The sequence below is a fragment of the Cryptomeria japonica genome, chromosome 3, assembly GCF_030272615.1.
Source record: "Cryptomeria japonica chromosome 3, Sugi_1.0, whole genome shotgun sequence".
NCBI classification, from domain to species: domain Eukaryota; kingdom Viridiplantae; phylum Streptophyta; class Pinopsida; order Cupressales; family Cupressaceae; genus Cryptomeria; species Cryptomeria japonica.
In genome coordinates, this window is record NC_081407.1 from 292,908,638 (window position 1) to 292,980,726 (window position 72,089).

At 33.6% G+C, this 72,089-nt stretch overlaps 1 pseudogene; it reads right to left on the reverse strand.

The window, feature by feature from the left end:
- Nucleotides 1-22,580: 22,580 nt before the first annotated feature.
- On the reverse strand, nt 22,581-48,486 carry LOC131062667 (ribulose bisphosphate carboxylase large chain-like; annotated as a pseudogene).
- Nucleotides 48,487-72,089: the final 23,603 nt, after the last annotated feature.

The window sequence follows — 72,089 nt, forward strand, 5'->3', positions numbered from 1 at the left end:
CTCAGTGCTTTACAAGTCCATCAGTGGTCAGTCTGGTCCTTCACAATTTTCGCACTCCAATGTGGGATTGATTCATCACTGTGAATAAAACCAATACTAAAGATTATTAATTTGTACCTGCTCTTGTGCAAAATATTGAAGGGAAATAGGTTGGTGATAGGGTTTTTCCTTAAAGAGAAAACCCCATTTTTGGAATTAACCATGAAATAGAAATGAAATATAATTGAATTTCTATAATAGAGATGTTCCCCTTTCGAGAGAGGTGTTCAATATTGACTCAAACACTAATTCTAAACCTCCTTGTGAATTTTTGTTTGTCTCCACATAGAATTAGGGTTTCATAAAGTCTTAAACAATATAGAACATGAATGTCAACTCCAATGCTTGAAAAAAGACTTATTGCTTTCTCACTTGCTTGAATGCTTGAAATGATGTGTGGGTATACTTAATTGTATTTAATGTATATCAAAATGAGAGGGTAGACCTCCTTTTATATGTGCTTTTGAAAAAAAGAAGTTAATTTGCTGACATGAGTCGACATGGAGTCCAAATTCTTTCCCTAACCTTGTGACCATTAAGGGGCCCAAAATTGTGTCCTAATTAGGAGGACTAGAGCACAGGGCTCTGTGGTCCTCAAGGGACTAAGGTGTCATCCCTTGGTATTTCTGAATTAGAGACAAAAGAATGAGGGTAGGATGAAGTGTGAGGTGAAGATGGTGGAAAAATTTCATAGTATGAGTAGAATTAACTCCCATTGAGGACCTGGGGCATGCATGCCAAGGTGAGGGCCCAAATGCAGACAAAATTTTAAGGGAATACAATTTAGGATGCTACATTTAGCCCCCACTTTAGTAGGAGTACGAGACTAAGCATACTCTTGGAAGAGTATAAAGGTTCACACTCAAAATATTTTATAAAGATGCTAAGGAGGCAAGACACACCAAGCCCTCAACAAACTTTAGGTATCTTATTACTTCAAGATGAAGATAAAAGGGACATCATAAGAGAGAGAAACATTGAGAGGACTATATGCCCCCATGTTAAAGAGATGATTTATGCCATAATGAGAGAAATTTATTTAAGGTAGTATACATTCATCCAAAAGACTTGAGCACACTATTAAAATGATATGCCCCAAGAAGGATACATCAAACGATAATAATCACAAAACACTAAACACATAACCAGGTTCAACTTAACTTTGGGGTAAGTATTCTCTTATGATAAATAATGTATATCATGTATATATTTTCATTGAATTGTCATTATCTCCAAATAAAGTAGAGCCACAATGGAAGGATGACGCATGTGTCTTTTGAGTCAATATGGGAGAGACCAAAGAGGTCTCAACACTTTGCATCATCCTCAAGTAGACAACACAAGGGATAACAAATAGAAGAATTGAGAAACAAATAGAAGAATATTATAAACAAGCAAGAGGGGAGAGAGAGAGATAATATAAGGTGTGAATGAAGCTAATCAAGAAAGTCATCTACCTCCCAATCTTGTTCAACATTGTTTTGGGAAGGTGGGAAATATGCAAGAGGAGAAACTTTAAGAACAACATATGGAGATACAACAAATTCCAAACAAGGAATATGCTCTAATGATGGATTACTTTGTTTGTTACTAGGAGCTAGGATTAATGCTTGTGAAAATTGTTTAGATAAATCATTGTCATCATCAACATATTCATATTCATCACTTGAATGAATAATGTTAGCATGAACATCATTTTTATCCATCTCTTCATCAAGATTAATAAAAATAGGATATTTAATTGGAATAGAACATGAACCATCATCTTTCTTAATCATTTTACACCTTGGTGATTTAGGTTGAGCTTCCTCCCTAGGGTTAGGTGAAGGATGGACAAATGGGATCATATCAACATTTGGTGTCTTAGAATGATGTCTTGGTCTTGGCTAAGGGTTGTGAAGGTTTAGGATCAATAGGAAAAGGATTCTTCTCTTCTTTTAAAAAAGGATGCATGGGAGAAGGTTTTTTAGGTTGACAAATAAGAGATTCTGGGTGCTTTCCTTTGTAATTTGTACGAGGTGGAACTATAGTATATAAAGGAGTAATCGAGGTATACGGATTAGACCAAGTCAATCACGAGGAGGAGAAATAGGTATATAATTAATAAGAGGAATGAAATTAGGATCTCTAGGCTTACTTAAGGAGAGGAACATATCATTCTTGAACTTTTGATAAGATTGAAAAATAGAATCACTTCAAGGCTTAGAAGGTTCAAATTGTTTATACCAAATTAATCAAGATTAACATCTGCACGTGTCACCATGGGTTGATACATGATATGATTAATTGTTATGATTTTGTCAGTAAGAAGGAATTTCAAACACTTATGAATGGTAGAAGGGATTGCTTTCATGGAACAGAGCCAAGGATGTCCCAATTTCACTTGAAATTGAACGGATGTAGGAATGATAAAAAAATTGGCATCTAAGAACTAAGTACCAAACCCAATTTGAAGATTAATGGAACCAATAGAGGGAGAAGAAAAATAATCAAAGACCATAATCACTACAACAGATTTATCATATGTTACTTGATGAAATTGTAAGGTATAAAGATATTCTTTAGTTATCACATTCACCATACATGCTTGGTCAATTAGCACCCCTCGTGACAGTATGTCCTTCATCCTCACAATGATATATAGTGGGCCATCAGGTGCTTCAATAGTCTCACGAGGATCAAAGGTAATACATAACTTCTTAGAATGTGTACATTTATCAATAAGATTCATCACATTATTAGATTCAAGGCCACGATCATTAGTAGAAAAGGCATGATGCTTAGACTCAATCACATTAGTATCATGAGAAGGCAAATGGCTATTAAATATTTGGAATTTTGATTTGGAGGAGCTATGGATTTATTTCCTTTGTCATTCACACCAGCTACAAATATGGTATTGTTATCAATAAGGTCTTGAATTCTACTCCTTAGAGAATAACACTTTTAAGTGTCATGACCAAGTTGATGATGATATTGACAAGAAGATTTGGAATCATGATAAGGTGGAAAAGGTTTGGATGTGTAATAGAATAAAGAGGTAAAGAACAATAGCATTGCAAAGCTTTATCCATAAATGTTCTACTAAACAATTTAGCCAAAAGTCTTTAACCATAAACAATTGATAAGCTGAAGTTAGATGCATCGATGGAAGTCATATCGATCATTGCGAATTTGCCAAGGAAGTCAAGTTGAACGGGGAAACATATACGGATTATGGTCATCGGCAAAACATATACTAGTGACAAAGGAAAAATATTGTCTTGCCAAAATTCATTGAGGCTATCTGTAAGACTTATCCCGATGAACAACCAAGGATAAAAATGCATCGGTGAAGGCTATAATGAAGAAATATCCTTGATGTAGCCAAAGGAGTCGAGATGTGTCATTTTGGGTCTCCCTGATACCCAATGAAGTGATTGGTTAGAAGATCATTGAGAAAGATTATGATGATGGAACATGATGTAGCAGGAAAAGTTATGCCGAAGGAAAAGGTCATCCGGAAAACTATGCTTGTCATCATGACACATTTGAAGTTACCCCAGTCCTTGATGATAGTATCAGGTTGACATATACCGATAAAGCAGAAGGAGTGTCATCGGCTTATGTTACCCCAAAAGAAAAGATAAAGTTTCTAAAAGGAAAAGGGATTTTGCTGATGGTGCCAAAGATGAAATTTCATCAAAGAGACATACATCTATGAGTCATTGTCGTATCAAAATCTAAAACTGAAATAGTGAGCTTTTATTAAATGATTGCATCAGGTAGATTTATTTATGGTTCACACAAGGTAGATTTATGAGAGGATCATCATTACAAAGTTGTATACAGATGTATTGGGCATATAATCAAGATTTATTGACACAATGTTTACACAACAAAGCAATTGATAGAACAGAGAATTGAATTCCTGAGAGTTAGAGAAAAAGATTGTGATTGCAAAAATGGAGTCTTCAAGTTCCACAAGAAATAAAAGAGCAACAAAAATATTTGAATCTAGGGCTAAGAAATATAAGAAAGAAGAGGAAGCCTTGATTCAAATATTGAACCAAGATATGATACAACAAATGCAAGCACCAAGCCTTAAGTCCAGAAGATCAAAACAATATTTGTTGGGGAGGGACCAATTGGAAGATAAATACAAAAATGTCAGAGATGTGTGGACCAAAGTGAGAGGATATGAATTGTTCTTGTTCCACTACCTGAGACGTGACAAGGAAATGCCACTATGCAAGCCATGGAAGACCAATTTGGGTAAGCTGATTGTCCCAAATGTGTTTGTAAGTGTGAAATTGCCAGAAACCCTAGTGAAAAACTATAATTCTGTGGGGATGTATATTCAGGCCCCCAATGGAGATGCCTTTATTAGGATTTATGTTGGTACACTAAATGAAGTATTTAACATGGATCCCAACCCTGATAAACCCTTGTCTTTCAGAGAATTAGAAGAAGAATACCGCTGAATGGATAAAACATATATTGCATGGAATTTAGATATCCATAAGGAGGAGGTAGGTATACTGACAAAACAGGATGGGCCACCATTCAACATTGATTTATTCAGGCATTATGTACAATATACTTATATGTCTTATGGGCAGTTAGGAGGAGTTGAAGTTTCTAATCTAATGAGTACTAGGTCGTTAGTATTAGCCTCAAATATCCAAATGTATGAGACCAGACAATTTAGTTATGCCCTTTATTTGGTAGAAAAATTACATGAGGGTTTACTAAACCTTAGGGATAAAAAAAGCCCTAATTTCAAGTTTTATTCATTGTTGATGCATTTAGTATTATTTTATGGACATTTCAGGGGTATGTGGCCCGAGGAGTTAGTTCTTAATACCATAAATAGGGAAGGGGAGGAACAATTGGTTCAATTATGGACTTCTATTTGGGACTCTCGTTATGTGAGATCAAACTACATAAAATTTGAAGAGTGGATAGCGAAACCATTATACAAGATGTACAGAGTTCCTTATGATGGATCAATTTCAAATGAGATTAAGGCATTTTTAAGGCCTAAAGATTTTGATGATAGGCAAATTGTGAATCATAAATGGGGAGATTGGTACGTGCTCCAGAACTTTACTTGTTTTAGGATCTATGGATTTGAAGCCCATACATGTTACCAAAATTTGTTCTTGATAGAATAGCATATTTGGAGATTGTAAGACAATTAAGTGTCTCAAATGCTAAACACTTTGGAGATCAACATAAGAAGGCTTTTTTGCCTAGAACTCTTGGTTTTGGAGATTTCAATATTGTTTCTGCAAAGGCATATGAAATAACTGACATAAAGTTAATGGAGGAGTATGATTTGTTTGAACATAGTGCAAGAAAAAACTATGGTCTAGGGGGGTGCATCCACTCCTGTAAGAAAATACAAAATACAGGAGGATATTTGCACTTGAGTTTGGAAGTAGAAGACATCTTTAGAAATATGGAAGATGCAAAAGCACAAGAGGTAATTGATAATTTGAATAGAGAGATAGAAGAAAAGAAACAAAGGTTGATGAAAATGAAGACCGAAGAAGAGATGTCATAAAGTGAACCTGATGACCGCAAAGTTGTTTCTAGATATCAGGTAAAGGAACAAGAAGAAGAACCAAATGAAAATGAGAAAATTATGACTAAGATGGAGATCCATGCAGATTCAAGGTTAGAAGAACATTATGCTTTTGTAGAAGATGATGTATTTATGAAATCTAAAGAATCTAAATCTTTTCTCTATAATTTCAAAGGCAAAAGGTTGAGGGAACCTATCCCACATATAACACCTGAAAATGAGGCAGAGTTGTTGAAAAGGTTAAAGGAGTATATAGAAGAATATTTGGTTACATTGACTCCCCCAAAAGGGAGGCAATTACTTGCAGAAGCCAGAGTAAATTTGTTTCCACGATGGGATTTGAGTGCATCTTTTATTTTTGATAGTCTATTACGCTCTGACAACGAGGATTTCAAATTGGACATTCAAGGAGTAAATGATGTGTGTATTGGATCTAGGTTTGACCAAGATGAGGAAGCCTTACTTCTATGGGCATTCTATCCTCCGAATAAAAGACCTAAAATTATTGATGTGGATAAAGCATTTGGCCATATGATGAAATTGAATGTTGGGGATATTGATCCCATTATTTCAGTAGACATTGGAGTCGATATTTCAAAGTTTAATAGAGTACAAATTATCAGAACAATAAGGGAAAAAGATCAATACAAAGGATTGTGAAAGGAAACCATAAGAAGAAGTGGACAATTTATGCCAATGATATTTTCCCCTGATAATTCAAAATGGAAAAGGAAATGTGAAGAGCCACAACAACAAAATTAGAGAATTATTAAACAAATGCAGAATGTAAGAGTTGATACTACCTCTTTTCTATTGAATAAAAGTTTTAAAATTTTGAAAGGATATTTGGAAGAGTTCTGGGTTGTTTTCAAAAGAATATGGACAATGCTATATCACATAATAGGATAAAGAACAAATTAGGAACCAAACTACATGACAAGAATTTAGAAGGGACAAATGCTAAAGAAATTGAGAAGATCAAAAGGCTTCTTGTAAAACATGACAAATTTGATGCAGAGTTACAAACTGAATATGATTAATGTAAAGACATAGTATAGCATGGTATCCTAGTTCTAACTGATCAGAGGGGAGAAATCAAGGATAAAGACAAGTGGATTTCAGAATGCCAAAATCTAATCATTGTTGCCCTTAATGTTGCTTGATCAGATGAAATTGATTTGAAGGAAACAATTATCGAGATGAAATAATTTGTCACATGGGAGATCGTTGTCAGGGACCAGATCTATGATGCAAACACCTACAAAATAGAAAAGTAAATGGAGCATATTCAAAAATATGGTGAGATACTTGGGGATTGAAATTGTTTTCAAATATTTCAAAATGTTATCTTCAATGTTTTTATGTAATATGTCTAGTAGTTAAGTTAGTCTTATTTAGTTAGTGTTTAGTTAGGAGTTTAAGTCTTAGTTAGTTTAATTCCAAATGAAAGGGTATGCACTTTCATTTTGAAATTAAATACTCATCTATTTATAGGGGATCCTTTTGATGAGAAGACATTCATGATCATTTTGTTCAAGATGTATTTTATGCAAGTCCTTTTGAAGTTTTTTTTTCTGGAAATGCCAAAACTGGCAAATGACATTATGCTGTACTGAAGCTAGTTGTCTATCTTATGCTTATTTCAATATAAAGATCACATGTTATGCATCTCTAATGATATCTATCTTTTTAATTGTTTGATTAGTTCCTCATGATAAATCTATTCAATTAGATTTTTTCAATGTGCTATCTCATGTTATTATAATTTGAATTAGGTTTCAGTTCGAATATCGGCTTCAGTTTGAATTATCAGTTTGAATAATTCATGTAGATGCCTTTGAAGTGATGGTCTTGTTTTAAAGAGCACGTTTAATAAGAGTGTCTGCAACGTTCTATTCTAGAAATGCCAAACTAGTTAAAAGACATTGTGCTATATGTAATCAGTTGATTATCTTATGTTTATTTCAATACAAAGATCAAGTATTTTTCATCTTTGATGGTATTTATCTTTTTGATTGTTTTATTAGTTCCCTATGATAAATCTATTCATTTAGATTATTTCAATGTGCTATCCTATGCTATTATAGTTTGGGTTAAGTTTCAATTTGATTATCAGTTTGAAGGATTGGATGTCAAGCTTGATTCTATTTTATTGGTCTTTAAGAGAAAAGTTAAATTTAGTAAGACTAACTGCAACATTATGTCAAGGGTGAAGGCACTGGTCTACTATTGTTTGAAGATAATTTAATGAGGTGTTTTTAGAGTAATCTCAATTAATAAATCATACTTATAATAAATTAACCGTTTATTTAAAGCATTCATTTACAAGCAAGAAATTTAAAGTTTTCACTAATTAATTAATTGAAGTGACAATCTCAGGAATCATTTGCCCTCTATTGCACATAAACCTTGGAAAAATTCAATTACAATCAGACATACTTGACAACAATGGGATTAATACCCATCAGAAGTCTCTTCTCAATCTTCAAAATACCCTTGCCAGACAACAACTTAATAGAAACCAACCATACTTTGATGAAGACAAGCATGAAAACAACTACTCTAAGCTTGTAATTAAGCCACTTGCTCCAGTTATTCTCTTGATATCATTGTTATATACTTATCCTCCAATTTATAGAAAGATCCGACAGTTCAAATAAAAGTTATGATAATTCTTCCAAAATTGCTATAGGATACAAGAAAGACAATATTAAGATAAACTATACAAGATACACACTATGAAGAAAACTATTCAATAATCGGTGATTGAGGCATACCACATGCAAAAATGTTTTAAGAGTCAAAAAGGCCCTTCTTTTCTTTTTTTCAAAAAAACAAAAAGTGCTCTTAGTTTAGTTTGGTAGAACAGAGGTCTCCAAAACCTAATGTCGTAGGTTCAAATCTTACATAGCGTGATCCTGGCTTTTTTTCGATCTTTTTGTCACTTAAACTGAAAAGGCTAATGGAATTTGATCCTTCATAATCAGTAGGAGACCCCTTCATAATATGGTCCTAAATCAAATATCCAATTGATCACTGTGTCGATTCTGTAAATATGCAGTTATAAATAATCCAGCCAAAGTTATAGGAATTAGACCTAACACAATTTTGGATAACAAAACTTCAATCATAATTTAAATTATTAAAAAAAAAAAGGTAAGGATTAATAGCTAATAGTGTTTTATTTTATTTCAAATAAGTCATATACTGCTTAAACCGATGAATAGGACTGAGGTGAAAATAAGAAAAGCTAATAAAAAACAAAAATAACTAATTATAGTAAGCATGGAAGAGATCAATGAAAAAAAGAAATGATTGATACGTATTTTTGTCAAGCAATTACCTCAATTTTATCTAGGAGCATAAAAAAGAGTTTAAATAAATACATACAAAGTTAGAATGGAATATCTAACAATTGCTAATGTTATGAATGAACATAGAGAGAATAGACAACAAAAAAGTATTCTGTTATCAACAAAGTGAAGATGAAATATCCCACTCATAAATAAAATAAATACCAATTGTCTAGTAATTTTACAATTTATCCTACGTAATAGTCTAATACCAAGTATTAGATGAATTAATTTAATAATGATTATGATTAAATCACCTTACATTATCTCTACTAGTCTTTAGAATGAAAAAACTTTATCTACAACCAAGCATAGTAAAAACACCGTATGTTATAAATGTATTCACTTTTTCCTTATGCCCCTTTAATTTTAAGGGCAGTGTTTTTAGTAAAAACTGAAATCCTTTCTTGGAAAAGAACTTCTAAATGAAATAGGAATAGAATAACATAATTACAATTTGATCAAGATAATTTCCACTATTCATCGATTTCATTTTATTCATAACAGGAATAACACTTTGGTCGTTGACACTTCGAAGTTCTATATATAGAAGTCATTAAGTTCATATAGTATTATAAATACACAATTTAAATAACATAAAAACAAAATAGAAAAAGAAACAGTATAATATTTTCAATGAGTTGTATTTATAATGAATGATACTCCTTAATCTTCTTCTTAAAATGATATGCATGTTTTCTAGTGATAAAGTAACTTGTGGAAGTGAGAGCCATTACAATTATTAATGGTCAAATGAAATTAATTTCCCCATGATCTGTATATCCAATTGTTGCAATATAGAGATAGCGTTCCTTCCGAAAGCTATTATAAAATTGAAATATGCGAGATTCTCTCATTTCTATTTAGTAAAAAATAATGAATGAATTAAGTTGATCAAATAGAGGTGGAGTAACTGGAAGCTAACAAGATGGTTTTACCCTGCTCCCTTTTAATGTTAAGAAAAATTATATTTCTATGTTAGAAGCAGGCTAGGTATACTTTGTATACTTCATATATACCCTTAGTATAATATTGACAATCAAGCAAAGATTGTAGAAGATATCAATAGTTTTCCATTTCCTTATCTCTTTCTTTGATGGGATCAATTTACCCTTGATTTTACAATAATATAGGGAGCTTAGTATGTCTCAGAATACGGGAGAACACACTTTTTCTGACATTATTACTAGTATTCAATACTAGGTTATCCACAATATTACTATACCTTCTCTATTCATTGCAAGTTGGTTATTTGTTAGTACGAGTCTGACTTATGATGTATTTGGGAGCCCTCGGCCAAATGAGTATTTCACAAAAAGTCAACAAGAAGTTCCATTACTCACTGACTGTTTCGATTCATTAGAGCAACTTGATGAATTTATTAGATCTTTTTTTTAGGAGGTATTAATGACTATAGATAGAACCTATCCAATTTTTATAGTTAGATGGTAGACCGTTCATGGGATAGCTGTACCTACAGTTTTTTTCTTGGGATCAATATCAGCAATGCAGTTCATATAGTGATAAAAATTTTATAAACTAAATCATAGAGATATTTATGACACAATCAAACCCGAATGAACAAAATGTTGAGTTGAATCGTACGAGCCTCTATTGGGGGTTGTTACTTATTTTTGTACATACTATTCTATTCTCTAATTACTTTTCAATTAGGAGGAGTGAGAATATTTTTTCTTGCCCAATTTCATTTATTGAGATATAATCTAACATGAAAACTTTCTTATACGGGATTAGGGTCTTCCTTATAAGAAAGTATCAAAAAGAATTTGAGATCGCCCTAAAAGAAAAAGCATATAGAATGAATTTGAAATCATCTAGTACAAAAAACTAAACAAGAAAAATAAGACCTTACTATTCTTTGTATTCAAAGAACGGTAAGGTCTTATTTTTCTTTTTCCATTTAAAATTGATTTAAATGTGTTTTTTTTATCAATTAATCCTATATTTCTGCAATGCAATCTAAATTCATTTAAAATAAATTTAGTTAATGCTGTGAAAGAGCAATAACTATATATAATAGTTCTATAGATTTAGAAATCTATTATATTTTTAAATTGCCAAGTTATATAGTAGATTTAGAAATCTATTATATTTTATTAGGGTTATAAAACATTTTATTCAAAGATTTGTTTTTTGAAAGAGGCCCTATTTTCTCGACGGGCATAACTTTGCTGCAAAAAAAAAGAACCTTTTGATTTATTTAATTTGACTTAGGAGGATAGAAATAATTCTTATGGAATGATGGAGTGCAGTCAACATTACTGCAGGTATTCTTTAGGAAGGAAGAAGAATCAATATTATTGTGAGTAATAGAATATTACTCATGGAGAATCGAGAACTCAGCAAAAAACAAATCCAAGTTTTCACAGACCTATAGTTTCCCCTACAAAACTATAGTTTGTAATATTTTTGCACTATCATTTTCCCCTCGCGCAACTATATTCCTTGCCTTGCGATGGTTGAGGATGGGTATATTATTTGGCTTGCTAGGATCCAAAGTTATGGGATTCCATGGTGAAAACCATTATGTAGGCCGATGATCAAAATCATCAACTTGCATGGAGTAAGCACTTGATCGCTTATGCTGACGGTCAATGCTATGGTCCTCACGATCACGAGAAAAATCATGAATAAAATGAGAAAAAATACTATCATGGGCATCATCATTATCATGAACAAAAAATGTATCTAATGTATCTGAAAAACCTAGTCCTTCTACGCTGATTTTGTCGATAAGACCAAACTCTACTTCTTTCTATGGTGTCATATAAATATCTCATTCTAATAGATAACAAATTAGTTCAAAATCTTGTTTTGTTCTTTTTAAATAAGTTCGCGCAACATACGACTGCAAAAGGCCCAGATACTCTAAATCAAAGCTTGATTCTATTGAAGTGGCACAACGATCATAAGGAGACATATGGGGTTGGTGGATCATAATTGAAGCATTTTGCGTCATTACCCATTTAGTAAATATCCCCCCATGTAGAAGGAAATCTCCCATTGAAGCATTTAACCCGATGCCTATTGTAAATACATCCCCTATTACGTATTGCATAGTATTGTAAACGATGATTCCTTGTACCATTCCTCCACCTCGATCGTGAAGAAAAAACATAAAATCCTTCGTTTCATCTTCTTGATTTAAATAAATGATACTTTTCATGATTTGATGAGACGATTGTTTTACGAGTGGTCTAGCTAGGAAAATATATCTCCCAAAAAATAATCAGTGATATAATTCGACCCAGTTTGCTTCCTCCTCTTCGAGCACTTGATAGGGCACTTTTGCATTTTCTACGTCCATGCTCAAATACTCTCTTTTTTACTATTTCGCATTTAAAGAAGCCAAAAACAAAAAAAAAAGAGAATTTATTTTATCAACTTTCTAATAAAAATCGACTTAAACGATTTTTTGTTACAAAAAAATGTGGATATCGGGCCTTCACAAAGCTCAGAGGAAATCTCACTAAAAATATTTTCTACGCTATTTTTTTGATCTCACTTTACAACATAAAATGTAAATTACCTTTACCACACTATTTATATATGATACAATATGAAAAAAAAGAAGAAAATGTTTTTTTGCTAGAAATAATTCTTACTATTTCTTTTCTTTTAGTTTTCCAATTTGAATTTGAAAACAATAGAATTCTTATTCTGTAAATGAATTACAAATGTATATAAATACATTTACATTTTTTGTAGTATGTTTAGAATAAAAGATATTATCTGTTATAACCGAGAAAAGTTTTTTTTCTATTATATATCCTTTTTCCTAGTATATATTTACGTTTAGAATAATAGAAAAATATAATGTATTAGAAATAAATAAATTATTTCTAATAAAAATTTATACTATAAAAAGGTAAAAACCTCTACATAATTGAAATATATAGTAGAATTTTCTCCTTTTGATATGTATGCAACACAACAGCTATTTTATTCATTTGCATTAAGCTAAACCTTCCTTCTTGCATGAGTGCTCCACTACTGAGCCCACCGGAAGCACATACAAGAATTAATGGAAGAAAATTCTCAGTAGCAAACTGTATTAAATGAGTTATTTTTTCACCCTCTACCGTGCCCATACAGCCTCCCATGAAATGAAAATCCATAACTCTGAGTGCAACAGGAATACCATTTATTTCACCGATGCCTGTTTCAATAGCATTGGGTAAACTTGTTTCTTTTTTATAGGAAGTGTTATAATCTTGATAAGATTGTTCTTTATTTCTATAAATTATTCCTTTCCTAGATTAATGATAGTTCTGATACTTAATATAAGTACAGATCCAATAGCCAAGAAGATGAGAGGGGGGGGTGAATCATAAAAACTTAATCATCCATAAAAACATCAGATTCAACCTCGGTAACATATATTTCAGTAATATAACCAAAACTATTAAACATGCAAACTCAAAAGCATATGAACAATATAAACCTCATAACACCAGATTTAATGTGGAAACCCAAATAGGTAAAAACCACTGTGGGATTTCGGACCCACTAAGAAATATAATCTTCTAGAGTATGCTCGGTTAAAAGCAAATCCTATTAAAGATTAGAAACACATTGCTAGATGTGACTCGGTTAAAGGATTTCCCTCAGATCTGTTAGGATCTTCACTTTGTTAGAAGTGACCTTGTTAAAGGATTTCAAACACTCAATCAGAATGTCACCTTGCTAGAGGGTTTACATATAATACTGTTAAGTCCACTCGGTTAAGAGATTTTCTGTCACTTTACAAAATAACAGTAGTAAAAATCTATCTGCAACTTTAAATCTAAAATGCTAAAGTAGATTCCTATTTATTCAATACAATCTAGACATAGAACTAATCTTGTCTATCAGCTGGGCTTCTATACTCTGTTATTCTAACAGTTCTTCAAGCTTCTATGCTCGGTAATCACTATGTAGCATCCCTGTGCATACACTTGCCCGCATACATTGTTTATTAGTAGTTTCCTATTTATAAACAATTAGGTAACTGCTTAATCTCCTTGATCACATTTCCCATGATCAATCATAGCCATTAGATCTTCAATCTTGTCCAGGTTCAATGCATCTTTCGATCTGAAAATGTTTTACCCCACCTTGGAACTTGCATAATAGTCTTGGAACTTGTGCTAGGGTATTGTGGTTCAATCTAAGCTGTAGATCTTCATGTCAACTTTCCATTGCCTTAGATTCGTTAAAAAACTTCTTCCACGGCTTACCAATCATTTAATCCACTCCAGTTCATCAGCTTCCTTCATTAAATACCGCATGTAAACATTTAATGCATTCTGTTATAGCTCGGTTACAACTCGGTAACAACTCGGTGAATACTAAACTTCACTCGGTAGACATTCCGCCTTCATTAACTGATAGCGATAACCTTAGGGTTTACCGACTAGGTACCTTAGGGTTTACTGACTAGGTTCTTTGCTTGATAACATAGTATAGTATTAACCTTTACAATTTACAACATATGTATGATGTTAAAACAATCTAAACATCATGATCTCATCATTGTTTGACTCGGTAGTAGTTGCCCATTGAATACCTTATTCATCCCCTTATTCATCATATTCTTTCCTATGTCTTTTACCGACATCTTTATAATCTTCATATCATACTTCTCAAGATATGGCAACATCATACTGAATTAGCAAATCAATTTCTTAACATCAATGACAAAATAATAATACTAAGACAGTACAACATCTTTAATCAATTATATCCATAATCATCAACAACCTTCTCAATATCCTTATGAAATGCCAACAATCTTTCATTGTCTGTTATAATGCAATATTGCCAACAATTTCCCCCTTTGGCATTGATGGAAAAACCAATTGATTTGACCTTAATAGATTCAGATTGTCGTGATTCTGAAATGCTGAAATGCTCTCCCCATACATTAGACTTCTCCTCATTTCTGTCTTCTTTCCAATCTATAGTCTACTCAGTTTGCTCTTAGTCTTCTCCCCTGATAGGTCTTCTCTCAGTCGTCTCTCCTTTATAGTAGTTTTCCCCCCCTTTGTAGGTCTTCTTCCCCTTTGACAACAATGCCAAAAAGTAAAGAACTAAAACATAATTTCTTTTTATAAGAAGTGATTTCCTGCTGTTGTGTATCAATTGAGTCTCGATCAGAGCATTTGTCTTCAATTCATGTTCCCTACAATATTTCCTATATTAATTCCAGTACACTTTTAGAAAACAGCCTAAAGTGTATAACTCAGCATCAACTCCAAAAAGATATTCACTAGAGTCATCGGATTGATGCTTTCACCGAACTCGGTCAGTGAGTAGAAGATAGGGGTAGGACCCCTAACTTACTTCTGAGATATTCAAAAGTGTCCTTAGGTAGTGGCTTGGTGATGATATCTACTATTTGCTCCTTTGTGCTAACATACTCCAACACCACTTTCTTCTCTTGAGCTTCTTCTCTAAGATAATGATATTTGATAGATATGTGCTTTGTCTTAGAGTGCATAACAGGATTCTTTGAAATATTAATGGCACTAGTATTGTCACAAAATATAGTTACTGGCTTGGTAACTTTCTCATTTATACCTTCCAATAGTTGTTTGATCCATGCAATGTTGGTACGATTCAATGTTGCAGCAACGTATTCAGCTTCTGTTGTTGACTGTGAAACACATCCTTGTTTCTTGCTAAGCCAACTCACTAGTCTTTCTCCTAAAAAGAAAGCTCCTCCACTTGTGCTTTTCCTGTCATCAATGTTGCCTGCCCAATGATCATCAGTATAAACTTTTAAATCAAAATCATTTCCTTTCTGATATACTAAGCCATAATCCTCTATGCCTTTCAAGTATCTAAAAATTCTTTTGATTGTTGTCATGTTTGTTTCCTTAGGATCTGTAGAGAATCTTGCAACTATACCTACTGTATGTGCTATGTCTGGTCTGTTGTGAACAACATATTGTAGTTTTCCAATCATGGATTGGTAGAGTGTCTCATCAACAGATGTAGATTCATCATTTTTTGATAATTTGTAGTTGGTAGTCATAGGAGTACTTACTAGTTTTGAATCATCCATTCCAAATTTCTTCAAGATTTCCTTTATGTACTTAGATTGAGTAATGAAAATCTCATTTTTCATTTGCATTATCTATAAACCTATAAAATACTTTATCTCACCGATTAATGACATCTCAAATTCTTTGCTCATTTCATTTCCAAAATTCTTGCATAAAGAGTCATTTCCACAAAATATAATATCATCAACAAATATGGCTGAGATCAGTATTCCATTTTCATCATTCTTCATGTACATGTTGATGTTCTCACTTGTCCTTATAAAACCAATCGTAATCAAATAAGAGTGCAATCTTTCATACCATGCTCTTGGTGCTTGTTTCAAACCATATAAAGCTTTGTTAAATTTACATAACTGATCTTTATTATTGTCTTCAACAAATCCTTCAGGTTGTTCAATGAAAACTTCTTCTTCTAATATTCCATTCAGAAATGCAGATTTGACATCCATTTGATATATCTTGGAATTTTTGAAAGCAGCATAGGCCAACAATGTTCTAACTCCTTCAAGTCTAGCAACAGGTGCAAAAGTTTCACCATAATCAATTCCTTCTTCTTGAGCATAACCTTTGCAAACTAGTCTTGCTTTGTTTCAAATGACTTCACCTTTTTCATTTAGCTTGTTTCTGAAAATCCACTTTGTACCGATTACATTTTTGTCCTTCAGTCTTGGGATTAGTGTCCATGTGTCATTCTTCTTGATTTGATCAATCTCTTCTATCATAGCATTTACCCAATCTTCACTGTTAAATCCCTCTTTTACTATTCTCAGTTCAAATTCAGATATCAAGCATGTGTTCTATCTCAGTTTGTTCCTTGTCATCACTGGATCATCCTTATCTCCTATAATCTGACTTGGTGCATGATGTCTTCTGACATACTTGGCTAATACAGGCTCGGTAGGCTCTGTATGATCTTCTTCATGACTTGGTAACTAGATATTCTCTTCATTTTCTTCAATAGTCATCTCGGTAGGACTTCTCAGTTGAACATAGACAAATTCATCATAGTCTTCTAGTTCCTTGGAATTTCCTTCATCATTTCTTTCTGCAAACTCATCAATTTTCACATTTGCACTTTCTACTATTTTGTTAGATGATTTGATTAGACATTTAAATGCTTTGCTTCTAGAAGAATAACCTAGAAACATTCCTTCTTCACTTTTCTGATCAAATTTGTCATTTCTATCATCTTTATGAACATAGCATCTACTTCCAAAGATTTTAAAATAACTAACATTAGGTTTCTTATAATACCAGATTTCATATGGTGTCTTCAAAGTACCTTTCTTCAATTGAACTCGGTTCAAGGTGTAAACTGTTGTGCTTATTGCTTCTCTCCAAAATGTTTGTGGCACCTTCTTTTCAATCATCAGTGTTCTAGCACAATCCATAATAGATCTGTTTCTTCTTTCAGCTATTCCATTCTGCTGTGGAGTTCTCGGTGCAGAGACTTGTCTTTTAATACCATGATCATTGCAAAATAAGTTGAACTCATCAGATGTGAACTCTCCTCCTCTATCTGATCTAAGACATTTCAGTTGTCTTCCTATTTCATTTTCAACTCTTGCCCTGTACCATTTAAACATTTGAAAAGCTTCTGATTTTTCTTTTAAAAACATTACTAAAATCATCCTTGAATAGTCACATAAACTACTTCCTCTGTATCAGTCTCATTTGATTTATCATCATTGGATTCCTCATCAGCTATTAGGCATGTCTTTCTATCTCTTCTTCTGAAGTCTCGGTGTCCTCTGTAATGATTATCTTTCTATCTGTTATCTTGTTAATCTCTCTTTTTAGTAAAATCTTTGTCAGGATAGTTAGAAGCCATATGTCCTATCTTATCACAATTGAAACATTTCAAAGGTAGTTTTCCTTTATACTTACCTTTGCCTCTAGGTAACCTTTTGGCTAATAGTGCTTCAAATTCTTCTTGCTTTCTGATTTCTTCATACAGTTTGTGTACTTCTTCCATGTTCTTCCGAAATCTTTCACTTGCTCCACTGTGATCTCCTTCAGAGTACTTATACTTTCTTTCATTGTAATCATTAGATTCATCAAGATGAAAAGAACTAAATGCAGATTCAACTTTATTTACCAAAGATCCACTATTATCAAAATTACTTAACTCAAATGCATGTAGCTTACCTATAGTAGCATCCAAAGAAACTGGCATATTAGGTACAGACCTCAATTCATTGATTGCAGATACTCGGATTGCATAAGCTGGTAGAAGGGTTCTCAACAACTTACTTGTTATATCCTTTTCTTCAATAGTTCCACCTGCTCCTTTGATTTGATTGACAATCTCCTTTAGTCTTGTACTGTATTGAGTTATGTTCTCACCTTCATTCATCCTCATAGATTCAAGTTGTCCTCTCAGACTATCTACTTTTTGTCTTTGAACATGTTCATTTCCTCCATATACTAATATGAGCTTATCCCACTTTGCCTTTGCATCATTGTAGCCTTCTAGATTATTAAAATCTGAATCGGTCAATGCAGATGTTATTTCAATCATTGCTTGAATATGTTATTGCTTCGCCTTTATCTCTTCCATAGTCAATGGATAGGTGCTCGGTGCAACAAAATCATTCTCCAGATAGTATACAGCATATTCTCCAACTCCTAATAGATGTAGCTTCATCATTTTCTGCCATGTAGAGAAACTTGACTTGTTCAACTTTGATGCATCCCTCTTATACATCTTTGGATCTTTAAACTCAAGTGCCTTTAAACTTTCCTTTCAAAGTCCAAAGCTTTGATACCAATTGATAGTTCTGATACTTAATATAAGTACAGATCCAATAGCCAACAAGATGAGAGGGGTGGGTGAATCATACAAACCTAATCATCCATAAAAATATCAGATTCAACCTCGGTAACATATATTTTAGTAATATAACCAAAACTGTTAAACATGTAAACTCAAAAGCATATGAACAATATAAACCTCATAACACTAGATTTAATGTGGAAACCCAAATAGGGAAAAACCACTATGAGATTTCGGACCCACTAAGAAATATACTCTTCTAGAGTATGCTCGGTTAAAAGGAAATCCTCTTAAAGATTACAAACACATTGCTAGATGTGATCCGGTTAAGGGATTTCCCTCAAATCTGTTAGGATCTTCACTTTGTTAGAAGTGACCTTGTTAAAGGATTTCAAACACTCAATCAAAATGTCACCTTGCTAGACGGTTTACATATAAGACTGTTAAGTCCACTCGGTTAAGAGATTTTATGTCACTTTATAAAATAACAGTAATAAAAATCTATCTGCAACTTCACATCTACAATGCTAAAGCAGATTCCTATTTGTTCAATACAATCAAGACATATAAATAATCTTGCCTATCAGTTGCACTTCTATACTCTGTTATTCTAATAGGTCTTCAAGCTTATGTGCTTGGTAATCACTATGTAGCATCCCTGTGCATACAATTTCCCACATACATTGTTTATCAATAGCTTCCTATTTATAAACAATTAGGTAACTATTTAATCTCCTTGATCACATTTCCCATGATCAATCATAGCCATCAGATCTTCAATCTTGTCCAGGTTCAATGCATCTTTCGATCTGAAAACATTTTACCCCACCTTGGAACTTGCATAATACTCTTGGAACTTGTGCCAGGGTATTGGGGTTCAATCTGAGCTGTAGATCTTCATGCCGACTTTCCATTGCCTTAGATTTGTTAACAAACTTCTTCCATGGCTTACCAATCATTTAGTCCACTCTAGCTCATCAGCTTCCTTCATTAAATACCGCATGTAAACATTTAATGCATTCTATTATAGCTCGGTTACAACTCGGTAACAACTCGGTGAATACTAAACTTCACTCGGTAGACATTCTGCCTTCATTAACTAATAGCGATAACCTTAGGGTTTACCGACTAGGTTCTTTGCTTGATAACATAGTATAGTATTAGCCTTTACAATTTACAACATATGTATGATGTTAAAACAATCTAAACATCATGATCTCATCATTGTCTGACTCGGTAGTAGTTGCCCATTGAATACCTTATTCATCCCCTTATTCATCATATTCTTTCTTGTGTCTTTTACCGACATCTTTATAATCTTCATATCATACTTCTCAAGATATGGCAACATCATACTGAATTAGAAAATCAATTTCTTGACATCAATGACAAAATAATAATATCAAGACAGTAAAACATCTTTAATCAATTATATCCATAATCATCAACAACCTTCTCAATATCCTTATGAAATGCCAACAATCTTTCATTGTCTGTTATAATGCAATGTTGCCAACAGATTAAATGTATGCTTAATTAGTTCTATGTTAGCATTGACATATTCTTTTTCTTCTTTAGTTAAAGAATCATAAGTTAAAGGATATTCTTCTTCAATATCCTCCTCATCAATATCTTTAATATCTTCAGTATTTTTAGTATCTCTTCCTTTTTTCTTAGGAAATTTATCTTTGCAATCTAGTGTTAATGTAGAAAACTATTTCATTATCTCTAGTAAACAAAAATAAATTCCCTCAGTATTTTAGTATATGACAAAAAAATATTGTCACAATCTTTTTCATTGTTCTTGTGATGCAACAAGAGATTTATTTCATGAAATAACTCGACACTATTTTCACTATAGTGTAGATCATCCTACATGATATGATCTATCATATTATAAAATTCATAGCGATTTTTTTTTTTAACATATTCTGTTAGAATATTAGAACCAAACCAAGGAAATTCTTCTTCTTCTTGTAAACCACAATAATGATTTCTAAACCAATCTTTAAAAATGTTTCAAGACCAGATATCTTTCCATCAAACAAATTGCCATATATGTTCGCAACCATAAAAAGTAATCTGTGTCTGGGTCAGTTCCTAGATAAAAAGGAAATATTTTTTTATTTTCCTTGTTTTTCTTTTGTCTTCCGGAAAATAAATTTCTTTTTTCACTAAGCATTTTGCCACTACTTTCAAGAACTTATCTTGTGATAGTAATTGTTCTTTTATGTCGGCTAAATGTGTATTTAATTTAAATAGTAATTCTAAACTGAGGAATTTTTAAAGTTTAAGCGCCATTCTCTGAAATTCTATAGAAATGATTTCAAACTCGTCATCCCTCCTATCTTCCAAATTTTGATCAAGCAAGCTATAAATTTGCTCATTTTCAAATGCTTTATTTAAAAGAACCTACCTATATAATTCATTTTTTATTTTTTTTACGTATTTCAAAAAGTACAAATTGAATTATTTTCAACCCTGTATCAATAATATCTTGTAGTATCTTAATAGTTTATTTTGAATCTAAATTCAAATATTTTATGAATTTTGATCCTAGTGCAACCTTAAGGATATTAACAAGAGTATTGTTGTATGGTACTAATATTCTCAATTATTTATTGTAATATTTATTTTTTAAAAATTCTTTATAAAAATATTTGCCATAAATTACTTTGTACAATAAAATTGAGATCTTCCAAACCATGTTGATGTCCAACGTCATATGTTTTTTCTGTAAAACATCTATACTAGATAAATTCGTGTTCATAGAACACCAAGTTCCATTATCAATTAATAGTTCAATTTTCTATGAACTAGTCATTTGCAGAGTTTCTCCACATTTTGCACAAACACCTTTTTGTTCTACTAAAGATTTCTTATATATAAGGTTCTCACAATTCTCCCACAAAAACCACAAATGCTTAAAACGTTCCGAATTGTATCCATTTTCTACGGGGGTTGTTTCGATATATTCAGAATCCTTTTTTTTCATTTTCCTCACACATTTTCCTATATTTTTTCTACATATTGTTAGTGTACAAATTTTAACAGATAAAATAAAAAAATTTCTTTGTTTTTATTCCATTTATTTTCTTTTTGAAAAAAAAAAACAAATTTATCCATCTGACTAACTTGACTTAATCGAGAATTAATTAGATCTTATCATCGTAATGAATTTATTTGTTCAAATAGCGTACTATTATATATAATGTATTTCATATAAATTTGATTCCTTGAATCAAATTCTGCTTCTGATCAAAAAAGAGAAAAGGTAGTCTCCATCAGGTTCTTTCTGATATCTGCAACGAATTCATGAAAATTCATGAAAAATAATGAACAATTGACTTAATAAAATATCTATTTTTACAAAATATGCTATTGTAGTTTTTTTTAATAAAGGTAAGGACAAAGCCGATTAAAAGTGAGCTTTTTATATAGATTAGAAGAGATTTGACTGGGGTTTAATTTGTTAAAGATAACAAATTTTGAACCTCCTTTGAGCGCGTGACTAGAAGAGATTGAAGGCCCTTGCTCCCTGGGCCTAGATCTAGTGATCCATCGACCCCATCAAATAATCCAGAAAATATATTTCTATATTAGTAGGTAAGAGGTAAATTTATTTCCTCTAGCCAAATCATCTATTCTCATCCATTCGGTATAAGGCTCAATCTTAAAAGAAAAGATTGGGCCAAGTTCGATTTGATTAAGGGACCAAACAAATGAATGTCACTCAATTACAAGCGATCAATCGTATCAAATTAAAATTTGATTTATTTCCATACTTCACAAGCGGCTGCTAGTTCAGGGCTCCATTTAGTAGCTTCATAGATCACTTCATTACCTTCACGCGCAAGATCACGTCCTTTATTTCGAGCTTGTATACAAGCTTCTAAAGCGACCCGATTAGCCACTGCACCAAGTGCATTTCCCCAAGGGTGCCCCAATGTCCCTCCACAAAACTATAATATAGATTCATCCCCAAAGATCTCGGTCAGAGAAGGCATATGCCAAACGTGAATACCTTTTGAAGATACAAGAAGAACACTCGGCATAGACCCAATCTTGAGTGAAATAAATACCACGACTTCAGTCTCTTTCAATAAAATCATTATGCAATAGATCAAAAAACCCAAAGTCACTTCTCGTTCTCCTTCAAGTTTACCTACTACAGTACCAGTGTGAATATGATCTCAACCAGACATACGTAGTTCTCTAGCTAGTACATGAAAGTGCATACCATGATTTCTTTGTCTATCAATAATTGCATGCATTGGGCGGTAAATGTGAAGAAGTAGGCCGTTATCTCAGCAATAATGAGCCAACAAAGTATTTGTTGTAAAACCTCCAATCAGATAGTCATGCATGAGTATAGGAACTCCCAATTCTCTGGTGAATACTGCTCTTTTCATCATTTCTTTGCATGTACCTACAGTATCATTCAGGTAATGTCCCTTAATCTCACACGTCTCAGCCTGAGCTTTATAAATTGCTTCTACAGAAAAACAAAAATGATATCTCCAGTGCATAAATGGTTGGGAATTTACATTTACATCATCCTTGGTAAAATCAAGTCCACCATGAAGACATTCATAAACCGCTCTACCATAATTCTTGGCGGGTAGACCCAATTATGGTTTTATAGTACATCCCAACAAAGGATGACCATATTTGTTTAACTTATCTCTTTCTACTTGAATACCATGTGGTGGGCCTTGGAATTTTTTTGAATAAACAGGAGGAACTCATAAATCTTCCAGACATAGAGCCCATAAGGCTTTGAATCCAAATGCATTACCTACAATAGAAGTGAATAGGCTCGTAACAAAACCTTCTTCAAAAAGATCTAAAGAGGGAGCTACATAGGCAATAAATTGATTTTCCTCTCTAGGAATAGGTTCAATATCATAGCATCGCCCCTTGTAATGATCAAGAGTGGTAAGTCCATTGGTACTCTAGGTTGAGGAGGCATCACATGGTATTCAAGGATTTAGTAAACAAAATTAAAGGATATTGATAAACATATTTCTATAGGAAATATATTGTATAGATGATAGATAATTCGTAAATCAACTTTGTTGAAAAAGAAGGGAGCTAGAAGTTAGACGGTGTGAATTGTATCACGATAATGAAAAAGAAACTAATATGGTTATAATCCATGTGCCTAAAAAAGATTTAAAAAACAAACAAACAAGTAATATGGGTTTAAAAATTGTGGTGAAAGTGCCATATCAAGGGTCTAAAGAGGAGGAAGCAAACTGGGTCGAATTAAATTCTATCATCGATTATTTTTTGGGAGATATATTTTCTAAGTTGGACCACTCGAAAAACAACCTGTTGATCAAATCATGAAAAGTATGCTTTATTTAAATCAAGAAGAAACATTTCAAATACTTTACATTTGACACCCATGTCGAGTAGACCTTATTCTTGTTAGAACTATTCATCCCTAAATCATAGGGAGGACTTATTTAACAGCTTGAGAAATATAAGCTTTACAATAGACATATTGTTACTATTTAACAATAGTCAATATCAATGGAAAAAAGATTTATTTCTTTAATAGAGTTTTTTAACTCTAGAAATATTCTATTCCTCTTTCCAATTTGTTTAGTTATTTAAATAGGGAGTATTTTATGTTTCGTTATCACAGACCTCAACATCTTTTTTGTATAGTTTCGATACCAGATCAAAGTAATAATTATAATATTAAAATAAGGGGGATTTAAAAAATCGTAACTTCTATGTTGCCTTGCATACAAAGGAGTATTCCGATTGTGCTTTTTGGGGTGTATTATGGATTTTTATCAACATTACAAATCGGTCCATCTAAGATGCATTATCTCAGATCCTTTTTGATTAAGGATCAGATATTAGATAGAAATGGTGATAAAAGCATTCGTATGCAAAAATTGATTCTTAGTGGTTCATTTCTTGGGCAAGTTGTAATTTTTTCATCCATTTATCTGAGCCCTATCTGTAGCGTCATTTTGAAACCTCACATGTTGATTCTAATGTTTGTGCTAGTATTTTTATTTCTTTTTATCAGGATTGTTTTCTCCAATGTTTTATTCCCTTGGTTGAATAATTTGGTGATCGAGTTTTTTCTTGCAGTCGGTCTACAATTGCTAAATCCTTCCCTTTTTGGTAAATCTATCTATTTGGGGCTCATTATCATCATATTATTTAGGTACAGTGGGATCCTTTTACTTTTTATGAGCACCACAGCCAGATGGCTCACAGGCAAATTTAATTCGTCAAAATCATGAACCTCTTTTGTTTACGTGTCGAAGGCAATTCGCCTTTAAAACTGGGTAAAAGGGGACAAATTTTTGCTTTCACTTTTCAAGTAATTTTATTTGGTTACTTTATGATGGCATTCTATGTGAAAAATCCATCACTTTTCATGACAAAATATGTAGATAATCGAGCCTTTCTTTAGGGCCCTTTCGAAGAATTTTAGGAATCTTTGGAAGAACTCGATAAAAAAAAAATGCTTACAAAGATGATTATAAACCAAAAACTTCAAAGAAGAAAAAAAAATTAAAGCTTTTGTTGATAAAACTATTTCTCTTTCTTCCATTTCTCACAAAATGGTAAAGGTGCTATCCTTAAAAAAACCGAACAAATAAACTGACACAGATTTGGATTTATCTTACATATTAATAAAACTGTGGCCACTACTACTTTTTTATTATAACCGATTCAATGTACCCTTCTGGTACATGGGTATAGGAAATTTCATTCTTGGTAGCCTTGAGAAGAGCCAATTTCCTGAATATTTATTTGATGCTTGTCTCAGTGATGGGAATCAAAGACTATCTTTGCCAGAATGGTCAACCTCAACAATCAAATTCTTGATCAAAATCAGAATCACCTTTTTGAATGGATATCAACAAAAGGAGAGAAAAAAAGATTCCTAGCACTTGAAATTGAAGATCGAGTGAGAGCTCTAAGCAATGGATCCCCTCTTGTAGATGTGTTAAGAAAAAAAATGAGATTTTCAAGAACTAAAGATGGAAATTATCTTCTAGAAATACATGATCCTTTACCGAGCGGGCCATTCCATGGGTTGATGAATCAATTTAAATCACCATGGATGCTACCTTCAGATGATTCTACCAAGCAATTATAGACAAACACCCATGATTCTACCAACCAACTTGATTGAATTTCTTTAATTCGACCAGAAAATAAGGAGAAAATCGTTCAACCACGAAACGAAAAAAATAATTTTTTTTTCCAAATGGTACCTCAATCAAATTCGTATCTTCTTATTAGAAGAACATGAAAAAAGGAAATTTTTGGATGACGCTTCACTGGAAAATTTATTAGATTTGAAGTTGTTTATTTGAAAGATTTAGTCGAATATGTGTTGAAAACATTGGCTCCGACACCTCTAACCAAACAGATAGAAAAGGAAATTGCTTCTTGCAATAAAAAAATATTCATTCAATATTTATTGCAGGTTTTTCTTGAAACCACCAGTACGAAATCGGAATTGCTTCTTAGCATTCTTCCTATGGAGCAGGATTTACTTTATGAGCGATTTTTTTTAATGAGCTGAGTTGAACTACCAAATTCATTAGTATGTATAGATACTAAAAATATCCCTTGGGAGATTACGAATAAGGATCTTCCTTTAAAAAAGAGCAGCACTAAAAATAAAAACAAAAAGAAATTTGACCAAGATTTTCAAGACTTTTTTGATTTCTATGCCCTTTATCTCAAATTCATGGAATTGAAGAAGAAATTAATTGTTAATGATTATGAACCTCTAATCTGAGACTTTAATGGGTACATTGTGCCTAAATATCCCTCAACCATAATATCGGACATTTATGATACTATGTGTGTCAAAGATTGTCTGGAAACGCGTCCAAAAAGGGCTCGACATTTAATTGTGATTAAACCCTTTGAGAAAATAAAAGAACTACAGCCTGAAGATGAACAAAAAAGGAGTGAAATAAGGAATTCTGAAAGGATTATTTTGATTGTTCAAAGATGAGAAACAACAATCAGAAGAAAAAGAGAAAATACTAGAACAAGGAATAGCGAACAAAGCGGACGACGAAGAAGAGGAGGACCTTGTAACTAAAGACATACATGTCTTTAGTTATCCATATGAAGGAGATTTTCGTAGATTTTTAGTAAAAGGAAGTGTCCGTTCTCAAAGATGAAAAGTATCAGTGGTCAACAATTGGATACCTCGACCATAGTTGAGTCTTTTTGAGAGACTAAAGAAATGATGCAAAAGCCACGTCGCAAGCCAAATCCTAAAAGAGAAATCAAAAAAGATATTTTGATTTCAAGACTCGTAAGATATTTTGACAAATATTAGGATCGAAAGAAAAAGAGAGCAAAATCGTCACCGTCAAATATAGTAGGGCTTCGATTGGGAATTACTTCACTATCTTAGAGCGGGTTTTTTATTCACACATACATATCTTCGAAAAATATTATATTTCTCTTCATTAATAATAGCCATAAACTTTTATCGTGTTTTATTATTTCAAGCCTCCGAATGGGAGAGAGATTGGTCGAATTTCAATAGGGAATTTTATATTAAATGTAATTACGATGGATATGAATTGATGGACATCGATGTGCCCAAGGATTGGATGAAAGACTACCTAAAAGAAGGTATTCAAATCAAGATTGTATATCATTTTTGTTTGAGACCTTGGTATGAATCTAACCCCCAATCTATTAACGTTGACAACAAAACAACTAGTGTTTTATCCATGTAAGAAAAAAAAAATGAACTACCTTTTGGTAATCATACAAAAGTTACTTCTTTATGGAGACCTATTGGCGAATGGATTTTGAATTCTACATCTCATTGGGAAAAAGCTATTATCTAAAGGATCCATCCTATTATCGAATGGATGAAACCTATCCACCAATTGATAGAAATCTTTTTCTCAGAAAGCGTAAAGATAAAGATCAGCATTCGGCCAGATACCGAGACATAAAATATTCAAATGAATGACGAGCCTCTTGTAATGATTAGGACCACCCCTACATCAAATATTCAATTTTCTTTGGAAATCATGGAAGATCCATTAGAACCATTTTCAATATAGATCAAACCAGATCTGGATCTCACAAATCCTGACAATTGGACAATTACAATGAATGAGAGAATAAAGCACATGAATGAAGAATATTTGTTGAATCGAGATATTCATAATAAATTGTGAGACGACTTCGAAAATCAAATGAATCAACCTTCTCTTGACATAAAATCTAGATTGAAAAAAGGGTTAATTGGATCAAACAAAATGTCAAGGACTTTTTGGATTGACAAGGACTATTGAATTGTAACGATCCTCGAGAGTTGACTGCTAAGGACTGGAAGAAGTGGTTGAAATTGTGTGCTGGCTATAGAATAATGCCGTAGAAAAAAAAATATTAGTAGCTGATTCGGGTGGAATGACTTTGCATTCTTTTGGGGAGAAAAACAATTTCCATATTTTTTGAGGTGGTTAAAAAACCGCATCAAGCATCACAAATATGAGCTTTTCGCTTATAGTTATCTGGATCATTTGAAAGAAGATAATCACGAACCTGTGATTCCATACATACCAGAACCAATTTCTCAAGCTATTACCAATTTTCAACAGATGAAGAATCTTGGGTACTCCAAGAAGAAGAGGAAAAAGAATTTAAATTTTTTGAAAAAGAAGAAATTTGATTCTTTGAAAAAGAACAATTCCAATTACTCGACAACTAAGAAAAATTCGTATTACACATTCCATTTTTGGTTGTTTCCAGATATAAGAAAAAAAGAGAAAAGTGCCTCAAACCTTGATGACCTTTTTCCTCTGGATATAATCAGAAAATATATCAAATACATGTTGGAATTTAGGGAAATTCAAATAGCACAAGATTTCGATGTCGATGCTTATCTAATGGAAAGTTTCAGGAAGAGAGAGGATGAAAAAAGGAATAAACTCATAAAACTTCAAAAAATAAAAGAGGAAAGAATACAATGAAAACAAGAAAGACAAAAGATGAAAGAGCAGAGATTACCAAAATTAGAATTGGCGACTACTCCAGAAGAAGTGAAGAACCTGAAAAGGGAGTTCAAGCTAGAAGGTGAACAAAAATTCTTAGAGAGAGTGCAAGAACTAAAGAAAAGGTTCCAAGAGCACAAAAAATGCCATAAAATCTAGTCATCTTGAAAGACAGGTTGCTCGACAAGCTGAAAAATGTAGACAAGAGAAAGAAAAATATAGGTCTTAAATGGAATAGAATCAAAGAGATCAAAATCTTCAATCGTGAGTACAATCTTGATTTCATAGAAATTGAAGAGGAATCTATTAGTTTCTTATAAGCATTATTAGACAATAAAGACAATGGGATCCTGAATTAGAATGAGGACATCCTCTTAGTTATACCAAAGTGCCTAAGTGAAGGTGATAACAAGATGTTGATTACAGAGTTCACAATTGATGAAATTAAAGTAGTAGTGCTTCAATTACACACAGAAAAAATGCCTGGACCTAATAGGATGCCTACAAAATTTTACCATACCCATTGGGAATTCATTGAATAGGATGTGTGGGAAATCGTAGAGGATTTCAAGAAAAATGGGAAGTTTGTTTTGGATATTAATAACACCATGATTTTATCATTTCTAGGGGAAAAAAACACATTGATGGTAGACTATCACACAATTTACCTCTAGAATACTATCTATAAGATCATTTCTAAGGAAATGCCTAACTAATTGAAGAAGGTGATGTTGAAATTGATACCAAAGAACATAACACCTTCACTTTGGGTAGGGAGATTATATATAGAATCCTATTAGCTATTGAGACAATTAATACAATATCTATAGAAAAAGAAAGAGGTATGTTTATTAAATTAGATATCAATAAAGTCTATGATAGGGTGTAATGGAAAATTCTATTGAAAGTTCTAAAATAGTTTGCATTTTGTTTAAAATAAGTTGAGTTCATTAAGATACACATCTCTACTCCTTGTTTCTTTGTCTTGGTGAATGTATCTATGTGTGATTCCTTTTCCCCTTTGAATGGATTTAGATAAGGGAACCCATTTGTTGGTGTGATGGTAAACAATTAGAGTTTGCACGACAAGAAAGATGAAAACCTCTAATTTTTACTTAGGGACCATTACATTAAATGAGGGACAGTGTAAATCTAATATATCTAGCCAAAAACTAGCAAGGATAAGGGATAAAAAATCTATTGGATTTATTAGATTAGATTGGACTACCCTCTTTTTAAGTTGAAATATAAAAATATTGAAATTAGGGTAAATGCATTGGAATTGATGTAAAAATGCATGAATAGTAAGATAAAGTCATTAGATCGAGCCACAAACTTGGATCTAGGGATTTTAAGAGTAATCAGACTTGTTCCCAGAAGGAGCTCCTGATTTGTTAGGACCGGTATGGTGGTTTTTGGCTTGATGATGATTGTAATGATTGACTTCATCATATGTTGTCATTGATGAAACACATACACACACATATGTTCACATTGTCTACTGGTGTGACTTCAAAGTTGTTTATATTACAACCAGTATACTAAAGTTTTATATCTAACTAGTACATAGTTACAACTGGTATATACATGGATATAACTAGTGGTTATATATAACTCGACATCAACCTGAAGATTGAGCAGAGATTATCAAAGGAGCATCAAATGATAAATGGTTTATGTGCTTAATTCCAACTAGTATTCATTGATTATGTGATGAGTTATCCTTACCAACAATTTTTGGTGGTATTTTTGTGATGAGTTATGATTGTTTGACTAGATACAGGACACCTAGGAAATTGTGATATGATTTCTTGAGGCTGGCATGAAATCTAAATGTCTATATATTGACATCACAATGAATTATTTTGTATGAGCAAAGGAGATATGGTATTTGATGATTTGATGCAAAGGAATAAGTTTTAAGTTGCAGAGTATGTTGGTAATGAAATGTTGAGTGTGCAGAAGAGGATCTATACAAGAAAGTTGTGCTACTACTAGATCACACCACCTACTATTTTTTAATCATTGCAACAGTCAAATCCCCTAACTAGGTAAGCTCTAACAAGCTTCATTGTATAAATCCTCTAACCAGGTGATCCATTAGGTTGGATTCAGAAATCCTCTACTAAGGTTACTCCTTACAGGGTACTACCTTTTATAGGGTGTAGATTTTAACTAAGCTTTGGGATCTTTAATAGGATTTTCTCCTAGCAGAGAAACCTTTTGTAGACCTTAACCGTCCAGTTATCTATTACTGCAGATAGTTAACTTGTGAGTCCCATCTCATTATGGTTTTTACCTATTTGGGTTTTCCATGTACAAACACTTATGTGTTATGGTGGATGTTTTACTTAGTATGGATGTTGTTATATCATTTTGGATTACATGCATATTGTTTAACAAACTTATTAGATATATCTACCAGTCAGTGTTTAAATTAGTATTGTTTTTGGTGTCACTGATTCACCGCCCCTTGCAGTGCTTTACAATTCTAGCAATTGGTATCAGAGCCTAACTTCTTTAAAGCCTAATCACTTGGAAGGAAACCTTAAAACTACCATGGCGGATATGAGCTACTTTGAGATAGCTAGAGGTCTCGAAGCTAGTAGAAATGAGATTGAAACCCTAAGGGTCAAATTAAAAGCTTCTCATATCAAAAGGAGAGAGCTAACTGAACAACTATTAGACAAATCTGATAATATTTCTTTAGATGAGGCCAATATTGATACTTTAGCTGAGGAAATTGAAAAACTAAACAGTGAAAAACTAAATCTGAAGAGAGAGCTAGAAGGTCTTACTATCCACATGAGTTAGGAACTGGAAGCTAAGAGAACTGCTGAAGATCTCATCAAGGAAAGACATCATGAGATTGCCAAGATCAAGCAAGAGAATGCTACTTTGCCTGAGCATTTGAATGCAGAGAAACAAGAAAAAGAGAACTTATAGCTAGATCTTGAATTAGCATCATCTCTAAGAGAGAACCTGTCAAAACATAACAAAGATCTCACCAAACAACTCACTAAAGTAAATGGGAAATTGGAAAAGTTCAACAGAAGTTCTACCTTGCTAGAAGAACAAATTCAATTAGAAAGGATGAATGGTGAGACCTCTGGACCTGGTTTTCACACATCTGAAAAAGGAGAATCCTTGGGTACCAAGAGCAATACTCATAAGAACAAATCTTCTCCTAAGGCTAAAAAGCCTACTAGTAAGAAGGCCTTTAAACCTGTTTGTTTTGTTTTATATAAACCTAGTCACACTACAAATGTCTATAAAAACAAACCTAATGGAAATGCAAGTTACAATACAAATGCTAGGTATGTGTCCAAGAAATTTGAAGGACATTGCTTCACATGCAAAATGTATGGACATAGATCAGTTGAATGCAGATATGGAGCAAATAATCCAGTACCACATATGAATCCAAGACCAAATGGCAATTGGATGAGAAATTATGTTAACTGGGGTAACATGAACTGACAAAGACCCTAAGACAACCGGTTTAGTTCATTTGAGATGGAAAAGGTAACAAATGTCATTTGCACCATCTGTAACAATTTTGTTCAGGTGGCTATGAATTACGAAACAAGAACTGGGAGAGGTAATTTAGGACCTTGAAGATCATCTGGAATGGCCTTCTATCATTGTCATAAACCAGGACACATAGAAACTTTTTTATAGATCTAGAAAGAGCAAACTAGTTAATCCTTCTAAAGATAAAAAAGGCAAGCAGAAGGTCAATATTGAAGAAACTAGAGAAGAAATGAATCGAATATGGAAGAAAAAGAGTAATGATTTACCTGGAGAAGAAACTAATCCTTCACCTAGTGTGGAGAATTATGCACTGGTTAACTAAGCCTTTTCAATATGGCTAAGGGGAGCATAATGGTAAATCTACTTCTGGACCCCTTGAGATGAATGAGTGGTAAGAGAATTTGAATGCATGAAATTTTGATATTTTTTTGTCAATCAGTTATGAACTGGTTTTATCTGTCAATATTGTATGTATCATTAAGTGGTGTAATTAGGTTTTGTAACCCTAATAGGTGAGCATTTAATGTTGTAGGTAAAAATGATAAAAGCAAGTTTCACTTTGTTATTTTTACCCTAATGCATTCAAGAATTAATTTTTGAGAGCTTGCAAAGCTAAGTAAGGATTGTTAGCTGATTTTAGTCAAAGTTGTATCGTGATTTTGAGTAATCAATCTTATTTGAAGGTTAGTGTAGACTGAACTAGTGTGCACTTGCGTATTCAATTGGCAAACATGGAAACCTTTGTAAAATAAGGTATTCTCTTTGAAAAATCCTACTTTGAATCTAGTCTATCTGAAATGGTATCATTTTCTAAACTAGTAGAAAAATTGATGATCACATCTAAACCTATGGAAGTTGTAAAGGCGGAGCGAATTATGTCCTATAATGCTTTATCACAAGTTCCTAGTGGTGTCATAGTAAAAGGAGATTTGTCCAACTACATTCATTGAAAGATTGAGGTTTTAGGATCATTGTCAATATATTCTCAGTTGAAATCTCTTTGCGATGAAAATGGAAAGATTCAACCAAAATATATTAGGGTTGATGAGAAAAGTTTTCATAATGCAATTTATTTTCTTGAATATTTTAAAGAGGAACATATCCAAATTATTATGAGTTATGTTCATGGGGAAAATATGTATCTAGAAAGGAGTCATACTATAACCAAGGAAGCTATTCAAGCTGTAACTGGTTTTTACTCAACTGGTGAAGTACCTAAGATGAGGAAAATTTCAAAAGAGATAGTAAAAACTCTAACCAGATCAACCTCTGATGGGTATTCTTTTTATGTCAATAACATCAAGGACCCAATGGATAAGCTGGCAGCTATGGTTATAGACTACCAGATATTCTATTCTAGTAGATTGAATAGTGTTCCATCTATAGCAGTGCATACTGCTTAAAAGATGATAGCTGAAAATGGTAATTATGACCTATGTGAGGCTATAAGGAGCCAATTATTGTTGAATCTTCAGTCTATCAAGAAGGATAGTAGTCAAAAGTTTAAATTTGGACGGTTGTCGATCGATCTATTCTTTTATTTTTAGAATTTCCTAATAGGAATTTGTGATCTAGAATGGTCTAAGGATCTACCGGTATCTTCCCAAATTAAGAACAAAATGAAGGCTGTGAGTACCACCTTTTCTGCTATAATAAACAAATATTTCAATAAATTTAAGAAGAAAATGAGTATGAGAGTAATATTGCCTGAGGATGTGGTGAAACACTTCACTAAGGACATTATTTTCACAATTAGCACTGATTTTTGCTTGATGGAGGCTATTGAGCCTAGAGAAGAAGAAATGGAAGACATGAGCTATGAGCTCAACTATGACTTATTGATGGATTATGTCAATAATATGTTGGAATCTCTAGTGGATAAAAAGAAGGCAAGATTGGATATAGTTGAAGTTCAAACTACAAAAGCTAAAACCAGTAGTGTTCCAACCATAAGTGGTAAAGGTAAGAAGAAGAGGGCTAAGCAAGCACCTATGGTGATAAAAAATATAAGAGTGATACGAAGTGTCCAAACCAAAAAGGAATTGAAACCTAGAGTATATGCAAAGAAGGAGACTGCATCAAAGAAAAGAGGTGGGAAACTAATTCTCCAAGAAGAATCTGAAGGTACTGATACTGAGGAGGAACCCATGAAAATGAAAGCAACTAGTAAAGAAGACAAACAAGTGAAGGAAGTGCCAAAGGCAACTGTGCCTATTGATGTCTTAACTGACAAGCCTAACACTAACTTTGAGAGAACAGTGAAATCATTAGGAAGAAACAGATTCGATAATGTCAAAGATCATTTTGATTCATTCAATGAAGATGAAAAGGAACAAATTATTCAACAGGTAATCAATTATTTGTGCCATTATAATAGACTATCTCATGATGTTGAAAATGATATCTGTAATTACTTATATACTATTGTTTTGAATAAATGGGAGGCAGCAATAAAGAAAGTAAAAGAAATCATAGATGATGTATTTGTACAATATTTTTCTGATTTGTCAAAGGATGAGTTGAATGAATTGGTTGATAAGTACAAAGTTCACTTTTCTTTCAAGAGAAGAAGATTGAAGCTAATTAGTGGAAAGTTGTAGCCTATTGAGACCGAGACTCATCAAATTGCTCGTAATATCCACGGATGGAAGAACATATACATTCCTCTAAGGATGAGAAAGATACTGTTGATCGACCTCAAATGGATGAGGAAGAAATTGTGCAAACTGATGTTGTCTGTCCTATCAAGAAGAAGGATGACACTATTGTCCAATGAGTCATAATTATTGATGATATTCAGGATGCAATAGATCTATCTAGAGATATTACTACACTAGATATTCCACCGGAAACTCAACTAGGAGTGGATATTCCACCAACCAAGGAACAACTAGTGAAACCTCAACTCCCACTGGTTTCACAGTCACTCAGAAGGAATCCAATGAAAAAGTTGATACAAAGATTTCTGAACAAGAAACAGAGAAAGAACAAGAGAAAGATAAGATTATTAAGGTAACATCTCCTGAACCGGTAAAATCATTAGTCATACAACAGACTACTGAAAATGATGATGACTCATTAGGCATCTCAAGGCCTATAATTGTTGATGATATGAGTGCATCTAAAATGATGAAGATTGCAATTGTCATGCAATCTAGGGCACACAAGAAGAGACTTAAAGAACAAAGAATGGAAGCAGAAACCATTCAGAATCCTATGGATATTCTAACAAGTCTACTACCAAAAACTACTATAGGGTATTTGACAACTCCTATTAGCAAAATTGGTCAATTGGTTGCTGATGCATCTGAGCAACTTAAATCCCTAGAAGAAGAAGTGCAAACTTATGCTGAGAAGAGTTATAGGAAGAAGCATGGAGAGAAGCTTATGAAAGAGATTGATATAGGAAAAATTTATCTATCTTAATAAATATTTATTAAGAAAAGATATTGAAACAAGAGGTAAATTCCTTGCATCTACTGCTAATGTTTCATTCTTTTATTTTGATATCAATAATAGGTGAATTGAAATAAATCCAAGAGCTAGAGAAGATATGCAATGCATATGTACCACTTCAAGATTCTATTTTTGCCAAATTTGTGGATGATTTGCAAAATAGGTTAGATACATATGATCTTGAAAAATAAAAGAGACTCTAATCACTGAAGGAAATGAAGAATCAAATCAAACCCCAAGTGGGCATACTACGAAGAGCCTATAGCACTACAAAAACTATTTTGGCTACACTAGAAACATGTACACTTGATTCAATGGAGGAGTTCCATACTCATATTATGTCTACACTTGAGTTCAATGAGAACTTGTTGGAGACATAGGAACATTCTTTTTCTCAATTGAAGAGATACTTTAGTGAAATTTTTCAGAGGCTAGCAATGCATGAATCTTGATTCAATTTTTCATTTTTTTGTATATTTAAAACACTTTGATACAAAATTTTCTATATATATATATGTATTTTTCTTTTCAATTTGGCATTGTTGTCAAAGGGGGGTAGAGATATGTTGTGAAAATATTGTATGTTGTATGTAGTAAGGGGGAGTATATGTATATGTCTATAAATTTTTTTTGTAAGCACACTTAGCGGTATTGCTGTAAAATTTTCTAAGTTTTGCCATCCATGCCAAAGGGGGAGATTGTTGGCTTCATGATGATTGTAATGATTAACTTCATCATATGTTGTGATTGATAAAACACATACACACACACATATATTCACATAGTCTAACGGTGGTTATACATAACGCGACATCAACCTGAAGATCCAACGAAGATTATCAAAGGAGCATCAAAGGATAAATGGTTTATGTGCTTAAGTCTAACCAGTATTGATTGTTCCAACCAATATTCACTAATTATGTGATGAGTTATCACTAGTCGTGATGAGTTATCCTTACCAACATTTTTTGATGGTATTTTTGTGATGTTATGATTGTTTGACCAGATACACTACACCTAGGAAATTGTGATATGATTTCTGAGGCCGAAATGAAATCTAAATGTCTATATATTGACATCACAATGAATTATTTTGTATGAGCGAAGAAGATATTTTATGTGATTATTTGATATGAAGGAAGAAGTATTACGTTGTAGAGTATGTTTGTAATGAAGTGTTGAGTGCGTAGAAGAGGATCTATACAAAGAAATTGTGCTACTACTAGATCGCATGACCTGTTGGTCTCTAATCACTGTAATAGTCAAATACCCTAACCGGGTAAGCTCTAACAAAGTTCATTGTACACATCATCTAACCAGGTGATCCATTAGTTTGGATTCAGAAATTCTCTACTGAGGTTACTCCTTATAGGGTACTACCTTTTACAAGGTATAGCTTTTAACTAAGCTTTGGGATCTTTAACAAGATTCGCTCCTAGTAGAGCAACCTTTTGTAGACCTTAACCGCTCAGTTATTTATTTTTACATATAGTTAACTTGTGAGTCCCATCTCATCATGGTTTTTACCTATTTGGGTTTTCCATGTACAAACACTTGTGTTATGGTGGATGTTTTACTTATTGTGGATGCTATTATATCATTTTGGATTACATGCATATTGTTTAACAAAATTGTTAAGTATATCTATTGGTTAGTGTTTGACGTAGTATTGTTTTTGGTGTCACTGATTCACCCCCCCTCTCAGTGCTTTACAAGTCCATCAGTGGTCAGTCTGGTCCTTCACAATTTTCGTACTCCAATGTGGATTTATTCATCACTATGAATAAAACCAATTCTAAAGATTATAACTTTGTACTTGCTCTTGTGCAAAATATTGAAGGGAAATAGGTTGGTGATAGGGTTTTGCCTTAGCCAAAACCCCATTTTTGGAGTTAACCATGAAATAGAAATGAAATATGATTGAATTGCTATAATAGAAATGTTCTCCTTTCGAGAGAGGTGTTCAATAATGTTTGAAACACTAATCCTAAACCTCCTTGTGAATTTTTGTTTGTCTCCAAACAAAATTAGGGTTTCATAAATTCTTAAACAACGTAGAACATGAATGTCAACTCCAATGCTTAAATCTTGACCTTATCTTTGTTCCAAAGCTTGAAAAAAGACTTATTGCTTGCTCACTTGCTTGAATGCTTGAAATTATGTGAGGGTATACTTAATTGTATTTAATGCATATGAAAATGAGAGGGTAGGCCTCCTTTTATATGTGCTTTTCAAAAAAAGAAGTTAATTTGCTGACATGAGTCGACATGGAGTCCAAATTCTTTCGCTAACCTTGTGACCATTAAGGGGCCCAAAATTAGGTCCTAATTAGGAGGACTAGAGCACTGGGCTCTCTGGTCCTCAAGGGACTAAGGTGTCATGCCTTGATATTTCTGAATTAGAGACAAAATATTGAGGGTAGGATGAAGTCTGAGGTGAAGATGGTGGCAAAATTTCATAGTATGAGTAGAATTAGGTCCCATTCAAGACCTGGGGCATGCATGCCAAGGTGAGTGCCCAAATGCAAACAAAATTGTAATGGAATATAATTTAGGATGCTACATTTAGCCCCAACTTTAGTAGGAGTTTGAGACTAAGCATACTCGTGGAAGAGTATAAAGGTTCACACTGAAAGTATTTTATAAAGATGCTAAGGAGGCAAGACACACCAAGCCCTCAATGGACTTTAGGTATCTTACTACTTCAAGATCAAGATAAAAGGGACATCATAAGAGAGAGAAAGAGAACCATGACTACAAGCCTAGTAAGGTTCACTTACTATCCGTCATGAAAAGAAAAATACCAAAATTACCAAGCAAAAGGCTAAGTTCTCAAAGTAAATTGAGTATTGAGATATGCAAAAGAGAGAAACATTGAGAGGACTATATGCCCCCATGTTAAAGAGATCATGTATGCCACAATGAGAGCAATTGATTTAAGGTAGTATACATTCATCCAAAAGACTTGAGCACACTATTACAATGATATGCCCCCATGAAGGATACATCAAACGATAATAATCACAAAACACCAAACACATAACCATGTTCAACTTAACTTTGGGGTAAGTATTCTGTTATGATAAATAATGTATATCATGTATATATTTTTATTGAATTGTCACCATCCCCAAATAAAGTAGAGCCACAATGGAAGAATGGTGCATGTGTCTTTTGAGTCAATATGGGAGACACCAAAGAGGTTTCAACATTTTGCATCATCCTCAAGTAGACAACACAAGGGATAATAAATAGAAGAATATTATAAACAAGCAAGAGGGGAGAGAGAGAGAGATAATATAAGGTGTGAATGAAGCTAATCAAGCAAGTCATCTACCTCCCAATCTTGTTCAACATTGTTTTGGGAGGGTGGAAAATATGCAAGAGGAGAAACTTTAAGCACAACATATGGAGATATAACAAATTCCAAACAAGGACTATGCTCTAATGATGGATTACTTGTTTGTTACTAGGAGCTCGGATTAATGCTTGTGAAAATTGTTTAGATAAATCATTGTCATCATCAAAATATTCATATTCATCACTTGAATCAATATTGTTAGCATGATCATTTTTATCCATCTCTTCATCAAGATTAATAAAAATAGGATATTTAATTGGAATAGAACATGAACCATCATCTTTCTTAATCATTTTACACCTTTGTGATTTAGGTTGATCTTCCTCCCTAGGGTTAGGTGAAGGATGGACAAATGGGATCATATCAACATTTGGTGTCTTAGCATGATGTCTTGGTCTTGGCTAATGATTATGAAGGTTTGGGATCAATAGGCAAAGGATTCTCCTCTTCTTTTCAAAAAGGATGCATGGGAGTAGGTTTTTTAGGTTGACAAATAAGAGATTCTGGGTGCTTTCCTTTGTAAGTTATATGAGGTGGAACTATAGTATATAAAGGAGTAATTGAGGGTATACGGAGTAGACAAATTCATGAGGAGGAGGAGGAATAGGTATATAATGAATAAGAGGAATGAAATTAGGATCTCTAGGCTTACTTAAGGAGAGGACCATATAATTCTTGAACTTTTGATAAGATTGAAAAATAGAATCAGTTTGAGGCTTAGAAGGTTCAAATTGTTTATACCAAAATTAATCAAGATTAACATCTACATGCGTCACCATGGGTTGATACAAGATATGATTAATTATTATGATTTTGTCATTAAGAAGGAATTTCAAACACTTATGAATGGTAGAAGGGATTTCTTTCACGAAACAGAGCCGAGGATGTCCCAATTTCACACGAAATTGAACGGATGTAGGAATGATAAAAAAATTGCCATCTAAGAACTAAGTACCAAACCCAATGGGAAGATTAAGGGAACCAATAGAGGGACAAGAAAAACAATCAAAGATCATAATCACTACATCAGATCTATCATATGTTACTTGATGCAATTGTAAGGTCTAAAGATATTCTTTCGTTATCACATTCACCATATATGCTTGGTCAATGAGCACCCCTCGTGACAGTATGTCCTTCATCCTCACAATGATATACAGTGGGCCATCAGGTGCTTCAATAGTCTCATGAGGATCAAAGGTAATACATAAGTTCTTATAATATGTACATTTATCAATAAGATTCATCACATTATTAGACTGAAGGCTGCGCTCATTAGTAGAAAAGGGAAGATGCTCAGACTCAATCACATTAGTATCATGAGAAGGCAAAGGGCTATTAAATATTTGGAAGTTTTGATTTGGAGGAGCTACAAATTTATTTCCTTTGTCACTCACACCAACTACAAATATAATATTGTTATCAATAAGGTCTTGAATTCTACTCCTTAGAGAATAACACTTTTAAGTGTCATGACCAGGTTGATGATGATATTGACAAGAAGCTTTGGAATCATGATAAGGTGGAAAAGGTTTGGATGTGCAATAGAATAAAGAGGTAAAGAACAATACCATTACAAAGCTTTTTCCCTAAATGTTCTAGTAAAAAAATTAGCCAAAACTCTTTAATCATAAACAATTGATAAGGCAAAGTCAGATGCATTGATGGAAGTCATATCGATCATTGCTAGTTTTCCAAGGAAGTCAAGTTGAACGGGGAAACATATACCAATTATGGTCATCAGAAAAACATATAGTAGCGACAAAGGAAAAATATTGTCTTGTCGAAAGTCGTTGAGGCTATCTGTAAGAATTATCCCGATGAACAACCAAGGATAAAAGTGCATCGGTGAAGGTTATAATGAAGAAGATCATCAGCGTAGCCAAAGGAGTTGGGATGTGTCATTTTGGGTCTCCCTGATATACAATGAAGTGATTGGTCAGAAGATCATTGAGAAAGATTATGATGATGGAACATAATGTAGCAGGAAAAGTTATGTCGAAGGAAAAGGTCATCGAGAAAACTATGCTTGTCGTCATAACACATTTGAAGTTACCTCAATGCTGATGATAGTATCGGGTTTACATATACCGATAAATTAGAAGGAGTGTCATCATCTTATGTTACCCCAAAAGCAAAGATAAAGTTTCTAAAAGGAAAAGGGATTTTGCTGATGGTACCAAAGATGGAGTTTCATTAGAGAGATATACATCTACGAGTCATTGTCGTATCAAAATTTAAAACTGAAATAATGAGCTTTTATTAAATGATTGCATCAGGTAGATTTATTTATGGTTGACACGAGGTAGATTTATGAGAGGATCATCATTACAAAGTTGTATACAGATGTATTGGGCATATAAAAAAGATTTCTTGACACAATTTTTACATAGCGAAGCAATTGATAGAACAGAGAATTAAATTTCTGAGAGTTAGAGAAAAAGATTGTGATTGCAAAAATGGAGTCTTCGAGTTCCACAAGAAATAAAAGAGCGACAAAAATATTTGAACCTAGGGCTAATAAATCTAAGAAAGAAGAGGAAGCCTTAATTTGAATATTGAACCAAGATATGATACAACAAATGCAAGCACCAAGCCCTAAGTTCAGAAGATCGAGACAACATTTATCGGGGAGGGACCAATTGGAAGATAAATACAAAAATGTCAGAGATGTGTGGACCAAAGTGAGAGGATATGAATTGTTCTTGTTGCACTACCTGAGAAGTGACAAGGAAATGCCACTGTGCAACCCATGGAAGACCAATTTGGGTAAGCTGATTGTCCCAAATGTGTTTGTAAGTGTGAAATTGCTAGAAACCCTAGTGAAAAACTATAATTCTATGGGGAGGTATATTCAAACCCCTAATGGAGATGCCTTTATAAGGTTTTATGTTGGTACACAAAATGAAGTATTTAACCTAGATCCCAATCCTGATAAACCCTTGTCTTTCAAAGAATTGGAAGAAGAATACCGCAGAATAGTTACAACATATATTGCATGAAATTTAGATATCCATAAGAAGGAGGTAGGTATATTAACAAAACAAGATGGGCCACCATTCAACATTGATTTATTCAGGCATTACCTATAATATACTTATATGTCTTATGGGTAGTTAGGAGGACTTGAAGTTCTTGATCTAATGAGTACTAGGTTGTTAGTATTAGCCTTAGATATCTAAATGTATGAGCCCAGACCTTTTGGTTATGCCTCTTATTTGGTAGAAAAATTACATGAGGGTTTTCTAAACCTTAGGGATAAAAAAATCCCTAATTTCAAGTTTTATTCATTGTTGATGAATTTAGTATTATTTTATGGACGTTTCAGGGGTATGTGGCCCGAGGAGTTAATTCTTAATACCAGAAATAGGGAAGGGGAGGAACAACTGGTTCAATTATGGACTTCTATTTGGGACTCTCGTTTGTAAGATCAAACTACATAAAATTTGAAGAGTGGATAGAGAAACCATTATATAGGATGTACGGAGTTCCTTATGATGGATCAATTTTAAATGAGATTAAGGCATTTTTAAGGCCTAAAGATTTTGATGATAGGCAAATTGTGAATCATACATGGGGACATTGGTACATGCACCAGAACTTTACTTGTTTTAAGATCTATGGATTTGAAGCCCATACATGTTACCAAAATGTGTTCCTGATAGAATAGTATATTTGGAGATTGTAAGACAATTAAGTGTCTCAAATGCTAAACACTTTGGAGATCAACATAAGAACGCTTTTTTGCCTGGAACTCTTGGTTTTGGAGATTTCACTATTGTTTCTACAAAGGCATATGAAATAATTGACAAAAAGTTAATGGAGGAGTATAATTTGTTTGGACATAGTGCAAGAAAAAACTATGGTCTGGGGGGGTGCATTCACTCTTGTAAGAAAAGACAAAATATAGGAGGTTATTTGTACTTGAGTTTGGAAGCAGAAGACATCTTCAGAAATATGGAAGATGCAAAAGCACAAGAGGTAATTGATAATTTGAATATAGAGATAGAAGAAAAGAAAGAAAGGTTGATGGACATGGAGACAAAAGAAGAGATGTCATAAAGTGAACCCGATGACCATGAAGTTGTTTCTAGATATTGGGCAAAGGAACAAGAAGAAGAACCAAATGAAAATGAAAAAATTGTCACTAAGATGGAGATTAATGCAAATTCAAGGTTAGAAGTACATTATGCTTTTGTAGAAGATGATGTATTTTTGAAATCTAAAGAATTTAAATCTTTTCTCTATAATTTGAAAGGCAAAAGGTTGAGGGAACCTATCCCACATATAACACCTGAAAAAGAGGCAGAGTTGTTGAAAAGGTTAAAGTAGGATATAGAAGAAGATTTGGTTACAATGACTCCCCCAAAAGGGAGGCAATTACTTGCAGAAGCCAGAGTAATTTTGTTTCCACAATGGGATTTGAGTGCATCTTTTATTTTTGACAGACTATTACACTCTCACAACAAGGATTTCAAATTGGATATTCAAGGAGTAAATGATGTGTTTATTAGATCTGGGTTTGACCAAGATGAGGAAGCCTTACTTCTATGGGCATTGTATCCTCTGAATAAAAGGCCTAAAATTATTGATGTGGATAAAGCATTTGTCCATATGATGAAATTGAATGTTGGGGAAATTGATCCCATTATTTCAGTAGACATTGGAGTTGATATTTCAAAGTTTAATAGAGTACAAATTATCAGAAAAATAAGGGAAAGAGATCAATATAAAGGATTGTAAAAGGAAACCATAAGAAGAAGTGGACAATTTATGCCAATGATATTTTCCCCTGATAATTCAAAATGGGAAAAGAAATATGAAGAGCCGCAACAACAAAATCACAGAATTATTAAACAAATGCAGAATGTAAGAGTTGATACTACCTCTTTTCTATGGAATAAAAGTTTTGAAAATTTGAAAGGATATTTGGAAGAGTTCTGGGTTGTTTTTCAAAAGAATATGGGAAATGCTATATCACATAATAGGATAAAGAACAGATTAGGAACCAGACTACATGACAAGACTTTAGAAGTGACAAATGATAAAGAAATTGAGAAGATCAAAAGGCTTCTTTTAAAACATGACAAATTTGATGCAAAATTACAAACTGAATATGATTAATGTAAAGACATAGTCCAGCATGGTATCCTAGTGCTAACTAATCAGAGGGGAGAAATCAAGGATAAAGACAAGTGGATTTCAGAATGCCAAAATCTACTCAGTGTTGCCCTTAATGTTGCCCTATCAAATGGAATAATTTGAAGGAAACAATTACAGAGATGAACCAATTCGTCACATGGGAGATCATTGTCAGGGACCAGATCCATGATGCAAACACCTATAAATCAAAAAAGTAAATGGACCATATTCAAAAATGTGGCGAGATACTTGGGGATTGAAATTGGTTTTAAAAATTTCAAAATGTTATCTTCAATGTTTTTATGTGATATGTCTAGTAGTTAAGTTAGTTTTTAGTTAGGAGTTTAAGTCTTAGTTAGTTTAATTCCAAATGAAAGGGTATGCCCTTTCATTTTGAAACTAAATACTCATCTATTTATAGGGGATCCTTTTGATGAGAAGACATTCATGATCATTTTGATCAAGACGTATTTTATGCAAGTCCTTTTGAAGTTTATTTTCTGGAAATGCCAAAACTGACGAATGACATTACACTGTATTGAAGCTAGTTGATTATCTTATGCTTATTTCAATATAAATATCACATGTTATGCATCTCTGATGGTATCTATCTTTTCAATTGTTTGATTAGTTCCTCATGATAAATCTATTTAGTTAGATTGTTTCAATGTGCTATCTCATGTTATTATAATTTGAATTAGGTTTCAGTTTGAATAATTCATGTAGATGCCTTTGAAGTGATTGTCTTGTTATAAAGAGCAACTTTAATAAGAGTGTTTGCAGCATTGTATTCTGTAAATGCCAAACTAGTTAAAAGATATTGTGCTATATATAATCAGTTGATTATCTTATGTTTATTTCAATACAAAGATCAAGTATTTTTCATCTTTGATGGTATTTATCTTTTTGATTGTTTGATTAGTTCCCTATGATAAATCTATTCATTTAGATTATTTCAATATGCTATCCTATGCTATTATAGTTTGGGTTAAGTTTCAGTTTGATTATCAGTTTGAAGGATTGGATGTCAAGCTTCATTCTATTTTATTGGTCTTTAAGAGAAAAGTTAAATTCAGTCTTTAAGAGAAAAGTTAAATTCAGTAAGACTAACTACAACATTATGTCAAGGGTGAAGGCACTGGTCTACTATTGTTTGAAGATAATATAATTAGGTGTTTTTTTAGAGAAATCTCAATTAATAAATCACACTTATAATAAATTAACCGTTTATTTAAAGCATTCATTTACAAGCAAGAAATTTAAAGTTTTCACTAATTAATTAATTGAAGTGAAAATCTCAGGAATCATTTTCCCTCTATTGCACATAAACCTTGGAAAAATTCAATTACAATTAGGCATACTTGACAACAATGGGATTAATACCCATCAAAAGTCTCTTCTCAATCTTCAAAATACCCTTACAAGACAACAACTTAGTAGAAACCAACCATACTTTGATGAAGACAAACTTGACAATGACTGCTCTTACCTTGTAATTAAGCCACTCGCTCTGATTATTCTCTTGATATCATTATTATAAACTTTTCCTCCAATTTATAGAAAGATCCAACGGTTCAAATAAAAGTTATGATAATTCTTCCAAAATTGCTATAGGATACAAGAAAGACAATATTAAGATAAACTATACAAGATACACACTATGAAGAAAACTAGTCAAAATTATTGATAACATCAAATGAAATATAGTGTTTGATTAGATTCCTCTTTATTTTAAATTTATGTACAATACCTAGATTTTATTAACCCATAACAAAATACGCAACTAACAAATAAAATGAGATAAATTTTTCATATTTCAATCCTACAACTCAAAATGATTTTGCATGATAGAATCAATATCCATTAGAACTTGTTTCACCTTGTGTTTTATGATGATGAATTCAATGTGTATGGAAAAATTTATGTGATTATGAGCCATACTGTGGCTCTTGGTCGGTATCCTCTGAATCCATTGGCCATGGTTGCAACATTATGTGATCCTAACAAAGAGATATTAGCATTGAAGCTTCATTCACTAGAACATTTCCTTAGCCTAGATGACAAGTATGAAGTTTTCAAATAGGTAATGGTTAAACAGTAGCCAACCAAGTTGGTGTTGACATAAACCTAGCAACATCACATGAATGGATGTTTTCTCCTCTTCAATTTGTAGCTAGCCTTGGACCTAGAATAGATGCTTCCATACAAAGGGCTATCTTGAGGGCTGGAAGGCTTTATAGTCGGAGAGAATTGTTGACCCCTCTAGAAGCTATGAAGTGACTTGTCTTTATAAATTTTGTTGTTTTTTTAAGGGTTAGAGGAACCGAGAAAGCAACTTCTGGGAACCATGTTATGGATGCATTGGACGATACTAGAATTCATCCAGAGTCATATGAACTAGAAAAGAAAATGGCTGTGAATATATACTGTGAAGATGCAAGATAGGATATAGATGATATGGATGAGGAAACACAAGAAATGGTAGTTGAACATGTCAAAAAATATCCCCATTTGTTAAAGGCCCATGATATTGATGAATATGCTAGAAGTGTGGAACAACAGACATTAAATAAAAAGCAAGAAACTCTTGCTAACGTAAATATTGAATTGGTACATGGATTTAAGGATTGGAGAACACCATATAAAGAGCCATCCCAGAATGAGGAATTTTATTTGCTAACTGGAAAAAATGAAGAGACCCTTTCAGTGGGGAAAATTGTAAAAGTAACTACCCGTAGAGTCCTAAATAATCAGATAAAAGTTGCCTCCATACAAAGGGCTTTTTTTAGGGCTGGAAGGGTTTACAGTCACAGAGAATTGTTGACCTCTCTAGACACTATGAAATGACTTGTCCTTATAACTGGAAGCTACAAAATGGAGAGATTAAGAAGGTTGAGGATCGATATTTTTCCAAATCGGATACCATTAAACAAAGTGAACAAGAGAATCCAAGGAAAGAAAAGGAACTTGCAAAAAAATCTTGATGACAATAATGAAAGGACCAACCTCTTGTACAGTTGTTGTTGAGCATCTATCTGCAGCAATTGTGCCCTAATAATTGTCCTAATTTTAAGTTTTACTCATTATTGATGCATTTAACCTTATTCTATGGATGTTTTAGGGGGTGGCTCGAGGAATTAAGGCTTAATGTTAGAAAGAGCCAAGGGGAGGAGCAACCTGTTAAATTATGGACTTTTGTTTGGGATTCTTGTTACACAAGATCAAATTATATCAAATTTGAGGAATAGATAGTAAATCCAATTTATCAGATGTATGAATTTCCTTACGACGGATCAATCTCAAAAGATATTAAATATTTTTAAGACCTAAATATTTTGATAACAGAAGACAGTGAATCATAACTATGGAGATTGGTATGTCCTACGACTTGTCTTTATAACTGCTAGCCGCAAAATGGAGAGGTTAAGGAGGTTGAGGATCCATATTTTTTCAAAGATGACATTGTTAAACAAATCGAACAAGAGAATGCAAGGAAAGAAAAGGAACTTGCAAAAAAATCTTGATGATAAGAACAAAAGGACCAACCTCTTGTACAGTTGCTATCGAGCATCTATCTGCAACAATTGTGCCCTAATAATTGCCCTATTTTTAAATTTTCCTCATTATTGATTCATTTAATATTATTCTATGTATGTTTTAGGGGTATGTAGCCTAAGGAATTGAGGTTTAACATCAGAAACAGCCAAGGGGAGGAGCAACCTATTCAATTATGGACTTCTGTTTGGGATTCTCGTTACACAAGATCAAATTATATCAAATTTGAGGAATGAATTGTAAAGCCAATTTATCAGATGTATGGGTTTCCTTGTTATGAATCAATCTCAGATGACATTAAATATTTTTAAGACCTAAAGATTTTGATGACATAAAGATATTGAATCATAAGTGGGGAGATTGGTATGTCCAACGACTTCTCTTTATAATGAGTAGCCATATAATGGAGAGGTTAAGGAGGTTGAGGATCCATATTTCACCAAAGCCACTACCATTAAACAAAGTGAACAAGAGAATGCAAGGAAATCAAAGGATCTTGCAAAAAAATCTTGATGACAAGAATGAATGGACTAACCTCTTGTACAATTATTGTCGAGCATCTATGTGCAGCATTTGTGCCCACATCCTCGCAATTTTCACACCCTGATCCCATGTATAATGATGGCATGTGATTACTTTAAAAAAAAAAATACCACGTGTTTGTTGGAATTCCAATGTTAAATATGAAATCTGCACTATCGGCAAAAGTCAACACGATGTTAACACACAAGTAGAAGCATGTGATCGAGATAGAATACATCGACGAAGTCCATCGGCATAATGCACACTAGCGGCAATTGAGAAATCTTGTATTACCGATAGCCGATGATGCTATTGGTAAGACTTATCCCGCTGGACACTACAAAAACTAAAACGCATCGGCAAAGGTTACGATGATAAAGGGTCAAAGTTGATGCTGAGGAGAAATAACATATCAGGAGGAGCTACATCAATGGAAAAGACATCAGGGAAATTATAACAATCGCCAGAACCATTTTAAGCTATCTTGATTCCACACCATTATAACAAAACATAAAGAATCTCATAGTTGATCGAAAAACCATTCGAAATGTAGTAGTGTCAGTTTTCTCACATAATAAAATTCATTTTAATCCAAGGATATTCAACACATCGCTAATTTATTTTAATCTACCATTTGGAAACCTGATCCTAACTTTACCACGACCAACAATATCTAAATGTGAATCATCACCCAAGTATACCTTACCTCCATTAAATTATTCATATTCAAAAAACCACTCTATTGGAATTCATATAAAAAGACGCACCTGAGTCAATTAACTATGCATAATTAACAGTATGAGTAGCCAAAGATGCAATGATTGCATCACCATCTTCCTTCTTAGACTCAAAATAAAAATCAAACTTCTTTTTCTTCTTCTTTTCTTCTTTGTAGTCCTTACCGATGTGATCTGATTTAGCATAGTTCTAGCAAATAACTTTGGACTTTCTAGGAGATTTTGATCTCCCTTTGGATTTGGAATTATTGTGCTTCTCATTCTTCTTGCCTTTTTCCTAAGGTCTTCCATGAATAGTTAGGGCTTCCTTCAAAATAATGGATACCTTCCTTCACATCCCTTCACCAAGTATGACACCCACCACATCTTAAGACTTCAAAATAATAGTACTATTGATGGCCATAACAAGAGAATCCCATGAATTAGGAAAATAACAAAGCAACATTTGGGATTTTTCCTCTTCTTCAATCTTAACACCAACCACCAACATATTAAATTCTTCCAGGTGGTCTATAACTTGTCCAACCTCTTCCATTATCAAGGAATACAATGGCTTTGACAAGAACATATGGTTCAGTAAAAAATTTGGTTGATACATTTTACCAAGCTTAGACCATAGCTTCTTTTAAGAGTTATCTTCATGGGCATTGATCTTAACAGAGTCTACCGAGCATAGTCTGATTAGACCCTTGGCTTTCTGGTCCATAACATCATAATAAGCTACCACACTATGATCTGCAGGTCTTAAAATATTCACATCAACAACATCCCAAAGATCTAAATCCATTAATAGATCATCCATCTTTAGCTTCCTCATCTCAAAACTACTTCAATTAAATTTCTCCTCCTCTATTCTACCTGATGAAATCCCCATCTAATAATTCCTACAAAAAGATAAAAAAGTATCTTCTATAGAGCCTCCCACTCAAGTCCAGATTAGTTCAAAAAACCCAACAACCCAAAACTGAAACCAAATGTGATCAGCCTCTGATACCACTTGTAAGGAAGTTAAGCAGTGGAACAACTTCCTAGATGAACCTTGAGAGGAGGGTAATGCAAAAAATTTTACACAATCATTACAACACTTACAAAAACTTAACAGAAGTAGACATAAATAAAATTCATACCACAACATAATAATTTAAATGGGAAAAACCCTTTCAGGAGAAAAACCCCACACTCCAAAAATAGCTCAATATATCATTCAACAATCAATAATAAATTATAATATAATTGTAGAGAAATATCCTAATAGGAGTTCCACTAATCAGAGATTCAGAGGTAACTAAACGGTCAGAAGACTCTTACACACAATTTCTATCTCACACACCTCATATATAGGAGAAAAAATACAAGAAATCATCAAATAGTATTACAAAATCATGGGTTTAAACTTTTAGGATTCCCAAAGATATTGAGAGAGGGGGGTGAATCAGTTTCTAATCGGTATATAAATTTACTTGACTTAAAACATGAAAAGCATATCAAAACTATGTACTGATAAACCAGAAATAATGTAGTAACTAAGAATAATAACAACAATATGAGAAGCACACCATAACACAGTATTTTAATGGGGAAACCTGGTGTGGGAGAAACCTCAGTGGGATTTGTGACCCACAATATTCGCTTACTGGCCAATAAGGGAATATTACTCTTACAATAGGGGCCTGCACATGCAGGAAGGCCAAGTGCCTAGAGCTCACTACTCAAATACACAGGAAGTCACACTGATTTACAAAAATGGATTATATTAATCCAATGTCTTGTACTGCTTCAGATTAGCATCTGCTATGCTAGATTCACTACCGGTTTAAGCTCTGCTACAATATAAACCCTTAACCAATATTTCGCATATTAGGTCTACTTATTTCACATCCTACCACATTTCTCCTTCTTCACTACTTCCTATTACAAAATGATCTCATACATATATGAGTCATATTACAACTTTCCATATCGGCTTATAATGATTTTACAATTAATTACAAAATACATTGTAAACAAAATTGAAGTCGGCCAAGGTGCCAGTTTCCTTGCTTTCACTGTCGGTGTTCTGTATGTCGATGTAGAGTCTGTCGGTGCCAGTGCTGGTATCTTTGTCTTTCTAGTGTCATATGATTGCAAGGTTGCCATCAATGATAAAACCTTCAATCACCTACAATTTCTCATTGGAGTGTGCATTCTTAAACATAAACCACCCAATAAAGTAGAAAAAAATCTTATCTCCAATATATATTCCTTATGACATGTGTCCCTCCCTTTTACAACTCATTAATGTGTCTGATGCATTTTATATTTCCTATTTTAGGAGTCCAAACTTCCAAAGACTATAACTTGTGAACTAGGTGTCTGATTGATGAATCGTTTGAATTCTTGGAAGGCTCGTGAATTTCTTTGTCACTGTGTAACCCACTATACCAGTTATGCCTGCTTTTCAAGGATTTTATAGGGTGTAAAATCTTTAAAATTAAATTTAAACCTTTCATTGCACCCTTCCAAAATAAAAACTTTAATATTTTTAAAACTAGCTATGATCTTGTGATGGAAAATTTACTGACATGCTTATCTAGCCAATCTGAAGCTTTGGGGAGAATTTTGCACCATTTGGTGCTCACATAAAAATTTACTATAAATAGTAACCTCATGTAAATTAAGGTTGAGATGCCATTTTCACGCCATTTTCCCAACACACACATACACAACAACAAGGAATTTAAAAATTCAAACTCCAAACTCCTCAAGAATACATAGAAAACTTCATCCCCAAAGACAAGATTCAAAAATCCAAAAGAAGAGTACTTTCAACCGAAGAAATTTCATGAAAAAAAACATTCCTGAGTAAAAGTACAAAGCTTGGCTATATTTTTATAAAGGAAATAGCCAATGTCTGTTCAACTTTTTAAATTTAATCAATAGAATTGTGAAATATATGTTTTGAATTTTTAGTTGATGTAAACTAATAAAATGTATATTTTTCTATGTATTTTATGTTTGTAATTTAAAAAAAATTAAAAAAATTATTTAAGTATAATTTTTTATAAATTAAACATTATAATTTAGTTGCTGATTAAATATTGAAATCAAAGTTACACAAGGCGCCACACTTTATTTAATAATTTTCATCTTTTTTTCTTCAATGTTTTGTGTATATTGATAACTTGAAACTTTAGTTCATGGATATATTTTTTACTATTTTGAATAAATATATATTTCTCAATAAATTTGAAAAGTTACATGTACTAAAATATAACTCTTTACATTTGGTGCCACCTTTTCTTTTAATTATTAATCCAAATTAGAAAAGAAATATATCATCTTGACATAGATTCTTTTCTCTAGTGCATCATATTTTTAAAAAAAAATTTAAATAAATTTTAACATTTTTTATTTGACAACATATTCAATCTTATATTTTAGTGTTGATGACCTAATTTTAATAAAAATAAAATGTAAAATATAAAATATAATAAAATACTAAAAATTATATATATTTTGGAATATTCACCTGTAGATCTATAAAATGTTATTTAATATTTCAAAAAAAATATTATGCATAAGAGTAGTTGTTGAAACATTAAGTTTTTTCAATTTTTTTTGGCAATTAGACTCAAAGTGATATAAAATATGCATTTAGTAGAAACTTCCAATAGGAAAAGTTGTGACCCATATATAACTTAGCTATAATGAATCTATATAGATCTTATGTTTGACTAAAATTAAATTTTAGTTATAAATAATTAAATTTACTTGTGCTTATATGTTGACCTAAAATGTAACACAATATTGTACTTTTACCCTCCCAAAATTCTAAAAATTATAATACTCATAACCCTATCACACAAAAAATAAAAAATAATAAAATTACCTACTCTTCACAAATACCAAGATAAAAATAATATACCCTAGTTCCAGGACCAGAAGCAGGACCAACAATAAGGGTACCTCTGGGTTCATAATCAACAAGGCTACCATCCAAAAGAACAAGGAGCTGGTGCATTCGCTTAATTGAGTGTTTTTCCGTGATTAATTGTCTGGGGTGTTCCCCTATTTTGTTGTTGGTTTTTGTTTGGTTGGTTGATGGCCAGGTTAAGTAAAACTCTTGGTTTCGGGTCCATGTAAAACCCGTTTATCTTTATCAAAAATAAGATAAAAGTAATATAAATTATATTAGTCTCCAAATAAAACTCCCAAAGACCAATAATAAAAAGTGGTAAGTAAATAAATAATAAATAAATAAATGCACAAATAAGCATAAGTAATCAACCAATATAATTCCACCAAATAATCATTCATTTATTATAAGCTCTCGGTAACTAAATATATATATATTTATATTTATTCATACCTACTATCATTTAATAATTTACACCAATGAGTTATATATAATAATTAATTAATTAGTTAATTTCCACAACTCTAAATTTAACCAATAAAATTAATAATCAAATTCATATATATTCATAAATGTTCAAATAATATAATTTAAACTCAATACCATTAATATCTCCCACATACATATAAAATATAATAAATAAATAATCTTCCATACATAATTATAAAGGCCAAATTTGCAATCCACAAAATAATACTAATGCCATAATAATATAGGACTTGCAATATTCCCACATGAAAAACTAATTACTCACACATAAGGCTATCCATAACAATATAATATCACCTCAATCATATATTATCAACAAATATAATTCCACCTCAATCAAACTGATATACTATCACCTCAATCAATAAATCAACAATCAAACTAAGTCCACAAAGGACACAACAAGGCGAGTAAGGCTTAAACACTAAAATTGTCAAGACACTAACTAAACTTAGATTATAATAAGACATTATGCCATCTCTAATCAACTTTCCATTGGTATTAGAGACATGCTTAAACTTGTGAAGTTAGGTGGAGTCGATGCCTGGTACCTGCACCCCGCATAACACTAGTGTCTATACATAATATGATAGGCAAGCAAGTGAAAGAGAATCCCAACATCACATCCCTCTATGATGAGTGATGTGACATCGTCCTTTTCATATTCACAATAGTAAGGCATCATAACAAGGACAAAGGATAATAAATTACATCAACATTATTTACATCTATCGTAGATGCCAAACTAGGGTTAGTACAAGATAAATCATCATAAGAAATAACCATCAAACACTTGACCTAAATAGTGAAATAATCGAAAAGCTAATCATAAACATAACTTCAATTATCAAACTAGAGAATAGAATCAACATCATCATAGTAATGATGTATTTGAGTTTCTAGTCCCTGTAAAACCAATATTCCCCTTTAATAAAAAAATCCTCATAGTAATCATAATGAATCCAATAATGTCAAAGAGAATATCAATATAAAGGATGAAACAAGAAGTAAGGAGAAATAGGAACATGAAAAAATTCATAAGTATCTATCACATCTTATCATGAAGGATGAATCAGGGAGGGTCACTATACTATGAGTTTTAAGGACTAGAAGTTTGAGAGCCCCACCACAAAATACACCATTGGTTCGTTTCTTTGGTGGGGGTGCATTCTGTGTGTTTTATTTTGTTTCTTTATAGTCTTTTCTATCTTTGTTTTTTGTTAAGTCTAGTTGGGTACCACTAGTTTTTGGTCTTTTTTGACATCTGGCTAAGGGGTGTTGGGTTTTCATTCCTTATGAGTCCCATGTATTTTCTCACCTTTTCATCTTTATAGTGGTTATGTAATGGTTTGGGCCTCTCCCATTTTTAACCAATTAGAACATAAAAATCAATAATTAATCTAATTAGTATAATAAAATATCATACCTTAAATAGTCCAACACCCTTAGGGAAGGGAATAAGTTGGCTGATAGGTTGGTTAACTTGGGTCCCCTTTTTAGATATAATTTGAAAAAATGGACTTCTATGCATGATCTCCCAAGTGGTATTTTAATCATGATCCTAAATGATCTAAGCACTAATGTCGATTAGATATTTACAAGTTTTCATTTCAATTATGGTATTTTCTATCAATTGTTGTCATCATTTATCATTGAAGGAAACTACTCTTCATTTCTAGAAAAGGATCACTTATAAACCCATTTAAAGCTTTTCCTATTTTTTCCCTTGGTCTTGAAATTCCCAAATTTGGCTATCAAGTTTTCTATTTCTATTGTTCTCTAACCTACCATGGATGGTGAATTAGTACTGGTGGAGCTCAATAATTGTGAGAAACCTAACAAGGATGAGGACTTAGTAGGTTTTTGAAAAGGGAATTTTTTCCTCCCACATTTCGGGCTTGACTAGTCATGACCCCTCTCTTTTTGCTCAATTTTCCCACTCTTTGGTTGATGGTAGGATTTGTATTGGGGCTACATATCTAATAGTATTAATGGAGCACATTGTGTTTGCCACTAGCGTCTAGGTTGAAGGGGTTGTGCTCTTGAAGAATCCTAAAAGAAACTAGAACAAGGAATTTAACAATTTTTGGTATGTGATAAAAAAAATCCTGACTGCAAATTGGGTTTAACAAGGAGGACTGCTTGGGGGAGTAGAAGGAGGTCATTATGGTCCTAATGAAGTATGTGACTAATGGTATGATGAAAGAATAAGTATCCAGTAGAATACTGAGAGGGGGGGTGAATCACCATACTGAAAAACTAATACAAAGTTCCTAAACTCAAATTCAATCAGACAAAGTAAACATATCACAGTGAAGATCAATATTCATAAGAATACGTGACATCACTCGGTTTGACTATTATGACAACTTAACAGTAAACAACTCCAATCTTGTAAACATCAACAATTTTTAATCATAAGTCAACATATTCATCTCTCAATGTTTCTAGTTATCATGCCTTGTTAGAAGTTGATGAATAATGATGAACAATAGATACCCTAACTGGTACTGAGAGGAGAGTGGGGGTGAATCATTACATAAAAAAAATTCTCCATAACTTATCAGGTTAAAATAATCTTAACTGGTTGTCTACATTACTGAACTTAACCATGGCAATACCGGTTAAACACAGTAAGACTTAAGACAATATAAAATGGCAAAATTGAATACTTCAAAATACATTCAATACTTGATAACTACTTCACCCATAAACATATGCATGTGGTATATCAGCAATACCATAACCATTAGCTCTACATGCGTAATCACTTAAACAAAGAATAATTAATCGTCCAATGAAAATGCACAACTCATGACACACAAATTTTGTCACGTGGAAACCCAAATGGAAAAAACCATAGTGCCGATGAATACCCATAAGCTTGTTTTGAACTCTTTTTAAGATTGCTCTGTTAAGAGCCTAGTCCACATAAAGACTTTACAATAAGGTTCTGCTCAAAACCGGTCCTGTTAAAGATCACCTAGTTAAGGGATGGATATATACCCTGTTAAAGGTTACCTTGTTATAGGATTTAAATAACTTGATAAACTTAAGTCACCTGGTTAGAGGATTTACAGTAAGCCTATTAAAGCTACCCGGCAAAAGGATTTTCCTTCTGTTGAAATGGTTAGAAGACAATAGGTAAAAATATGATCTGATAACAACACTATATGCTAAGGCAGATCCTTTTTATTTCCTCTACTTTGCAATCACACTCTGCAGTTTTCTCTCACTGGTCTAGAAAGTATCTCATCACTCGAATACATACACAACTTTTGCCAACAACTTACAATAACAAACATCATCGAGCTTATAGACAACAATTAGGTCAGTAGCATAAACCCTAAACCCTAATCATTTAGGTTTACAATTATAGGCGGTCCAATCTTGACCGTTCAAAATTTTTATATAGAATGAAACAATCTCAAACAGATCACAAGTCATTCTACATCATCCATTGTTCACTGCACATAGAAATTAGTAACCCATCATGCTTTCTTCACATACCACTAAGAAAAAATTTCATTCCCGAGGTAGACATTTAATGCAGTCGATCCTTCACATGCAAGATCCTCAAGGAAATCCTTCACGTGCACAAAACTAACGTGGCATCATGATCTGATCCACATTTCTTAGCTAACTCATCACATAATATCATCAGTTTCATCGTACAAGCTAGATTTCCAAACCGGAAACCCTACGGCTGAGACTACCAACTAGTAGTCACAGTTAGTGAAACCTTGACACCGGTAAACTACATCTCTTCATAATGGCTCTTCAACTTGATCATCAAATAACAACTGCTTCCAATATTCATACTGGTTGACCTATACTTATTGACATCAATGACAACATACATTATTATCATACCATCATGTGCCAACATACCGGTTCATCAAATGCCAACAATCTCCCCCTTTGGCATTGATGGAAATACTTACTTAGCATAGCATTGCAACAAGAAACATCATAGATCAATGCCAACAAAAATATCTTTATCAGATATCATACAATATATATCTTCTCCCCTATCTCACATCTTCTTCTCCTTATTATATATCTTCTCCCCCTTTGACAACAATGCCAAAGTGGAGGCACAAGCTCCTATACTCCACTATGCTGCTCCCCCTATGAAGTAGCATTCTTCAGCACATCAATCCTGAAGGATTTGTCATTGTAATACCTAGCTAATGTGGAGCAGGCATCTTTAGTTGACTTCATGAAGGTGCAAAGCCCCTAATTCACCTCTCAAATAGGTAAATGTAGTCTTTGGTAAGGGCTTAGTGAATATGTCTGCCAGTTGCTCCTTACTGGAAACATGTTGTAATAAAACCTCTCTATTTTGAACCTTCTCTCTCAAGAAATGATACTTGAGTTAAATGTGCTTAGTTCTAGCATTCAATACCAAATTTGTGGAAATATTGATTGCACTAGTATTGTAACAAAATATACTCACCGGTTTAGATATAGGTACTTTGGAACCATCTAATACATATTTCATCTAGATTGCCTGAGTGCAGCTCATAAATGCTGCCACATACTATGCTTCAGCTGTAGACTGAGAAGTGCAACTTTGCTTCTTACTTGTCCATGAGACTAGTCTTCTACCAAGAAAAAATGCTCCACTGGTTATGCCTTTTCAGTCATCCACATTACCTCCCCAATCTACATCAGTAAATACCTTGAGATTAAAATCACCATTGTATGGATACCACAGTCAATAGGCAACAGTCCCTTTCAGGTATCTAAGAATCCTCTCGACTACTACCAAGTGGGATTTTCTTGGACTTTTCTCAAAATGAGCTATAATGCCCATTGCATGAACAATATTTGGTCTATTGTGCACCACATAGTGTAGCTTACGAATCATTGACCGATACTCATTCTCATTTACTAATGCCGAATCATCTTCCTTAGTTAGTTTATAGCCGGTCACCATCGGTGTACCAACTAGTTTTCTCTCTTCCATGCCAAAGGTCTTTAATACCTCTTTGACATACTTGGACTGGGTAATGAAGATACCCTCTTTCATTTGTTGAATTTGTAAACCAATGAAGAACTTTATCTCCCCAATCAGAGACATTTCAAAGTCTTTCTTCATTTTATCTATAAATGCATGGCTCATTTCATCATCTCCTCCAAAGATTATGTCATCTACAAATACTTCACAGATCAGAATCTGATCACCTTCAAATTTCAATTCTATCCACACTTGTTCTCTGAAATCCTATTTTCACAAGATGAGAGTGTAATCCTTCATACCATGCCCTAGGTGCTTGTTTCAATCCATACAGGGCTTTGTGTAATCTACACACCATGTTACTGTATTCTGATAAGGCAAACCCATCTAGCTGATCAATATACACTTCCTCTTCTAGGATTCCATTTAAGAACACAGACTTCACATCCATTCAGTATACCTTAAATCCCTTGAATGCTGCAAATGCAAGTAGCATTCAGTCACCTTCTACTCTAGCCATAGGAGCAAAGGTTTCTCCATAGTCTTCTCCCACTTCCTGAGCATATCCCTTTCATACTAGTCTCGCCTTGTTTCTTACAATTTTGCCTTCTTCATTTGGATTATTTCTGAATACCCATTTTGTACCTATAACACTCTTTTGTTCTGGTCTGGGTACCAAGGACCATGTTGCATTCTTTTCTATCTAGTCTAGCTCCTCTTCCATTGCCTTAATCTAGTCTTCATTTGTAAGTGCTTCTCTGGAAGTCTTGGGATCCAATTCAGAGATCATGCAAGAGTTTTCTTTCACCTTTATTCTTGTGAGTATCCCTACATCTTTATCTCCTATGATCTGCTTCCGATCATGATGTAGTTTCACATATCTAGGAATGACTCTAGCTGTTTCTGCTTGCTTTTCCTCTTCTTCTTCACTTACTTCTTCTTCTTCTTCACCTACTGCAGCTTCTACCGGTATAGGAACACTCATATTTTTACTTGTTTCTTTATTAACCATTTCCCAATAGTCTACACCAGGTTCATCTGCCACTTCCTCACTGTAGGTTTCCTCTGGGAATTCATCAACCCTGACATTGATACTCTCAACGATTTTCTATGTTCTATTGTTGTAGCACTTGAGAGATTTACTCTTAGTGGAATACCCCAGAAATATTCCTTCATCACATTTAGCATCAAACTTGCTCAGATGCTCACCTCTCTTGATGTATTACTTACTACTGAATACTTTAAAATTATTAGGATTCCCAAAGATACTGAGAGGGGGGGGTGAATCAGTATCTTGCCAGTTAATGGATTTTCTTAACTTATTAAATGAATTGCATCTCAAAATAGTATACCAATAAACAAGAATTAATGCAGCAAACAAGAACAACAACCACAACATAGAAAGCACACCATAACACAATATTTTTAATGAGGAAACCCGATGTGGGAAAAACCTCAGTGGGATTTGTGACCCATAATATTCGCTTACTAGCCAATAAGTGAATATTATTGTTATAATAGGGGCCTGCACATGCAGGAAGGCCAAGTTCCTAAAGCTCACTGCTTAAATAAAAGAGAAGTCTCACTGACTTATAAAAGGTGGATTATATAAATCCAATGTCGCGTACTGCTTCAGATCAACATCTACTATGCCAGGTTCAATACCAGTTTAAGCTTTGCAATAATCAAAAACCTTACTTTAAAATCTGCCTAAATATTTGCACATGATATCCATCTACATGTCCTCCTTACAAATGTTCTCTAAGATATCATACTTATATATGAGCCTTATTACAATATGCCTTGTCGACTTACAAAAAGATATTACAATTAATTACAAAATACAATAAACAAAATCTTGTCGGCCAGGGTGTCGGTAATCAATCTTTTCGGTGCCAGTGAACTATATGTCGATCTAGAGTCTATCAGTGCCGGTGAAGTGTATGTCGATGTAGAGTCTATCAGTGTCGGTGCCTGCCGGATTCATATGATTGTAAGGTTTCCATCAATGGAAATAACTTCAAGCACCTAGAATTTCTCATTGGAGAGTGTATTTGCCAACAATCTCCCGCTTTGGCATTGATGGTAACACTCATGAGAAAAAGCCAAAAAGTGTGTATCCAAAAAGTGTTTTACCAAAACTATCAAAATTGTGTTATCAAAATTGTCTGCTCAAAAATGTGTGCTCCCCCTAAGCGGGTGATCTCTTCTATCATATCCTTTTTCTCATCCTCTACTACTCCCCCTTTGGCATCAATGACAGGTTGTCATTCAATGTCAGTTGAGTGGAGTTCCTATTATGATCCCTGTAACCGATGGGTTACAATCTAATATAACTTTGCTAAAGCAACATTCAGACTATTGTGGAATCTCTCAATGTCTTTTAGTGTTGTTTCAGTCCTCAGAATTGTACCAGTGAGTGTGTGCATTTTCTCTTCCGATGTCTTAAGTCCTGGAACAAGAGGCTCATAAATATCTTTTCTCAAAGAGATGAGGATATCCAGTTTAGGACTTAGTCTACACTTCAGTTCTTTTGCCTTAAACCTTAATCTTTCCTTATCTTTTTCAAGGTTTTCTATTTTCACTTCAAATCCAGTAATTTCCTGTTCTACTACCGTTATTGAATCTAATGATCCTATCAAGTTGTCAGCAATATCATTGATTTCCTTTTGACCTATGCTAATTTCTTTATCTATATTGTCTGTCAAAATGTTAGTTTTGCATGTGTCTCTATACAATTTCTTGAAGTCCAAAATTGTCTTACCTAATACTGGTAATATGGTATCCATATGTTCCTTATTTTTCTTGATTGTCTCATCAAAGAATTTTTGCTTCTCCTTATTCATTTTCTCTCTAAAATTCTCCTCATTGATTTGATCAATGGTCAGTAGGTTGCCAGTTATATACTTAGACAATGTGTCTAATTGGAACAAAGAATCTTTATTTTCTATGTTACACTTTGGAGCTATCATCTTCAAAATTGGTAAAGTGTCATCAATAGCCTTATACGTCTGTGCATTACACTCTGTTATTTTCTTTATTGAGTCTAATAACACTTTTGTTACATTAGTTGGCCTAAATTCAGTCATAGATGTTCTGGATGACTGTCCAATTGTCTTCACAATCTGCAATATGTTGGTGGTAGTAATAGCTTTGCTTTCCTCTTTCTCTAGAGGATTTGTTTGAGTTTGCATTTCTACTACCAGAGGTTTGGGCTTGTCAGATGTAGCCAGTGGAACTGTATGGGTATGTACCTATGAAGAAGCCTATTGCTCTACATGTTTCTCAATATTTTTCTCAGTGTGAACCTTTTGTTCTATCAGTTTCTTTGTGTTCTCTACTGATGGTGTCTCTTTTTGTGCCTCTAATGATTTTACTGTGTTATCCACTACCGGTTTTTCTGATTGAAACTCTGATTTATCTATCAGTTCCTCTTTGTTTACCAATGTACTGTCTACTGTTGGTGAATCAGTAGATACATTAGTGTGTGCACCCATGGTATCTGCCTTTCCTGTATCTAGGGGATCATTTGATATTTCATCTTGTTGCTCATTCCCAATTTCAATGTTATCAACTGCAATATTTCCTATTGGTGGCTCTGTTGCCACATCCCTCTTGTCAGTTTTTTCCTTATCCACCACAATATTGACTTCCTGTGTGTCAATGTTCATTGTATATAACACCTCAGAATTAGTGTTGGTGTCCTCATGTGGTGTATTGATACTCTTTGTTGTCGATGGTGTGTCAATAGTTTGTACCAGTGGAGTATCAGAAGGAGGTTGGGGCAAGTTATCAATTATCTTTATGCTTGGGGGTCCACCTACCTTTCCTCTCCCTTTATCCTTATCTTTTTCCTTTTGATGGACTTTAAAAGTCTTTGGTCTCTTAAGCTCTTCTTGTTTTTCTTTCTCAACAAAAAATATATCGCACTTATCTGCAGTGTCTTCTGGTATCTCATTAATTCTTCCTACCATTAACGCTACATGTCGGTGACCGGTTGAGAATACAGTCCGGTTGGGCTCACTGATCAGCTCATCAATCTCTTGAGTTGAGTTCACTAGGTGAACTACAAGTAGTTTTTCTATTTTGATCTTTTTATCTAGTTCCACAATAGCTACCCTTCTAGCTTCTAGCCTTTTGTACAAGTCATTTGGTACATCATCAACAATTTCCATCAAACATTTCTTATAGATATCAAGACTTAGTATAACACTATTCTCTATACTTTCTTTTTTATCATTTGAAAGTGTGTTATACAACTTGCTGATGTCTGTTAATTTTCCATCTTCAGTTATCTCATTCAGAAGTTTGTCAAAAGGAGGAATAATTTCTTTCACTTTTCTTTTCTTTGGGGTCTATTTCATAGCCGAAGGCCTAACTGCCTGTTGTTTTTGTCTTGTCCTTCTGGGTGTAGGTGAGGGTACCGGTGAGGGTTTTCTCTTTCTTTCTACCCTTTTGAATTTAGTTGGTATCTCACTATCAGAGGAAGTAGAAACCAGTGAAAGATGTGTTTCTGGTTTTAGTCCTTCCAATTCACTCTCCTTAATACTAGTTTTGTTCAATACATCCTCTTTGATTTCTTCGGCCTGTCTTGTTCCTTTCTTGACTATCTGTTCAATTTTCTTAATGCTTTTCTTTGATTGGATTTTGCTTTCTATGGTTTCAGCATTGCCAAATACTTTTTCTTTCGGTTCCTTAGGGGCTTCTAAGAGGGATTTTGCATAGGTTTTAACTATGTTCTCGTTTGCCTCATATCCCATCTCTGTAACCCAAACAGTCCTAGGGACAACTGCCTCCAACTAAATTTCATCTTTCTTGATCACAAAGCATATCTCCATTTGGTATTTGTCAACAATAGATTGAGATACCCTTATTCTAATCTTCATCCTAACCTTCAATGCTTGAAAATGTTCATTTATGTTTTTTTCCCTGTCATCTCCCATATTGTTTAGTATGTCTAGAAGTTGTTTTCCTACAGGTATGCCAAAACCAAAGTCTTTTCTGCCAATACCAAGAACTTCCTTAGTAATGTACAACATTAAACATACAAGAAGGTTGCCAAATCTGAAAGTCCCTTTCTTATCTCCTTTAATTTTCTTTAAATTGTCTATCAGTTCATCATTTAAACACTCACATATATCAATGTTTGCATCATTCACCATGTCATATGCACTTTTGATACATAAGCTAGAGACTGAGTTTAGTCGGTTGGCATGTGTAGTCTTGTATCCAAGAATCATGCTAACAAATCTAACATTGATATCTTTTACATCGTTTATTCTCAGGGATCTTTTGTCAAAAGTTGCATCAGTTAGGGTCATCACAATGTCATTTGGAATCTTTTTAGTTTTGTCAGGCCTACTACTGGTGGAAGGTAAGCCTGTCACTACCCTAACTGCTTCTTTGGTAATCTTATGGATGGAATCCAACCAAAAGAACTCCCCATGTACTTTGCTAAAGATAATCCTTATCACATCCTTAGGAAAATCAGGGATATTAAGAATGTCCACAAAACCTAGGGTTTCCACTATCTTGTGTTCTAGTTTAACATTTCCATGTTCATCACAAATTCCAGTTCTATATATGTTCATTATTTCTTTATCTCCTAGTTCCTCAATATGACAATGTATATAGATTCTAGGATCCTCAGCATAAACCACTCCCTTAGGTAGTTTTGAAAATGCTCCTAGGGTATCATCCTTCTTTGCAATTTCAGGAATGATTTTAAACATGGGTCTTGGGTGCTTAATATCTTCAATCACAGTAGGGTTTGCAATGAAATTAGGTGTAGAGGAGGAATCCATAGTTATGAATACCTTAATCTTCCTTTAGGATGATTTGCTTGGATGATTTGCTTCACTTCTCGCTATGGACGCCTTTGCTCAGGATTTTGGTGCTCTCTGGAAGTTTGAATGCTTGATGAGTGAGAAAAGAGCCCAAACACTTTCTTTATAGTGTCATTTCCTTCAACTACCATATTTAATGTCTCCCAGTTAAGTGAAAACTTAACTCATCTATAGGTAAAGAAGTATTTAAACTTCTCATCATCAACCGAGGGTAATCTAGAATGTTTTTCAATTTGTTTCCATACCACCAAAGGATTATTTCTCAGTTAGATGAAGAACCTCCTGTTGGTGAAGTGATACTCTATTCTACCAGTGAAGGAAGAGCTTCACTAACATTCATGTCTAACTTTCTAATCCACTATTTTGAAAATTCTTGCTTTACCTCTTCAAACTTTTCTTTACCTTTGAAACTGGGTCCTTTGTTATTTTTCGGTGATGCCTTACTTCTACAAAATTTTGCCATATGTCTAATCTTGTTACAAGCATAGCAAGTCACATTATTTTTCTGAATAGCTTTTCCATAACCTATGTCGGTATGTGTTCCACATTGATTAGATAAGTGTCCAAATCTTCCACAAATATAACATCTTACATTCATTCTGCAATTTTTTGAATTGTGTCCAACTCTGTTGCATTTAGAACATTGACCGGTGGGTGCATTGGTGTTCTGATAGTTTTTAGATCTACACTGATTTTCTCTGTGACCATACTTGTTATAGTTAAAGCATTTCCCATTGAATTTTAAAGCATTAGGTTGCCTTACCGGTTTACTATGATCACGATTGTTTGTAGTACCAGAGATTTCACCAACTTCAAAGCCAAGGCCATTAGTGTCTCCATTAGGTTTCTGATTTTTCAGCATGTCATCAAGTTCTTCTCAACTTTTCTTAAATTTCTCCTTGCGTTGATTTGCAGTAGCCAACTCATTTTCCAAGATTCCTTCATGTCTCATGAGTTCAGTTCTATCATTTTCTGTATGCATCAAATCTATCTTCAACATATAATTTTCATGTCTGAGTCTTGTGTTTTCATTTCCTGCATCATTGAGTCTTCTAACCAAGTCATCTCCATTCTTCTTTCTATCTTCAATGTCTTTACAAAATTTTATGGTCATATATTGCATCTCATTTTTCATTGTATTATTTTCTTGTCTCGGCTTGTTCACAAGGTCATTAAGAGTTTCTTTCTCATCATCATCACTCTGCATCTTCTCAGAAAGTTCTCTTCTTTTGTTGCTAGAGATAGTGAGATTTTTTTGAAGTCCTTGAATGATTTCCTGTGCAGCCTTTAGATCATCTTCAAGTTTCATATTTTTCAACTTTTCTACATCATAGTCTGCAAGAGATGTTTCCAATTGCTTTCTTAGATTATCCATCTGTATCGATGTAAGAATCTTCCTCAAGTTGTTAGGCTTTTGAAAATAGAGGACCAGACTCTGATACCAATTGTTACGATTCCCAAAGATACTGAGAGGGGGGGTGAATCAGTATCTTGCCAGTTAATGGATTTTCTTAACTTATTAAATGAATTGCATCTCAAAACAGTATACGGGTAAATAAGAATTAATGCAGTAAATAAGAACAACAACCACAACATAGAAAGCACACCATAACACAATATTTTTAATGAAGAAACCCGGTGTGGAAAAAACCTCAGTGGGATTTGTGACCCATAATATTCGTTTACTGGCCAATAAGTGAATATTACTATTACAATAGGGGCCTGCACATGCAGGAAGGCCAACTGCCTAAAGCTCACTGTTTAAATAAAAGAGAAGTCTCATTGACTTACAAAAGGTGGATTATATAAATCCTATGTCATGTACTTCTTCGGATCAGCATCTTGTATACCAAGTTCAGTACCGGTTTAAGCTCTGCAATAATCATAAACCCTACTTTACAATCTGCCTAAATATTCGCACATGATATCCATCTACATGTCCTCCTTACAAATGTTATCTAAGATATCATACTTATATATGAGCCTTATTACAATATGCCTTGTCGGCTTACAAAAAGATATTACAGTTAATTACAAAATACAATAAACAAAATCATGTCGGCCACGGTGCTGATAATCAATCTTTTTGGTGTCGGTGAAGTGTACGCTGATGTAGAGTCTATCGGTGCTAGGGCCTATCGGAGTCATATGATTGTAAGTTTTTCATCAATAACAATACCTTCAATCACCTACAATTTCTCATTGGAGTGTGTATTTGCCAAAAAAAATAACTCACAATGGGAGTCTTCCCGGTCCAATACTCATAAGGGGTTTTAACTCTACCTTTTTCTTGATGAGTACCTGGTTCATAGTATAGACTGCAGTGCTCACTGCTTCTCTCCAAAAAGTGTGAGCAACTTTTCCTTGGATTAGCATTGTTCTGGCCACTTCAACTATAGTCCTATTAGTCCTTTATTCTATGACTTCCTATTGTGGTGTCCTTGGGGTAGACAACTGCCTCCTGATACCGCTATCTTCATAGTAGTTGTTGAATTCATCAGAAGTGAATTCACCTCCTTGATCAGTTCTAAGGAATTTTATCTTTTGACCACTTTCCTTCTCTACTAATTCTCTAAAGGCTTTGAACTTTCCAAACACCTCAGAATTGTCTTTCAAGAATGTGACCGACATTGTTCTTGAGCATTCATCAATAATAATTATGAAATACCTATCTCCCTGAACACTTCTAGTTTTCATAGGACCACACAAATCAGTATGCACAAGATCAGGTAAGTTTTCTCCTAAAAAAGACTTACCTTTGAAAGCTAAGGAAGACATCTTCACAAGTTGACATTCTCTGCATAAATAATTCTCTGATTTGTTCAGCAAAGGCAATCCTCTTACTACCTTGATCTTACTCGCCTTTACAATATTACCAAAGTTCATATGACAAAATCTTTTGTGCCATATCCAACTGTCATCAAACTTTGCCATCAGACACCAACTTATCTTTGCATTTAGCTGAAACAAGTTACCTCTGGTCTTCTTGCTAGTGGAAATAAGTTCACCACTCTTTCCAATTATACTACAAACTCCACCTTTGAGCTCCAGAATGAGTCCTTTATCATTTAGCTGAGCAACACTCAACATGTTATGCTTAAGACTTTCTACCCAGTAGACATCATCCGCACTGATCTTTCCATTCAGTGAGATAAATCCTTTTTCTTTTACTAGGCATGGTGCATCATTGCCAAATCTGAGAACACCTCCATCATATTCTTCTAGAGATAGAAACTTTACCGAATCACCAGTCATGTGGTGAGAACAACCACTATCAATAATCCACTCATTAGAGTTGTCAATGTGAGAGACGAGTGCTTTCTTGTCAGACACTTCTTCCTTTACAACTACAAACACTGTGTCCTCATTCTCTTCATTCTCAAATTCTTCATCAATAACACCTTCATCCACTGCAACAAGACAATTTCTTCTATTTCCTCCTTTATACTTTCTAAACCTCTCTGGTATATCCTTGTTGTCATTGTTAGGATAGTTAATAGCTATATGTCCTATCTTATTGCAGGAAAAACATATTAAAGGAAGCTTGCCTCTGTATTTTCTAGTGCCCTTTGGAAGTCTCTTGGCAAGAAGAGCTTCAAACTCCATTAGAATTTCTTCATAATCCATACCTCTGCTTTGCATGGATTCATAACTAGTACTTACTTCTTTTCCTTTTTTGGTTGGTGAAATAGATGCTCTGAAAGCTGACTCAGTCTTCTAAACACTGCGATCATAGCTATTCAACTCATATGCAGTCAAATTTGTAATGATAGAGTCTAAGGATACCTTATTTTTTTCAATAGACCTTAGTTCCTGAATAGCAACAACTTTGATTGCATAGACCCATAATAATGATCTCAAAACTTTACTGATAATGGTGGCATCATCAATTGTTCCACCAGTGCTCTTGATATCTCCAACAACAGTCTTGATCCTTATGCCATATTGCTGAATGGTTTCACCTTCAACCATCCTCATGTCTTCAAATTTTCCTCTAAGGCTCTCTTCCTTAGCTTGCTTGACATGTTCATCACTGCCATAAATAGTTTCCAAAGTGTCCCATACATCCTTAGGAGTGTCCTTATCTTGTACATCAATGAACTCAATATCAAACAAACTGCTAATAAGAGCTTCCAAACTCTTGATATAGATCTTCATTCTATCCTTCCATATTTTGATTTTATCTCTATTGAACTTATGACCTTCCCTCTTCATCATTCAGGCAGGATCTTTTTCCTCAAGTGGTTAAGCTTATATCACTGAGGACCTGGAGTTGCTCTGATACGAATTGATGAATAATGATGAACAACAGATACCCTAACTGGTACTAAGAGGGGGGGGGTGAATAAGTACATACGAAAAACTTCTCTGCAACATATCAAGTTAAAACAATCTTAACCAATTTTCTTCATTACTCAACTTAACCATGGCAATATTGGTTAAACACAGTAAGACTTCAAACAATATAAATAGGTAAAATTGAATACTTTAAAATACATTCAATACTTGATAACTACTTCACCCATAAACATATGCATGTGGTATATCAGCAATACCCTAACCATTATCTCTACATGCATAATCACTTAAACAAATAATACTTAATCATCACATCAAAACGCAAAACTCATGACACACAAATTTTTTCACGTGGAAACCCAAATGGGAAAAACCACGGTGGGGATGAATACCCGCAAGCTTGTTTTGAACTATTTTGAACCTCACTCTATTAGGAGCCTAGTCTGGTTAAAGAATTTACAATAAGGTTCTGCTAGGAATCGATCCTGTTAAAGATAACCCAGTTAAGGGATGGCTATATACCCTGTTAAAGGTTAAAACCTTTTTAAAGGTTGAAACCCTATTAAAGGTTACCTTGCTAGAGGATTTAAAGAACACAATGAACTTGAGTCACCTAGTTACAGGATTTATAGTAAGCCTTTTAAAGCTACCCAACAAAGGGATTTTCCTTCTATTGAAATGGTTAGAAGACAATAGGTAAAACCCTGATCTAATAACAACACTATATGCTAAGGAAGATCCTTTTCAGTTCCTCTACTCTGCAATCATACTCTGCAGTTTTCTCTCACTGGTCTGGCAAGTATCTCATCACCTGGATACATACACAACTTTTTCCAACAACTTACAATAACAAACATCATTGACTTTATAGACAACAATTAGGTCGGTAGCATAAACCCTAAACTCTAATCATTTAGGTTTACAAATACAGGCGGTCCAATCCTGACCGTTCAAACATTTTATATAGAATGAAACAATCTCAAATAGATCACAAATCATTCTGTATCGTCCATTCCTCACCGCACATAGAAATCAGTAACCCATCATGCTTTCTTCTCATACCACTAAGAAAAATGTTCATTCCCGAGGTAGACATTTAATGCAGTTGATGCTTCACATGAAAGATCCTCAAGGAAATCCTTCATGTGCACAAAACTGATGTGCCATCATGATCTCATCCTCATTTCTCAGCTAACTCATCATAGAATATCATCAGTTGCATCTTACAAGGTATATTTCTAAACTGGAAACCCTAGAGCTGAGACTCCTAGCTGGTAGTTACACTTAGTGAAACCCTTACACCAATTCACTACATCTCCTCATATCGATTCTTCAACTTGATCATCAAATAACAACAACTTCCACAATTCATACCGATTGACCTATACTTATTGACATCAATGACAACATACATTGTTATCATATCATCATGTGCCCACATACCGATTCATCAAATGCCAACATAAGTTAATCAAATCAACAAATAAGATCATAACCACAAAAACATTCACAACTTGACACAAATGTTTATACGTGGAAAACCCAAATAGGTAAAAACCATGGTGAGATGAAACTCACAAGGATAGCTATCTGAATTCTTCTGAAGTTCACCTTGTTAGGAGCCAAGCCTATTAAAGCTTTACAATTAGTCCTGTTAAGAGCTAATTCTGGTTAGGAATCACCCGGTTAAGGGATTTACAAATATGCCTTGATGAAAATCACAATACCTTGTTAGGAGTAGCCTCACTAGAGGATTTAAGAATCCAAGCTAATGGACCACCTTGTTAGAGGATTTAATAGGTAACCAAGCTTGTTAGAGCTTACCCGGTTAAGGTATTTCACTTCTCCGATAATTGTTAGAAAACAAAAGGTTTTCTTGATCTGTCTGAATAGCACTACATTTTCTTGATCGGATCCTTTTAAGCTTCAATCTGCTTTTACTCAAAGTGTAGATCCATTCACCAGTTAGGCAACTACACTCTCAACAAGTTTCTGCCAATCTTGCCAATAAATTTTACAAACAACTTCATCGACCTTAAATATAAATACATAAGGTCAGTAACACAACAAAAACCTAATTATCATCATCAAGATTACAAGAAATTCGGTACAATCTTGGCCATTAGAAATCATAACAATCTCTTCACATTTTTCAAGAAAATTCCAACCGCTTCATGATCACCACTTCATCAAACTTTGTAACTCATCACGCGTTGTGCATTATATGCAATTGACTTTTCTCCTTCCCTAGATAATAAACAAATGTGCCAAAACAATTTGAACTTATCCTCATACACTGATCACATGTGTCTCCATCATTACCGCTCATCAAATAATAAACCAACAAACTTGATCTGTTAGGGTTTAACAACTGATAAGGTTTACCAGTTACATTGCATAGAAAGGTTTAATCCTCTACACTGGTTTACCGGTTCAACTCACAAACTTAACATACTGATTTACAACATCTTACACAAAGCTCTTCCTACCGGTTACTAGCTAATATAAAAAATAAAAATCAACAATAACATGAGTACTATTACCGGTTCAATTGACATCAATGATAACATATCATTAATGAAATCTATATGCAAAATGCCAACAATGTCCCCCTTTGGCATTTTTGGCAATACAAATATCAACGCCTCTGATTGTTGTTGAGATTGGTGAATAGGAATCCTGGTTTACATTACCAAGTATTCACCTTGCTTTGTTTGTCTTCAGCCTGTCGTTGGTTCACCTAATCAGACACATAATTTATCTCCTCAATCACATAATTCTTCTCCCCCTTTGACAACAATGCGAAAGTGAAAGTAAAAATATGTAATTCTTCTCTCACTGTGCATCAACAACATACTGCAACTTGATGCTCCCCCTATGGAATACATCCACATTTTCATCAATCCATGTAATATTCTACAAGTAATTTAGGGACTGATGCAATCAACATCATGCTCAACTAACTTCATGAAGATGGACAACCCCTAATTGACTTCTAAGATACTCAAAAGTGGTCTTAGGCAGAGGTTTGGTAAAGATATCTGCAAGCTGCTCTTTGATAGAAACATGCTCCAAGATAACATCTTTACTTTGAACTTTTTCCCATAAGAAGTGATACTTCAATTCAATGTGCTTATTCGTTGCCTCCAAAGTATGATTTTTTGAAATTTTTATTGCACTTGTATTATCACACAAAATCTTTATTGGTTTTGACATTTTCATCTTAAAACCTTCCAAAATGTACCTCATCCAAATAGCTTGTGTGGAATTCATATAAGGTGCTACATACTCAACTTTAGTAGTAGATTGTAAAGTACAACTCTGCATTTTACTACTCCATGAAACTAGCCTTCCTCCTAGAAAGAATGCTCCACTGGTAGTAATCTTCCGGTCATCAATATTTCCTACCCAATCAACATTCGTGTATGCCTTCAAATCAAAATTTACACCAAATGGATACCATAA